General features: G+C 33.4%; 3 protein-coding genes and 1 pseudogene across 3 annotated transcripts; 2 read left to right on the plus strand and 2 right to left on the minus strand.

The window, feature by feature from the left end:
• The first annotated feature begins 2,092 nt into the window (after positions 1–2,092).
• Positions 2,093–24,074, plus strand: LOC141519646 (olfactory receptor 4P4-like). The gene is made up of 6 exons (XM_074231825.1): positions 2,093–2,160; positions 3,322–3,436; positions 5,666–5,793; positions 15,749–16,704; positions 21,604–21,772; positions 23,948–24,074. Exons 1-6 carry the CDS (start codon positions 2,093–2,095, stop codon positions 24,072–24,074), a joined length of 1,563 nt encoding a protein of 520 aa, XP_074087926.1.
• A 1,996-nt stretch (positions 24,075–26,070) lies between these two features.
• On the plus strand, positions 26,071–30,188 carry LOC141519647 (olfactory receptor 4P4-like). The gene is made up of 3 exons (XM_074231826.1): positions 26,071–26,095; positions 27,220–27,292; positions 29,228–30,188. Exons 1-3 carry the CDS (start codon positions 26,071–26,073, stop codon positions 30,186–30,188), a joined length of 1,059 nt encoding a protein of 352 aa, XP_074087927.1.
• Positions 30,189–38,381: 8,193 nt separating this feature from the next.
• Positions 38,382–39,326, minus strand: LOC141516999 (olfactory receptor 4P4-like). Its single transcript, XM_074227941.1, has one exon. The coding sequence runs from the start codon at positions 39,324–39,326 to the stop codon at positions 38,382–38,384; it is 945 nt and encodes a 314-aa protein (XP_074084042.1).
• Positions 39,327–52,939: 13,613 nt separating this feature from the next.
• On the minus strand, positions 52,940–53,831 carry LOC141519648 (olfactory receptor 4P4-like; annotated as a pseudogene).
• Between the last annotated feature and the right edge of the window lie 18,258 nt (positions 53,832–72,089).

Below are 72,089 nucleotides of genomic sequence, written 5' to 3' on the forward strand. Positions count from 1 at the left end.
CAATTCCTTCAAAGTATTCAAATTTACATTGCAACTTACCTCATTCCAAGCCTGGCATTTCAACTGTGTTGAAGAATTTTACTTAGATATCCCCAGAGCATCTCAAACTCAAAATGCCCTGCAAACCTGCTAATATTCCCCTTAAATTTTTCTTCTTTGTAAGTTTTCCTATTCCCCAAATTATTTTCCTAGTTCCTTCCTTAAAATATTTTGGGAGTTTGTTCCTCTCCAATATATTTTTGAAGCAGACAAGGAAGCAGTTAGGCAGATGCAGTTTCAGTGGATCCTTACCTTGGCAAAGTATTTAAATATTTCATATTACATTGTCAAATATTATCTAATTTAGCTTTCACCAGGAGCCTGTGAAGTATTGGTATTTCGTATGATTCCCATTTCTTAGTAAATTGAGTCTCAGAGATATTACATTATTTCCCTAAAATCAAACTTTATAGAGTAGCATATATCAGTGTTCATTCCATTATAAACTTTCCCCACTAGGACAATTTTCCATCTTCCTCCTGGCACTAGGGAGAGAAAAATGGATTTAGCACAACAGATTATAAAAGAAATCCAATAGTATTAATGAGGATTTTTCTTTGACTACTTTCAAAACAACTAAGCTTGTAAATGGAAAGGTCTATTAACTACTTTCTATTCCATTTTTATTTACCTCTTACAGAGACAAACACTTGAAAAGAAATAATGTTACAGTGAGTGTCATATGTAATGGTTTCTGATTATCAGAGAATGAGAAATTGAAGGAAAAACTTTCCCAATTCTATGAAAAATGTTACCAGTGCTTTCTTTTTATTATGTTACTAATCTCTTCCTCATTTTCTTTGTTTCTTCATTCTTTCATTCTTTCTTCCCTCCTTCTTTCCTTTATACCTTTACTTCCATCCTCTCTTACTCTCTCTTTCTCTGTTTCTCTCTCTCTCTCTCTCTCTCTCTCTCTCTCTCTCTCTCTCTCTCTCTCTCTCTCTCTCTCTTTCTCATTCTTTTCTGTCTGTCTTGGTCTCTTGGTCTCTAATAGTAAAATCATCAGTACCAGGATTCCAAATCATAACTTCTGGGTATAAGATCTTGCTTTCCCTGTTATATAAAATTGATAGCTTTTAAAATGTCTGTCATAAGATAGTAGTATCTATCTCACTATCTTTGCCTCTGGAACTTTGAAAAAATCAATGACAGGAAAACATTGAACTTGAATCCAGAGTGTCTAGTTCTGAAGACTAGTCCCATTGCTTACTAGCTATGATAATCATCAAATCACTTCATTTGTGATCCTCAGTTTTCTCCTATGTAACGGAGACATTTAGATTTGAAGATATTAAAATTTTCATCCAATTATAAAGTTCATTATGATATTGACATAACTCGCGGTCAGATCTATTGAATAAATAGATAACTAAGAAATAAATAAAATACGTTATTCAGTAAATTTTTCTGTATTATATTTTGGAATATTCAGGAATACAATGTTTGTCTACCTACAATCTGCTAGACACCAAAGGTCAGGGTATAAATTATTTATTGAAATGTAGTGTGAGTAGCAGTACACTAGATTCCAGTTGAATTTTCCAGGACATTTTGTCAAAGTTTGAAATTCTGGAGAAAAACTGTGCAAATACTTTTATCTTGCATTCATTCAAAATGACAGCAGATGTTCATAGATTTGTTTTCTCTCATATATAATGAGATAATATAATACAAATGGATAGGGAATTCTGAATTAATCTTAGCTCAATAACAGATTACACTGATATATAAGTTATGCTAGTTCCATAAATAAGCCAGATAACTATGACATCTCACCTGGTACAATCACAGATCTCAGACCATGGTTAAGGCTTTCTCCAACAATAACTCTATCTTTATTAAATTCCTACAATATTCAGATTCTGATGTATTATAAAATGTTTTGAGGTAGGCAAAAGGTCTTGGAGTTACTAAAATCATATTTGGGTTCTACCTCTGATCAAGGAATATTCTTAGCAACAATTCCCTAATTTTGCATCCTTCAGACTGAGGTATGTTTCATCTCTTTGCTTCTTACTTTCTGGGAGGTGATGATTTATTGATCCCAATATCCATGGACTTTGATGGCTACGTCCGTATCTGTAAACCTTTATACTACATGAAGATTGTCATCAAACAAAGGTGTAACACACATATCTTACTTACCTGAGTGATGATATTTTGGCACTCTGTCCACTACTCATGATTCTGAGATTATCATTCTGTGACCCTAATCAAATAATTCACTATATGTATGACTCAACACTCTTCTTAAAGCTTGCCTGAATAGACACATATGTTAATAGCATTTTAACATTTGGAATAGTATGCTAAGTGTTGGCTTTACATTTGAAAAATGATGCTCTGGTATATAATGCTCAGAAGAATACAATGGGGAACATCAGCATCATGCTATAAGAGCATTCATTGGATTTACTGGACATATTTAAAGATGCACAAAGTAACTATCATTACCATTTTCATTTTTTTGAAGGAATTATTCAAGGGAGAACAATTATTCTCAATCCAACAGACCAGAATGAGAAGTAATAAATATAAGTGGAAAAGAGGAAGGTTTGTTTTCAATACATAAGCAAAATCTCCCAAAGCAACATTGAAAAGTAGAATAAAGTCTCTTGGATGGAGTTTGGTTCCTTAGCAGCTGAAGTCTCCCAACCATGTATAAATAGACTTTGTCTGATCACCTCTTTTTGTGGTTTTCTTGGATATAAACTACCCAGTTCACAAGGCTCAAATCCTATTCATCATTGAGACTTCAATTCTCAAACTTATGTTCTTCACTCTGAAAGTAATTACTTGATTCCAGACTGACCTGTTTTGTTTGGCTCTGGTCATTCACATAGACTAGTTAAGTACATTTAAAATTCTTTTGTCAGTCCCAAATACCAGGAAATCTGACTTCTCAAGTAGTTCCTGCTGAACTGTCTCAATGAAGTATCATGCCTAAAATCCTGATTTATACTTCATCATGGCTAAACCTTCGAAGTCCAGGAGAAATTACTCCTTATATCTAGAAAATGAGAAACAAAATAGAATAAGACAAATGACCTACATTCATTTCTAGGGGCCAGAGGAGAATAGAATAAAAGAAGGAAGGATTCCTCCCATCAATTGTGTTCAAGCTGACTTTGCTCCAACTTCTCTAAAATGCTGAACAGGAAAAAGAGCTTGACTCCTTGACTCTACCAATCCTTCAGATTCTTTTTTTTTTATTTTTATTTTCCAAATTAAATATAAAGATAGTTTTTCATTATTCTTTTGTCATAAGATTTTGAATTTCAGGATCATGAGACTCAGCAAACTCCAGCAATCTGGACAATGCAATCTAACTCTGTCCAGACTTCTCTGGTTAATTTTCTCCTTCATTGATTGGATCACCATGAAATTTAATGGAGAGGTATAAGGACAGGGCCTTCTTTCCTCAGTTGGAGAAGATTTCCAGACTACATATCTAAGCAAATGTTAGGGCAGTTAAGTGGTTCGCAGTGAATAGAGAGAGCACTGGCCTTGGAGTCAGGAGGATAGGAGTTCAAATCCAGCATCAGATACTTGACACTTACTATCTGGGTGACCTTTGACAAGTCATTTAACTGTGATTGCCTTACATCTATGAACATCTCTCTTAGTGTGATTCATATCTGACCACTGGACTCATACTCTTCTGGAGCAGAAAATATGACTGGGATGACTTAGCACAGCATTCCCTCATGAAAATCCAATTCTCATGCTTGATATGCCATCACCATCCTGATGTCATCGTCCTCTTCAAGAATAAAGGGAAAGGGGCGGTTAGGTGGTGCAGTGGATAGAGCACCGGCCTTGGAGTCAGGAGTACCTGAGTTCAAATCTGGCCTCAGACACTTTAATAATTACCTAGCTGTGTGGCCTTGGGAAAGCCACTTAACCCCATTTGCAGCTAGCCAGTGCAGGGGAAAGAGCACTGGCCCTGGAGTCAGGAGGATCTGAATTCAAATTATGCCTCAGACCCCTAAAAATTACCTAGCTATGTGACCTTGAGCAAGTCACTTAATCCCATTGCCTTGCAAAAAACCTTAAAAAAAAACAGAAAAAGAAGAGAATAAAGGGAAGACATTATCAAACAGAAACTAGTCTTCCAATTAACAGAAATCTTGGCCAAAATTGAGAAATTGTTCTTTCATGAATAGCAGTAATCTCATAGATAAATGATGTCCTTCACAAAACGACTTTATCAAGAGTTGACCTTGATGATGAAATAGTAGAAAAGATTAGATCATAAATAATTGATTAATTAATAATTTAATATTATAATCATATTTTCTTTTAAGAACAAGGACTACGAATACATTAACTATTATTGTTAGCTATTAAATAAGACTTCTACTGTCCATCTTTTCATTTTCCCAACAAATCTTGATGAATGATTAATCTCTACTCCAGCAATTAGGGACTTTTATTTCATCAGATATTTTAATACTGAATTAATGTGTCTTTATGCCTAAGATGATCTCCAAATTACCTTTTCTAATTTTAACTAGTACCAAATAAAGTTGGTGATTATTTATTTCTTAAATAATTTGACATATGTTAGTTTGAAACCATCAACTTTCTCAGTTGTGCTTTCCATTTTGCATTTGAGATTCTTGACTTTGATCGTAACCAAAAAAATTTTCTTATTATTTTGTCTATATTGTAAACCAATAAATAGTAGTTTGATTTGCATGTCACTGGATAAGCAATGACCATCAGCAGTTTGTCTTGACTAGAAAGAATCAGAATGAGACTATAATTATAATGTAACCTACTCAGGAGTCATTAATATTTCTCCAATTGTTTATGACTTTCTGTATTTTTTGTTTTAAAACATTTTATTTTTACAATTACTAATAAAAAGACATTTTTTAACTTTAAAAAATTTGAGTTTCAAATTTTCTTTTGTGCCAACAACCCCCGGTTTGAAGTAAGGCACTTTGATAGTGGCAGAGTCTGAATAACTGAGTAGAGTCAGGGACTTTCCTGAGCTCTCCCCAAAACTACTGCAAATAGTTTTCTTTTTTAATTATATATTTTATTTCCTTTCCAATTATAACAATAGTAGTTTCTACCAATCATATCATTTTTGTAAGATTTTGAATTGTACAGTTTTCCCCCCATCCTCCCTTCCCTCTCCCCACCCCAAAGAAAGCAATCTGATAATTTCAATATTGTTTCTATAGTAAGTATTGATCAAAATTGAATGTGTTGGGGAGGAGCCAAGATAACAGCACGAGAACAGGTTTTCCCAGAAGCTCTTGCCAAAATATTTCAAAAACCTTAAAATTATAACTCTAGCTATATTTTTGAGACAGAACCCACAAAAAGATCTAGTGAGGCAATTCTCCAGCCCAAGGTAACCTGGAAGATAATGGGAAGGCTCTGTTCCATGGGGTTGGAAGGGGCACTAGTGCAGCCAGGTTCACCACACTGGAGCAAAGAAGCTCCAGCCTTCCAGGAACAGCCCATAGGGTGCCTGTGAGAGCACCAGCTGCTGAAAGCAGAAACAGTTTCCTGACCTTCCAACCTAGGGAACACCAAGTACAACTTGGAATATCAGCTGGGAAACCTCTGCCAGAGTGAGTGTGGAACCCATGCAATTTTGGTACTCAAGGTAGCCATAGGCCTCAGAGCAGCTCTGGCCATCAGTATAACCCAGGTCCCAGGAAACAGAAGTAGACCCACAGAACCACCCAGTAGGAGCCACCAGCAACTACTCCTAGAGCTCTCAGCCCATGGAAGGTAAGCAAGTGAGGGGAGACTGTTGAGGTCTCTCTTCTGTCCCTGGTACAGGAATCTGGTGTTTTGTCCATATTCAGACCCTGTTTGCAGTCTGGGTCCCCCCCTTGCCTTAGAGTAGGAACCCTCATCACACAGCACTAGGGCAGAGGGCTGTGCTTGTAGTAATCCACAGACCTGGAGTGCAATCAGAGCCTCTCATAAGACCTTAAAGGAACTGAGTCCTTGTAGGGGTGTCCCAGTAAGAGTCAAAAGCTCAAGAAGCAATCCAAAACCAGGGTTCAGGTTGGGGGAATGAGTAAACAGATCATAGACAATTAATTTTGTCCTATGTAAGATCAAAATGCACACAAAGAAGGAAAAAGCCCAAACTTCTGCATCTAAAATCTCCAAGAAAAATAGGAGTTGGGCTCAGGCTATGACAGAGCTCAAAAAAAGATTTTGAAAATAATGTAAGGAAGCAGAGGAAAACTTGGGAAGATAAATGAAAGAGATGCAGGAAAAATATGAAAACCAAATCATCAGGTTAGTCAAGGAGATCCCAAAAATGTTGAATAAAACAACATATTAAAAACCAGTTTAGGTCAAATGGAAAAAAGTAGTCAAAAAAAAGTTAATGAGAAGAATACCTTAAAAAGCAGAACTTACCAGATAGAAAAGGAGATAAGAAAACTCCCCGAAAAAAACTACTCTTTCAAATGTAAAATGGAGCTAAATGAAGCCAATGATTTTGTGAGGAATCAAGACACAATAAAACAACACAGAAAGAATGAAAATCTAGAAGAAAGTGAGAAAAAACTCACTGAAAAAGCAATTGACCTGGAGAACAGATCCAGAAGAGACAATTTTAAAACTTGGGGGCTTCCTGGAAATCATGATCAGGAAAAGAGCCTTGATTTCATTTTGAAATAATTTCAATAGGAAAATTGCTCTGATATATAATAGAAAAATAAATTTAGAGAATCCACCAATTTCCTCCTAGAAGGGATCCAAAAAAATAACCCCCCAGGAATATTATAACAAAATTCCAGAACTCCCAAATCAAAGAGAAAATATTACAAACAGCCAGAATGATACAATTCAAATATTGTGGAGCTGTTGGGAGGATTGCACAGGATTTAGCAGTATTAAGGGTTCATAGGTCTTGGAATATAATATTCCAGAAGGCAAAAAAACTTGGAATGCACCTGAGAATCAACTACCCAGCAAAACTGAGCAGCCTCCCCTGGGGGGAAAAGATGGGCATTCAATGAAATGGGTATTTCAAATGTTCCTGTTGAAACAACCAAAACTAAATGGAAAGCTCAGTACAAGACTCAAGTGAAATATAGAGAGAGTGGACAAGAAGGGTAAATTATGAGAGATTTAATGATGATGAACTGCATGTATTCCTGCATGGGAAAATGATACTGATAATACTTGTAGGAACCTTCTCATTTATTAGAGCTGTTAGAAGAAGCATATATAGAAAAGGCAGAGGAGAGAGTTGAATTTTAAGGTATAATATATATTGTAAAAATGGAGACAATGGGTGAAAAAGGAAATATACTCAGAGAAAGGGAAAGGAGAGGTAGAATAGGCTAAGATACTTTATGTAAAAGAGTCAAGAAAAAGCTTTTTCAATGGTATAGAACGATGGAAGGTGAGGAAGAATGAGGGAGCCTTCATTCTAACTGAAAATGACTCAGAGAGGAAGCAATATATATTTTATTAGGGTATAGAAATCTAGAAGAAAAAGAGAAAGGAGATAGAAGAAAGGGACAAGGGAGGGGATGAGGGATGTAGGTGAAAGAGTAGAGGTTAGATCATGGGAGAGAATAATGAGATATAACACATTTTCTTTTTTTACTTTTGGCAAGGTGGTGGGATTGGGTGATCTGTCCAGGACCACAGGCCTGGTGGTTACTAGGTCTCTAGGGTGGAATGTAGGTTTTAGTATCTCCTGGATCCAGGACTGGTGCTCTGTCTGCTGCACCACTTGGAGTGAAAGGAGAAAGAAAATATAATAAATGGTAGTGGGGAGCAATAGATAGAAGGAATCAGCAATATCAACTGTGGAAAAATATGGAAGTAACTTCTCTGATGGATTTATGATAAAGAATGTGATTCATCCATAGACAGAGTTGATGGTATCTGAACACAGAATGAAGCACATTTTTTTTTCTTTCTTTCACTTTATTTCTCATGATTTTATTTGTGGGGAGAGGGGGAATTATGTTTATTTTCACAATAAGACTGTTTTCGTAATGTGTAAATAAATAAAATGTAAATTAAAATTTTAAAAACTGAATGTGTTGAGAGAAAAAAATGTATCCTTGAAGAAGAAATAAAATATTAGAGAGAGCAAAATTGTGTAGTACTTAAGAGAACTTTATCAGAAATTGAAAGTAAAAGTCTTTGGGCTTTGTTTATACTCTGAAGATCTTTCTTTGGATCCAGATGACATTGTGCAATGCAGATAACCCAAAATTGCCCCTGATTATTGCACTGATGGAGGGAGAAGTCCATTGAGGTTGATTATCATGACCATGTTGCTGTTAGGTTGTACAATGTTTTTCTGGTTCTGCTCATCTCACTAAGCATTAATTCATGCATGTCTTTCCAGACTTTTCTGAAAACCCATCCCTCCTGGTTTCTAATAGAACAGGTGTTCCATAACATACATATACCATAATTTGCATAGGCATTTCCCATATGATGGAAAAAAATTCCAATTTTTGCCAAAAATTTCAAATTTATTTTAACTACAAACAGAGTGGCTATGAATATTTTTGTATGAGTGATGTTTGACCCTTTTTCATGATCTTTTCAGGATATAGATTCAGTAATTGTATTGCTGGATCAAAGGGAATACAAAACTGTATTGTCCTTTGGTCATAATTCCAAATTGCTCTCCAGAAATGGATTTGTTCATAGCTCCACCAGCAATGTATTAGTGTACAGTTTAACAAAAACATTCCATAAAAATCATGTTGAGAAAAAAATAAGATAAAAACAAAAATCCAAGGAAAATAAAGTTTCAATCTATATTCAGTCACCATCAGTTTGTTCTCTGGGAATGAATAGTATCTTTCATCATAAGTACTTCAGGGTTGTATTGCACCATTGCATTGTGGAGAAGATCTAAGTCTTTTATAGCTGATCATTCTAGAATATTCCTTCTGCTTTATACACAGTACATTTGACTTTGAATCAGCTCATGTAAGTATTTCCAGGATTTTCTGTGAACATCCTGCTAATCATTTCTTATAGCAGAATAGTATTCTCATAATCATATACCACAAGTTGTTTAACCATTCCCCACCTGAAGGGCATCCTCTTAATTTCCAATTCATTGTCAGTATGTCCTCCCTTCCTAAAACAGAACTTCCACTAATATATCTATACATATAGATCTTTTTAATTTCTCATTTCTTTTGGTATATAAACTTTAAAACAGCATTTCTAGGTAAGAAGATAGGCATGATTTCATAGCTCTTTGTTTAAAATACAAAATTGCTCTACAGAAAGGTTGGATCAGTTCACAACTCCATCAACAATGCATTAACATCTCATTTTCCTTACATTCCCTTCAGCACCCACTCATTTATTAGGACAGTTAGGTACAAAGTAGTACCTCAGAAGTATTTTAATTTGAATTTCTCCAATTAATAGTGAATGAAAAGATTTTTATATGAATATAGATAACATTGATATCTATATCTGAAAACTATATTCTTTTAATCATTCTTCAATTATTAATTGGCTCTTATTTTTATAAATTAGATTCAGTTCTCTATGTTTGAGAAAGGGGGTCTTTATCAGAGAAAATTGCTTCCAATTTTTTTTGTAATATTATTCTAACTATAATTTTCTCCATCCTATCCCCACTTCATTTATTCTGTTCTTTCCTTTTACTTTGACCCTCCCTCAAGTGTTTTGTTTCTGACTACTCTCTCCTGCATTATGTCCTCCCTTCCTTCATCCCTTCTTGATAACTTCCGTTTCCACTTGTGCTGTAGGATAAGCTAGATTTCTACTTGTTTTTTGCAAGGTAATGGGATTAAGTGAATTGCCCAAGGTCACATAGTTAGGTGATTACAAAGGTGTTTGAAACTGGATTTAATATTTAGATGTTTGAAACTAGATTTGAACCCAGGTCCTCCTGACTCCAGGGCCAGTGCTCTATCCACTGTATCTCCTAGCTTCCCTCCATAAGATTGATTTCTATGCCCAAATGAGTGTGTATGCTAGTCCATATTTGGGCTAATTATGATGAGAGTAAAGTTCACTAGCTCTTTAGAGTTCTTCTCTTTAGTCCTGTATTTGAAGATCAAATTTTCTAATTAATGCTCATCTTTTCATTAGAAAAGTTTTAATTGCCCCCCTTTTGCTGAGTAGGTGATTCTTGATTTTAATCTTAACTCCTTTGTCTTCCAGAATATCATATTCCAAGCCCTAGGATCCTGACTTGTTCTCTGATCTGTGAACTACCATAAAAAAATTCTATTATCCCCTGCAAAAGTGAGGAAGGACCCTCCTATCTTGCTGCAAATAGCCCTAGGGATCTATTGTTCCTCCTTGACCTGGAATTTCCATTCAAGGTTGAGAGGGTGCAAATATGGGCAAAGTAACAAAGTCCTATCTCAGTGTTTGCAGATACCCCTGCAATCTCCTTTTACTACTTATTTCTTTTCCTTAGCATCTGTGGACTGAGAGATCTAGAAGCAGCTATTGCCACTGCCAACAACTCCCAAGTACTGAACCTGGCTTCTCTGGAATGACCCACACTGGCCTTTGATCCTCTCTGACCTTTCCCACTGACTTTCCAAGTTGCCTCAGTCTGGAAATTTGTTTCACTTCTTATTTTGGTAGATACGAGCACTCTAAAATTTGTTTAGAGTCTTTAGAATGTGTTTAGAGTTTAGGTGAGTCCCTGTCTTTACTCCTCTGTCTCAATTCCAATGCTCTGCATTTTTTTTTTATAAAAAAGAGAACTGACTCACATTTTGTAAAGGTCATCAAGGTAATGACTCTTCCTTAGGTAGCTAAATGATATCTAATTTCATCAGCTGTATTTAGATACATTTATACCACAAAGCTTTGAAAAGTTTGCAATTGTTTTATTTAGGCATTTAATTCCTCATTAAGTTTTTTTTCACTTGTCTTAATTTTCTATGATTATATCAATTGGGCTTTTAAGAAATCAATTGTTGATGCTCAGTGAAGGGGAAAGAACCAAGAGAATATTGTACACATTAACAAAAATGTATGTTGATCGACTATGTTGGCTGCAGCTCCTCCCAGCAATTAAGAGATTGAGTATAACCCTGAGAAACCTGTTATGGACACTGCCATATAGACACATGTGTTATGTGTAAATCCAGAGGAAAAAACAAATAAAAAACAAATATACAGAATATGAATGGATGCTGTATTAACTTTTTATAAACATCTGTTTTTTTCCTTCCTATCCTCTGTTTTTTACTTTCTTTTCCTTTTGTCCTAATTCCTTATACACAAAATGATTCAACAAACATATTATGAGTTCATCTACTATGTTGGATGCAAATCCTCTCAGCAGTTCAGAGATGTAGGATAATCCTGAGAAACCTGTTATGGACACTGCCATATAGCCACATGTGTTAAGGACTTAGGAAAAAAAAACAAATAAAAAATACAGAATTTGAATGGATGGAATGTCCACTTTTTAAAAACTTCTCTTCAGCTTTTATCTTCCTATCTTATGGCTTTCTTTCTTTTCTTTTTGTCATAATTCCTCAGACACAAAATAACTACATAAACATGTTAAACACATGTATACATGTACAACCAACCAGACTTGTTTGTTGCTCAAAGAATGGATTGGGAATGGAGTGTGATAGAAAATGTGTAAATACATGTGTATGAATGTTGAAAAACTTTCATAACATTTAATTGAACAAACATATCAAAATAAAAAAGATAGGTCCTATTGTTCAATTTTTCCTAATTAAAATCCCCCCTCACTTTAGAAGAATGGAAAAACAGAAAAAACATCTCTAAATTTAAAATAGTTACATGTCAGAATGGACTGTAAAATGACATTAAACTAAAACTTCAATGTGTAATAAAAGAAAAACAATTTTTGATTGGACCATCAAGAAAGCCTTCATTTCAAACATGATATTTAAATGGACCTTGGGGGTAGGAGAAAATTCATAGGAAAAGATGAAGGGGAAGGACATTATAGAAATGATGGAGGGGCGGCTAGGTGGTGTAGTGGATAAAGCACTAGCCTTGGAGTCAGGAGTACCTGGGTTCAAATCCGGGCTCAGACACTTAATAATTACCTAGCTGTGTGGCATTGGGCAAGCCACTTAACCCCATCTGCCTTGCAAAAAAAAATCTAAAAAAAAAAAAGAAATGATGGATAATGAGACACAGGATATATATGGATTAATAGGAGTCTAACAGGCCAGAAATACAGACTGTTTCTGCAAGCATTATATAAAAATAGTTCCTGCAATATCCATTGAAATGCAGAGGAATCACATGATAGGACTTTTCTACCAAAAAAAACTTCTTAGAAAACTATAGGTAAGACTGTTTTCAAGGGTAAAATAAGATTATATTGGAGATAAAATAAGTTTTCGAAAGTCTTTTCCCAGTCATCTATCCATATTGTAATAAGGGTCAGTTTCTGTTAGTCAATGTCAACATAACAAGACATGAATAAGTTTCAGAGATAGAATGAATTGCATGTGAGAAAAAGAGAAAGTGGAAAAAGTAATCTTTTTTCAATTTTGGATACCTGGACTAAATTTTTTTCCACTGTTTTATTTTTTTCCATTAGGTATAAATTGGGGAGGAAAACTGCATTTTGGAAATTTGACTTTGGTTTGCCCACTTTATAAACAATTGAAAATATTCTATAGCCAATTAAATACTCATACCTGATGTTCAGAAAAGAGGATAAAACTCATTTAAAAAATGACATTTGTGCTTCACGCAGAAGTTGATATTGGCAATCGAACATAGCATAAAGCACGGTAAAACAAGATGAGAGCCTGGGCAAACATTGACTTATTGATGTCAGGATATGGAAGAAAAGTGGAGTCCATAAATGTCAAAAGTATGATTGTGTAAAAAAGCGAAGGAGAAAGATAATATGGTATTGTCATAGAAGCCAAGCTGAGAAAAATAATAGAGAAGAGATATGTTCAAGGCTTTCAGAGATTTAGGAAGCTGAAGACTAAGAAAGGAAATTGAATTTGATGAAAAAGTTTTCATGGGCAATATAAGCAGAGAGAAATTTGTCTAGTCTAGCAGGAATCCATGTCAGTTTGTCCAAAGTAATGCTATAAATATTTCTTAAATACTAGATTGTGTTTCAAACTTAATCGAATATATTATTGAGATGAACTCAAAGATTAGGAACAATCACTTCATATTTTATACCAACTTTTCCCTTAATGCACATCACCTAAAGAAATAATATTGAGAATATGTGCAATAGACCATAGAATTTCTATAAAACTCATAATCTATTGAACATGGGAAGGAAAGGTTAACATAATGACAAAAGTAGAACTAATGATGTATGTGGTAATGAAAGAAACTTGGCCATGATTGGAAAATTAAAAAAAAAATGATCTCCCAAGGCACCAAAATGTAGTTTCAAACTAATAATAGTGTGTTCCTTTGGAATCTTTGACATGTCTCTGGGAGTTCACCCTCTGGTCACTCAAAAGCAATAAAATTCATAAAGAGTCTAGTAAGTTTGTCCGGAAAGAAAATTTAATTGAAATGTTTAATGTATGTATAATCAGGATAATGATTTCAATGAGCTGATGGGTTTTTTTTGGGGGGATTTCAAACCATGGATAAAAGGAATGTGCACAGAATTATGCTCATTATGTAAAAGGCTACTTCTTTCTATTTGAAGAATGAACTTCAGGATGAAAAGAAAATACATCTCATATACTTTTGAGATATTGTATTAACCTGTATTTGCCAGAATTCTTTGTCCTGACAACAATCAATGATTTCAAGAATCAGACTTTTGTTTTTATGAGAGAACATCATCCAGGTATGTATCAATCATTGATTTGAAGCATATTTAAGGTTTCCTCCTCATATTAACATACATACTATATTTCCATATTTATCTGTCTCCTTGTCTGTTAAGCTACCAAAACTAAATCTTGATTCTCATTTTGATACTTATTTTTATTCTTAGAATGGTGAAGAGCTAAGGAATCACACACACACACACACACACACACACACACACACACAAACACAGATGCAAACAAAACACTTAGTAATCAATAACCCATCTACAACATGCTTCAATTTCCACACTCATTGCTTTATAAAATTCCCTTTAAACTCACTCATCTCCCTTTATAATAACTTTCTCCAAAAATTTATCAAATATCATTCCTAGGTTGGGTGATAAATGTCATTAACTGAGACATAAACTGCAATTGTTACCTCTGCAGAAAGTTAGGAATACAGTAGTATGACACATAGAAATATTAAGGAAATGTGACCTCCTTTTATTCCCTTTAGTACCAAGTTTATTCTTGTCTACATCACTTGGAGATGGATTGCTATTAGGTTGACACTGCTCCTGCACAGTGATAAAATTTAAAAATATTTAATTATATTACATTTACATATAAATATATATACATTAAAAATAAAGCTATCAAAACATCTTATATGACCCCCATAAAATATAAGATGGGCTAGGAGGCCATTATTAACTCTCTGGTAAAAAAGAAAACTGTAATTTAAAGGTATTCCATACAGTTCCAAAAGTACCACTAGACATTGTACTGTAGTGAGAAGGAAAGCAGAGATGCAGAATATATGTGTGTATCTATGTGTGTATTCTTTTGTGTTTGTTTTTGTGTGTTTATGTGTGAGTGTGAGAGAGAGAGAGAGAGAGAGAGAAAATATGAGTCACCTAGATGAATCAGAAAATGGATTAAAAACCAAGGAGACACAAGAGGAAAAGACTAAAATCAGTCAAAAGTTAGGTTGGAATAAGAATTCCACTCTCTTCCTTCTCTCTTTGTCTCAATTCCAGGTTGATCACACATCTGCTCAACATCAGTTAGCCAGAAGCTAGTCAAAATTATTCATGCCATGATGCCGTGGTTTTTTAAAGTACTTTAATGGGTTTTTTTTGAAAACGGTTAATTTATTCTTATACCTTTGTTCTTGAGGTTATTTTAATTTTCAAATGGTCCTATTGATTCCCTAACTTCTTTTCAGAAAAGGCAATGTTACTTTAAAATATTCTTAGAAACACTCTTACAGTGTTTCTGAATATCATTTTTGGCCCTTCTAAATTCTTGTCTGCTCTACAGTCTTGTGATTCATTGTGGTCCTTGTTCTTTCTTGAAAAGTTTCAACCAATTTTTGAAGATTCAAACCAAATTTTTTGACTCTGTTAATTGTTAGTAAATTTTCTTTTGGGAATACACAATTTTTATTCTTATTGTTTTATAACCTACATTTTCTCTAATGTGATTATTTTTTATTTAATTTTACTTTGTAAAAATACAATAATTTTATTATAAATTTATTTTTTCTTTCCTGAACCATGAGTTAAATTAAATTTAAGTATGTTTTGATCCATCTTGAACAATATAATGGAAAAGAAGTATTCTTTTGTTGCTAAATTGTTCTCTTGTTTTGCAGATTTTTCTAGTAGTTATGTCAATGAATGGTATTTTAAATCTTCAAAGGAATATACAAAAATGGATAAAAATCATGAAAAAAAGTGAAAAAGATATCTGAGTAGAGGAAACATCCATTTTCTGGCTAAATTTAAGGCAAAATATTATCCTTTATATCAATGCATTATAACTAAATGTTGTAATTCCATACAAATCTACAAATGGTTTCATATTTCCAACATTTAAAAAGTGTAATTGTTACTTTGTATAATTTCAAATGAATTGTGTTGTGTGTTTTTTTCCAGCAGACTGATCAGCTTCAACAAATGCATCAAAATGTTGAACAATGTCACTGAATTTGTTTTCTTGGGAATGTTCATGAACAAGGAAACAGAGATTTTAAGTTTCATATTCTTTTCACTATGTTATTTTGCAATCCTCTTGGGAAATTTTGTCATCTTCATTACTATTTCCTATAGTTATCTGATTCAACAACCCATGTACTATTTTCTCTGTCATTTGTCTGTTATGGATTTGGGTTATACTTCCACCATCATCCCGAGACTCATCAGGGACTTAATAGCAAAAAGTAAATCCATCTCATTCAATAGCTGCATGACTCAGCTCTTCAGTATTCATTTACTGGGAGGTGTTGAGTTGTTTATCCTGGTGTCCATGGCCTTTGATCGCTACATAGCCATCTGTAAACCTTTACACTATCTGATCATTGTGAATCGAAGGAGATGCAATTTACTTATTCTTCTTGCCTGGGGAGTGGCCTTTTGGCATTCCATTGCACAATTATTTATGATTATCACTTTACCTTTCTGTGGTCCAAACCAGATTGATCACTTCATGTGTGATGTGAAGCCTCTCCTGAAACTGGTATGCATGGACACAAGTATCCTTGATATCTTAGTTATTGCAAACTCTGGGATGGTAGCCTTGGTTACCTTTGTGGTTTTGTTGTCATCTTATGTTGTCATATTATATAACCTTCGAAACTGCTCATCTGAAGGTAGGAGAAAAGCTCTCTCTACTTGTGGTTCCCATGTCATGGTTGTGGTTCTCTTCTTTGTCCCCTGTATCTCCACTTATGTCCCTCCCCCCACAGTTGACAATAATGACAAGGAATTCTCTGTGTTTTATACCGTGATTGCACCTATGTTGAATCCTCTCATTTACACACTACGAAATGCAGAGATGAAAAATGCTATGAAGAAGGTGTGGTCCAGAAAAATATCATTACTATTCAATTTAGGTAAATGAATTTCACTTTGTTTTCCCAGATCCCTATATCCCCACACTTTAGTTCCTGGTGACAAACTGAACACATCATCAAATTTTAAGGACTAAATGTTATAATAAAAAACCTAACCCATTCTAGTTGATAATAAATGAAGCAATGAATTGCTCAAGAGAAAATGTATTAATTTCTTACTATGTGTCAAATAACATGATGTTTGATGGAGAAAAAAAGAAAACCCCCAGGCTCTTTTTTCCTTTTAAATATTTTATATACTAATATAGGTGATAGAATGAATAGGGGACTGATAATCAGGAAAGGAAACTTTTGTCCACAAATTTTCAGATATTTAATGAGGTAATAGAGGAGTCAAGTGATTCTCTTTATACCAGAGAATAATAGCAGTTTATTTTATCATGATCCATGGTTAAGTTGGACTTAAATTTAGTAACTGACTGATATTGGCTCATTCCCTGATTTTCTTACCAAGTGGAAAATCAATGTAATATAGTGGCTATGCCATTTAAGGATAATAGAAGCAGATCCTTTTTGTTTTATTTCCTGGTGAATATCAGTGCATGATAATAAAGAACAGGACTCATGGAGTGGAGAAAATATCTGGCATCTTCTCTGAGGATATTGTAACATATGTCACAAAGCTACATTCTGATTTGTCTAATTATAGTCTGTTATTTAATATTAGCACATTACCAAAGTAGAATGAGCAGTACTGAGTATTCACAATGATAAATATCACTATAGCTCAAATATTTAGGTTTCACACAAACTACCATAAGTTAGAAATTTTTTTTAATTTAAAAAAACTCACAAAATATATGGTGGTACATTTTGCCTTCAGCCTGTATAGGTCAGCTGTTAAACTATCCTTTCTTGATATCCATGATTGTGTCATGCATCAGAAAAAAAAAAAACAAGATAAAATTTGCAAATAATTTCAATGCATTTATAAAAGTTGGGTGCAGGCAACTATTCCCTAAAAATTGTTGATGAGAAAGATATGCCAAATACTATGAGTCTGCTTTGTTATAGAGGGATTTTCTTTAAAAGAATGAATATTTGCCTCATTTAACAGCACTGTTGTTCATCCATTCCTATAAAAATAACTGTTCTATAGAAGGTGAGTAGGCTGAAGTTTTTTTCTTTAATCAAAATTTCTATGAGCTAGACTGAGGTCTTTTTAAGCCATGAGCAAGAGAAGAAATGCAGAACAATTTGCTCGTTATTTAACAGTTTGAAAACCACAATGACAAAAATATTATTTGAATGACTGTAGGGAATTGATTTGTTTGAAAAATATTTAGTCAGGATTGTTTTATCCATAGATATTTCATCATCAAATAGATCTATGTGAAGGAATAATTGAAACCTATAAACCTGTGATGGGAAGGGTAGGTAAATGAAAACTTTAGAAGTTAAATGTTGCCTTTCATATTCTAGGAGCTTAGAGAGTAGAAAATAAAAATTGAGTTAACCCCAAAGAACATGATGTTAACATTTCTAAAACACCTTACTTATCCTTGTAAGTGTATCTATTTCATTGAAACTTTATTTTCTCAATAATTTTAAGGGTTTTTTCTCTTTGTTAATAATATTCATGTATAGAAGAATAGGATGTGTCTTAATGTGTGAGTTTAGGGGATACAATCATCAGATTAAGAAAAATCCTCTAGATTTTGGCAAAGCTAGAGCCAGCTTATGAGAAGAGACAGAAAATTGACCTTAGATTCAGAGATATGTGGTTTCAATTCCTTCTAGAAATTTTGAACTATGGAACCATCACCAAATCACTTTCGACTTATAAGGCTCAATTCCCTTCTCTGCAAAACCTAGTTTATAATACTTGGTTAATAAAACTCTACATCATGATGTTATTAATGCTCAAATCAGATTATGTTACGTGCTTTACAAATTTTACAGTGATACATAAATATCATCTTTTTCTAATAGGGAAGCAGTAATCTTATCACCAATTTCAATATATCCTAAATATTCTTGATATTCTCCCATCAGTATTGATATTGCCTTTTTTATCTAAAGGAATTTGTGAAATGAAATGAAAAGAAAGGAAGTAACTTAACAGGATTATTATAGAAATCACATGAGTGAATATATATAATAATTAATAAATAAAAATTATTAAGAGAAAAACATTGACAGAATGAATAGTCATGTATTCAGGAAGACTTGGGTTTCTGTCTTACCACTGAATCATACTTTTTATATACTTTGCTGTCTAACTTGGTTTAGAGTGTTCTAATTCCTTATTTCTGTGATCAGCCATCAGTCAGACATGCTGAAACTTGACTCTATCATAGTGGAGTCATATTCGTCCTCTTCAAGAATGAAGGAAAATGACCAATGATCCTAGATACATTATTTCATGCCTTAGGACTCCATAAATTCTCTAATATTATATGTTACAAAAGAGGTGCCAAGGTGAATTGCACCAGCTATTATCCTCACTTCAGAATTCTCAGTGTAAATAAAATCAATCATCATAACCTTTATCATCAACATTATTTTATAGATGGAGTAATTTGTGTCAGAGTGAAAATGGTTTGACTAAAATGTTTATACACATACATGCAAATACAAAAAATGACATATATGTGTATGTGTGTACATTTTGAGAATGGGAAATCAGACTCTAAAGTCTCTGTTGTTCTCCTGATGTAATTCATACTCATAAGGCTACATTAGACCTTCACTATATGAAATGTGGAAGGAAAGAAACATTTACTAATTGTCTGTGATTTTCCAGGAACTGAGCTAAGTATTTTTCTTACTTATTTCCTTGGTTCCTAAATAATTATCTGGGTGGGTAGGTGTTCTTATAATTCTCATTTTATGGATAAGCAAACTGAAGTTGAGTGAGGTCATATTTGAAGCAAGGGTTTCCTGACTACAGGTTCAATGGTTTATCCACTATGCTACCTAGATATAGAAAGTGAGATTTCAGGGAACATTGATTTACCCAAAGTAATATCAAAACAAACAACTAAGTATAAGCAAATAATTTTAAGGATTTAAAATGAGACTTTGTACATGTTTTTAACTGTTATTTTTTTTCTCTTGGGAGCAAGAAAGACTTTCCTTTTCATTTATTATAAACATTTCATTTGTAGAAGAAAGTAAATAAAAATAACTTAAGAATAATCCTAATCTTAACTGACTGAGCCAGTACTGATGCTCACTTGTTCTTGGTATTGGCTTAATTTGTTTGTACTTTTGCATATATCACTTTTTAGGACTATACTTTTTTTCTAGGAAAGCTAGCTGGCACAGTGAATAGAATGATGAACCTAGAGCCAAGAAGAGCTGAGATCAAAACTTAGTGTAGACATTTACTATTTAATTTATTTGATCAAGTCAAATTATTTTATCTCCATCAATTTCTTCATTCAGAAAAATACAAATAACAATTAATATCCACCTTAAGATTTAACAAAGAAAACATTAATTAACATTTAGCAAATATTCTGTAAATCATAATATGCCATATTACTGTCAGATAATATCAATGGACAATAGGATCAACATAACAATAAGCAAATCCCCTATATCCATCTCATGCACTCTCTCTCTCTCTATATGTGTGTGTGTGTTTGGCATTTTTTCCCATGTGAACAAAACTGGAGAATTCAAAGTATCCATAAAACAAAATGTGAAATCTTTCAGCAAAAGCCTGTTAAATTGGAAAAATTGAGGTCTGGTTTTAGATTGATAGGTAGAAAGATAGATATTTAGCTGCATAGCCATATAGATTCATAGATAGACAGAAAAATAGATAGATGAGAGATAGAGATATAGATAGAGAGATACATACATACATATATAGAAAGAGAAAGAAAGATAGATAGACAGATAGATAGATGGGAAGATGGATAGATAGTTGGAGGAATAGATGGATACTTGATTGATGAATGCATGGATGGATGGATGGATGGATGGATGGATGGATGGATGGATGCATGGAACATTCAGGTAATACTGTAATTTTTTTCAGGGCTTCTCTTTACCCTTTGATATAAATTTTCACCCAACTATCACCTGGGATTCCATGAAACTAAAGCATGCTAAGTGGCCACAGACCATAAAACTATGACAGAAGACAGGCTAAACAATTTTGAAGATAAACTACAAACCTCAACTCATCCAGTTAGTATAGGGAGTGCCCATACCTTGTAAGTGCTAGATAATTAATAGACCACAATGATAACTACAAAATATAATAGCAATAATAATTATGAGAAGGATTTACAGGATAATATCCCAACTAGAAACATGTTTGCAAAGTAGAGACATACACAGAAACCCATGAAACCCAGTCATTTGATCTTATATTTAATTTATTAGAAAACAATGAAAATATGTCATGTTCTGGTGTAATTAATGATATTTAAAAATAATATATAAGAAAAAGTTCATATCATGACCATATTGATTAAATTTAGGTCCCATCAAGAAAAAGTTACATGAGTGAGGAAGCATTAAAATAATTCAAGGATGAAGTGATGAGCAGCTTGTGCAGAATATATCCATAGGAGTGGGGGGGAGGGGAGTTCAAACAAAAAAAAGTTAACAAATTCAACAATACTCATTGAATATATGTGAGAGAGGAGAGATACTACAAAAGACATGCACACACACACACACACACACACACACACACACACAGACACATAGAAAGACACACAGACCAGGAAAATCCAATAATGTTTCCTGATATTTCAAATTAGTTTTTTGCATATGATTTAGGGGGATATTGTTGTTTAGAAAAAATTAAAACACTTCTGAGATATCACTTCACATCATATATAACATGAAATAGCATTCCATGCCATGATTAACATTCCAAAAAATTTGAAAAATGGTAAATTTTGGGAGGAATAGTCTTCGATCTTTGTTCAAACTCCACAATTATTTCGCAGGATACAGATGGCCTTCACCATCACAGATATCCCAGAATTGTGCCTGATTGCTGCCCTACTGGTATGAGCAAGCCCATTAATAGGTCGACCATCACCCCCATGTTGCTGTTAGGAGATACAACGGTCTTCTGGTACGGTTCATCTCACTCAGCATCACTTCATGCAAATCTTTCCAAGCTTCCCTGAATTCCCATCCCTCCTGGTTTCTAATAGAACAATAGTGTTCCATCACATCCATATACCACAACTTGTTAAGCCATTCTCCAGTTGAAGAACATTTACTTAATTTCCAATTCTTTGGCACCATAAACAGGGCTGCTATGAATATGCTTGTACAAGTGATATTTTTACCCTTTTTCATCATCTCTTGGGGGTATAGATCCAGTAGTGGTGTTGCTGGATGAAAGGGTATGCACATTTTTGTTGCCCTTTGGGAATAATTCCAAATTGTTCTCTCACAGCTCTACAAAGCATTCCATAATAATCATGTTGAGAGAGAAATCAGGAAAAAAAATAAAATCCAAGAAAAAATAAATTTCAATCTGGATTCAGATACCACCAGTTTGTTCTCTGGGAATGAATAGCATCTTTCATCACAAGTCCTTCAAAGTTGTACTGCATAGGTGTAGCCAGGTGGTGCAGTGGATAGAGCACTAGCCCTGGAGTGGGACTATCTGAGTTCAAATCTGGCCTCAGACACTTAATTATTACCTAGCTGTGTGGCCTTAGGCAAACCACTTAACCCCATTGCCATGCAAAAAAAAAAAAAAACTAACTAAAAAAAGTTGTATTGTATCATTGTATTGCAGAGATCTAAGTCATTTACAGCTGGTCATTCTAGAATATTCCTGCTGCTTTATACACAGTGCATTTCTCTTTGAATCAGCTCACATAAGTCTTTCCAGGATTTTCTGAAAGCATCTTCCTCCTCAAATTTTATAACAGAATAATATTTCATCAGAATCATATACCACAAGTTTTTCAGCCATTCCCCACCTGAAGGGTATCCCCTTAATTTCAAATCCATTGCCACTAAAACAGCACTTTTACTAGTATCCCTAGACATGTAGATCTTTTGAATTTCTCATCGATTTTGTAATATGAACTTAATAGCAGCATTGCTAGGTAGAAGGGCAGGCATGATTTCATAGCCCTTTGCAAAAATACAAAATTGCTTTGCAGAATGGTTGAATCAGTCCACAACTCTATCAACAATGTATTAATATCTCATTTTCCTTACATCCCTTTCAGCACCCTCGCATTTATTAGGACAGTTAGGTACAAAGTGGTACATCAGAAGTATTTTAATTTGAATTTCTACAATTAATAATGAAGTAGAAGATATTTTATATGAATATAGATAGTATTGATAAATTTCTCTGAAAACTATTCATATCTTTTAATCATTCTTCAATTATTAAAAGGCTATATTTTTTATAAATTAGACTCAGTTCTCTGTTTTTGAGAAATGAGGCCTTTTTCAGAGAACCTTGCTTCAAATTTTTCCATAATTATTATTCCTAACTATATTTTCTCCATCTTATCCCCTCTGCATTTATTCTGTTCTCTTTTCTTTTACTTTTTTCCTCCCTCAAGTGTTTTGCTTCTAACTACCATCTGCTGCTGTATTTCCTCCCTTCCTTCAACCCAGTTTTCCTTTAGGATAAGATAGATTTCTAGTCTTTTATGCAAAGTAAAAGAGTTAAGTGACTTGCCCTTGGTCACACAACTAGGTGATTTTGAAGTGTTTGAGACTGCATTTGAACCCAGATCCTCCTGACTCAAGATGCATCCTTTGCATCTTGTAGCTTCCCCCTATAAGATCGATTTCTATACCCAAATGAGTATGTATACTGTTCCATATTTGAGGTAATTATGATGACAGTAAAGTTCACTCACTCTTTAGAGTTCTTCTCTTTAATCCTTTATTTGAAGATCACCTTTTCTAATTAACTCTTCTCTTTTCATTAGAAAAGTTTGAATTGCCACCTTTTTCCTGAGTTGCTGATTTGTGGTTTTATTTTTAAGTCCTTTGTCTTCAATAATATCATATTCCAAACCCTAGGATCCTGACCTGTACTCTGATCTGTGAACTGCCATAAACATTCTATTATCCCCTGCAAAAGTGAGGAAGGACCCTGCTCTCTTGCTGCAGCAAAGCCTAGGGATCTATTGTTCTCCCTTGCACTGGAATTTCCATTCAAGACTGTGACAAGGGTACAAATAAGGTCAAAGTAAGAAAATTCTATCTCAGAGCTCGCAGACACCCCTGTAATCTCCTTTTACCTCTTATTTCTTTTCCTTAGCATCTGTGGACTGAGAGATCTAGAAGCAGCTGTTGCCACTGTTGATTCGACAACTGCTATGTACTGCTCCTGGCTTCTCTGGAATGACCCACACTGGCCTTTGATCCTCTCTGACCTTTCCCACTAACCTTCCAAGTTACATCAGTCTGGAACCTTATTTCACTTCTTATTTTGGTAGATACGAGCACTCTAAAATTTGTCTTTAGAATGAGTTTAGAGTTTAGGTGAGTCCCTGTCTTTACTCCTCCATCTCAATTCCCTTGTTCTGCATTTTTTTTATAGAAAATAGAGAACTTGCTTATATTTGGAAAAAACCATCAAGGTAATAGCTCTTCCTTGGGTAGATAAATGCCATCTACCTTCATCAGTTTTCTTTAGATAGATTCATACCACAAAGCTTTGAAAAGTTTGCAATTGTATTTTTAGGAATTTAATCCCTTATTAAGTATTTTTACTTAATTTTCTATGATTATATAAATTGGGCTTTTAAGAAATCAATTCTTGATTCACAGTGAAGGGGGAAAGAACCAAGAGAATATTGTACACGTTAACAAAAATGTACATTTATCGGTATGTTGGCTGCAGCTGCTCTCTGCAATTAAGAGATTGAGGATAACCCTGAGAAATCTGTTCTGGACACTGCCATATGGACACATGTGTAATGGACAAATCCAGAGGGGAAAAACAAACAAAAATCAAAAATATGGAATATGAATGGACTCTATGGTCACTTTTTAAAAACATCTTTTCTGGTTTTTTCCTTCCTATCCTATGGTTTTCTTTCTTTTCCTTTTGTCCTAATTCCCTCTACAAAAGTTTTTCAGCAAACAAGTTGTGAGTTGATTGGTTATGTTGGACAGCTACTCTCAGCAGTTCAGAGATCTAGGATAAGCCTGAGAACCCTGTGATGGGCACTGCCATATGGACACATGTGTTAAAGACATATGCAGAGGAAAACACAAACAAAAAATACAGAATTTGAAGGGATGGGATGCCCACGTTTTAAAAACTTCTCTTCTGCCTTTTTCAGCCTATTCTTTCTTTGTCTTGTTTTCATAATTCCTCATGTACAAAATAACTATGTAAACATGTTAAACACATATATACACATACAACTCACCAGGCTGTTTGATGCTGAAGGGAAGGAGTTGGGAATGAGTGTGATAGAAAATGAGTAACTTTTAATACCATATAATTGAAAAAAGAAGTCAAGATATCAAACAAATGGGTTCTATTGCTCAGTGCTCCCTGTTCAAAATCCCTCCAGTAATTTAGAAGTATAGAAAAATAGAAAAAAAATCACTAAATTTACAATAGCTACATGGCAGAATGGAGTATAAAATGACATTAAACTAAAACTTCACTTTGTAATAAAAGAAACATAATTCCTGATTGGACCATCAAGAAAGCCTTCATTGCAAACATGATATTTAAAATAGACCTTGTGAGTAGGAAAAAACTCATAAGAAAAATGAAGGGGAAGGACATTATAGAAATGATGAATAATGAGACACAGGAAATGAATGGATTAATAGGAGTCTAGCAGGCCAGAAATACAGACTGTTTCTGGGAGCCATTATATAAGACTAGGAAGGTGATATTCATCAGGTCCAGCAATATCCATCAAAATACAGTTGGATGACATGATAGTATTTCTCCATAAAAAGATTTCTTAGAAAATGATAGGTAAGATTGCTTTCAAGGGTAAAGTAGGGTTGTATTGGAGGTAAACTGACTTTTCAAAAGTCTTTTCCAGTAATCTATTTACAGTGTAAAAAAAGTCACTATTCTGTTAGACAATGTCAAACAAACAAGACATGATTAAGTTACAGGGATAGAATGAATTGGATGTGAGAAAAAGAAAAGGTGAAAAAATTGGTCTGTTTCAGTTTTGGATACCAGAAATAAATTTTTTGATGATTTATTATATATTTTTCACTTAGGTATTAATCTTGTAGGAAAACTGCATTTTAGACATTATCCACTGTATAAACAATTAAAAATGTTCTATAGCCAATTAAAAGCTCCTACTTAATATTCAGAAAAGAGGAGAGAACCAATCTGAAAAATGACATTTGTGGTTCATGTAGAAGGTAATATTGACAAACGATATAGCATAAAGCATGGAAAAACATGATGAGAGCCTGGGTAAATGTTGACTTATTGATGTCAGGATATGGGAGAAAAGTTGAGTTCATAAATGTCAAATGTATGATTGTGTGAGAAATCAAAGCTGAAAGAGAATATAGCATTGTCATAGAAGTCATTGAGAAAATAACAGAGATGAGTTCAATTGTATCAAGGCTTGCAGAGTTTTAAGAAGAGGAAGACAAAGAAAGGAAAATAAATTTTATGAGAAAAAGTTTTCATGGGAAATATAATCAGAGAGAGGCTTGTCTAGTCTAGCAGGAACCCAAGTCAGGTCATCCAAGTTAATGCTATAAATACTTCTAAAATACTAGGTTGTACTTCCATCTTCATCAACAGTATTGCTGTGGCAAAGTCAGAGATTAAGAACAGTCATGTTGCTTCATATTTTTTAACCAACTCTTCTCTTAATGAACATCACCTAAAGAAATAATACTGAGAATATATACAATAGACTATAGAATTTCCTTAAAACTCATAAACTATAGAACATGGGAGGGGGCGGTGGTTAAGTGGTGCAGTGGATCAAGCCCTGGCCCTGGGGTCAGGAGTACCTGAGTTCAAATCCAGCCTCAGATATTTAATAATTACTTAGCTGTGTGGCCTTGGGTTAAGACACTTAACCGCATTTGCCTTGCAAAAACCTAAAAAAACTATAGAACATGGGAAGGAAAGATTAACTTAATGACAAAAGTAGAACTAATGACATATGTGGTAATGAAAGAACCTTGGTCATGATTAGAAATTTAAAAATAATAAAGAGATCTCCCTAGGCACCAAAATGAAGTTTCAAACTAATAATAGTGTGTTCCTTTGGCATCTTTGAAAGGTCTCTGGGAATTCACACCCTGGACACTCAAAAGCAATAAAATTCAGAGAGTGTTTAGTAAGTTTTTCCTGAAAGAACATTTAATTTAAACGTTTAATGTATATATAACCAGGATAATGGTTTCGAGGGCTGATGTCTTTTTTTTGGATTTCAAACCATAGATAAAAGAAATGTGCATGAAATTATGCTCATTATGTAAAAGGCCACCTCTTTCTAGTTGAAGAATGAACTTCAAGATGAAATGAAACTATACCACATATACTTTTGAGATTTTGTATTGTTTCATATTTGCCAGCATTCTTTGTCCTGACAACAATCAATGATTTCAAGAAGCAGACTTTTGTTCTTATGAGAACATCATCATCCAGGTATGTATCACACATTGATTTGAAACTTATTTAAGATTTCCCCTACATATTAGCATATATACTATATTTTTATATTTATCTGTTCCTTTTCTGTTAAGCTGCCAAAGCCAAATCTTGATTCTCATTTTGATGCTTATTTTTATTCCCAAAATGGAGAAGAGCTAAGGAATCATGCACACACACACACACACACACACACACACACACACACACACACACACAAATAAGCATACAAAATGCTTAGTAATCTATAACCCATCTACAACATGCTTCAATTTCAACTCTTATTCCTTTTATAATTTCTGTAAAACTCACTCATCTCCCCTTATAATAACTTTCTGAAAAAAATTATCAAATATCATTCCTAGGTTGGGTAATAAATGTCTTAAACTGAGACGTGAGTTGCACTTATTACTTCTTCAGAAAGTCAGGAATACAATGGTTTGTAAACCTAGAAATATGAAGGAAATATGACCTCCTTTAATTTCCTTTAGTACTAGTGTATTCTTGTCTACATCACTTGGGGATGAATTACTATTAGGTTGACATTGCTTCTGCAAAGTGATAAAAGTTAAAAATATTTAATTACATTACATTGGCATATAAATATACATATTTACATATAAGGGCCTTAAATCATTTTAGATGAACCTCAGAAAAGATAAGATGTGCAAGGAGGCCATTATTAAACCTCTGGTAAAAAAAGAAAATTGGAATTTAGAGATATTCCATACAGTTCCAAAAGTACTGCTAGGCATTGCACTGTAGTGAGAGGAAGAGATAGATATGTGTTGTGTGTGTGGTGTGTGTGTGTGTGTGTGTGTGTGTGTGTGTGTGTGTGTGAGAGAGAGAGAGAGAGAGAGAGAGAGAGAGAGAGAGAGAGAGAGAGAGAGAGAATATGAGTAACCTAGAGGAATCAGAAAATGGATTAAACACCAAGGCACCACAAGAGGAAAAGACTAAAAATAGTCAAAAGGTTGGAATAAGCATTCCACCCCCTTCCTTCTCTCTTTGTCACAATTCCGGTTTGATCACACATCTGCTCAACATCAGTTACCCAGAAGCTAATCAAAATTATTCATGCCATGGTGCCCTGAATTATTAAAGTACTTCAGTATTTGCTCCTTTGAAATTGATTGATTTTTACTTATACCTTTGTTCTTGAGGTTATTCTAATTTTAAAATGGCTCTATTGATTCCCTAACTTCTTTTAAGAAAAGACAATGTTAATTTGAAATATTCTTAGAAATGCTCTTAGAGTGTTTGTGAATATCATCTTTAGCCTTTCTAAATTCTTGCCTGCTCTATAGCCTTGTGATTAATTGTGTTCCTTCTTGTTCTGTCTTGGAAAGTTTCAACCAGTTTTTGAAGATTCATTCCAAACTTTTTGACTGTTAATTATTAATAAATATTCTTTTGGGAATATGCAACTTTTAATCTTATTTTTAACCTACATTTTCTCTAATGTGATTATCTTTGATTTAATTTTACTTTGTAAAATGCAATAATTTTATTATAAATTTCTTTCTTCTTTCCTTAAACAATAATAAAATTAAATTTAAGTATGTTTTGATCTCCCTTGAACAATGTATTGGAAAACATATTCTTTTGTTCCTGGATTGTTCTTATTTTGAAGGTGTTTCTACTAGTTATGACATTGAATGGTATCTTAAATATTTAAAAGGAATGGACAAAAAGTGATAAAAAAAATCATGAAAAAGAAAGTGAGATATACATTTAATTACAGAAAACATCTATTTTTTGGCTAAATTTAAAGTAAACTATGATCCTTTATCTAAAAGCATCATAGCTAAATGGTGTAATTCCATACTAATCTAGGAATGGTTTTATATTTCCAACAGTATATAAAGGCATATGATATTTTGTATAATTTCAAATGAATTGTGTTGTGTGTGTGTTTTTTTTTCAAAGCAGACTCACCAGCTTCATCAAATGCATCAAAATGCTGAACAATGTCACTGAATTTGTTTTCATGGGAATGTTCATGAACAAGGAAACAGAGATTTTAAGTTTCATATTCTTTTCACTATGTTATTTTTCAATTCTCTTGGGAAATTTTGTCATCTTCATTACTATTTCCTATAGTTATCTGATTCAACAACCCATGTACTATTTTCTCTGTCATTTGTCTGTTATGGATTTGGGTTATACTTCTACCATCCTGCCGAGGCTCATCAGGGACTTACTGGCGAAAAGTAAATCCATCTCATTCAATAGCTGCATGACTCAGCTCTTCAGTATTCATTTACTGGGAGGTGTTGAGTTGTTTATCCTGGTGTCCATGGCCTTTGATCGCTACATAGCCATCTGTAAACCTTTACACTATCTGATCATTGTGAATCGAAGGAGATGCAATTTACTTATTCTTCTTGCCTGGGGAGTGGCCTTTTGGCATTCCATTGCACAATTATTTATGATTATCACTTTACCTTTCTGTGGTCCAAACCAGATTGATCACTTCATGTGTGATGTGAAGCCTCTCCTGAAACTGGTATGCATGGACACAAGTATCCTTGATATCTTAGTTATTGCAAACTCTGGCATGGTAGCCTTGGTTACCTTTGTGGTTTTGTTGTCATCTTATATTGTCATATTATATAATCTTCGAAACTGCTCATCTGAAGGTAGGAGAAAAGCTCTCTCTACTTGTGGTTCCCATGTCATGGTTGTGATTCTTTTCTTTGTCCCCTGTATCTCCACTTATGTCCCTCCCCCAATAGTTGATAATAACGACAAGGAATTTTCTGTGTTTTATACAGCAATTGCACCTATGTTGAATCCTCTCATTTACACACTACGAAATGCAGAGATGAAAAATGCTTTGAAGAAGGTGTGGTCCAGAAAAATATCATTACTATTCAATTTAGATAAATGAATTTCAATTTGTCTTCCTAGCTCCATATATACCCACACTTTAGATCCTGGTGACAAACCAAACACATCATCAAATTTCAAGGACTTAATGTTATAATGAAAAACCTAACCCATTCTAATGGATAGTAAATGGAAGTAATTAATTCCTCAAGAGAAAAATGTACTAATTTCTTACTATATGTTGAACACTATGATCTCTGATGAAGATGAAAAAGAAAACTCCCAGGCTCCTCTTTTATTCAAAAATTTTATATAGTAATATTGGTGATAAAATGAATAGGGGACTGATGATCAGGAAAGGACACTTTTGTCCACAAATTTTCAGATATTTAACCAGGTAATAGAGGGGTAGAGTGATTCTCTTTATACAAGAGAATAATAACATTTTATTTTATGATGGTTTATGGTTAAGGTGGACCTGAATTTAGTATACAATTGATATTGGCCCACTCCTTGATTTTCTAACCAAATGGAAAATCAATGTAATAGAGTGCATATTCCATTTAAGGATTATAGAAATAGGTCATTTTTTTAAATTTCCTGATGAATATCAGTACATGACAATAAAGAACAGGACTCACACAGTGGAGAAAATATCTGGCATCTTCTCTGAAGATATTGTACCATAATGCTTCTATGTCCCATAGCTACATTCTGATTTGACTATTAATTATTAAAAATCTTGTGTTTAATATTATCACATGACCAAAGAAAATTAAACAGAATTGAGCATTCACAATGGTAAATCATTGTAGCTCAAATATTTAGGTTTCACACAAACTACCATGAATTAAGAATATTTTTAATTTTAAGAATATTTTTAATTTTTAAAATATCACAAAATGTATGGCCACACTTTTTGCCTTTTGCCTTTATAGGTCAACTGTTAAACTATCCTTTCTTGATAGCCATGATTATGTCATTCATCATAAAGGCAACAAGAGGTGAAATATTCCCTAAAAAATTGTTGATGAGAAGGATCTTTCAAATCCTATGTGTCTGCTTTGTTATAAAGGGATTTTCTTTAAGACAATGAATGTTTGCCTCATTTAACAGTGCTGTTGTTCATCCATTCCTATAAAAATCACTGCCCTATAGAAGGTGATTAGGCTGAAACATTTAATTATCAAAATTTCTATGAGATAGGTTCAGATCTTTTCAAGCCGTGAGCAAGACAAAAATGCAGAAATTGTGATTTTTTTTAGGGTTTTAGATGAATTTTTTCCCCCAACACATTCAATACCTACTCCAAATACACCAAAATGCAGAATAATGTTTGATCCTAAACAACAATCAGGTGAGGTAGGTGCTATTAGAATCCTCATTTTATAGATGGGAAAAATGAGGTTTACTCAGGCCATATTTGAAATAAAGAATCCAGTTCTTTATCCACTGTGCCATCCAGATATACAAAGTGAGGTTTCAGGGAATATTGATTAACCCAAAGGAATATTAAAACAAAAAACCAAGATATAGTTTAATATTTTTAAGGAATTAAAAGATTATATATATATATATATATATATATATATATATATATATACACACACACATATCTTTTAACTATTATTTTGTCTCCTGAGAGCAAGAAATACTTAACTGATCACTTAATTCTTAACACTTCATTTTACAAAGAAGGTAAATTAAAATTCCTTAAGAAAAATTCTAATCTTAACTGGCTGAATCAATACTGATCCTCATTTGTTGTGGTGGTGGTTGTTGGTTTTGCATATATCACTTTTTATGATTACATCTTTCTTCAGGAAAGCTAGCTGTCACAGTGAATAGAATGCTGAACCTAGAGCCAGGAAGAGCTGAGATCAAATTTTGACTTGGACATTTACTAGTTAATTTTGTTGGGCAAGTCAAATAATTTTTATCTCTGTCAATTTCTTCATTTGCAAAAAGGAAGATAATAATTAACCATCATTGTGAGATTTTGTAAGGCTGAAATTACTTAATATTTAATAAATGCTCTATGATTTATAATATGCTATATTTATGCCAATACAGTGTCAGGATCAACACACAGTACAAATGTTAATGCACAATAAAGTATCACGATCAACATAACTATTAAATAAACAAAACTCTCCATAGAATTTTATGTGCATTATGTGCATTATTTTTACCATAGGAACAAAGCTGTGGGATTCTAAGCATCCATAAAAGAAACTGTGAAACAAACTGGCAAAAATTTGATAAATGGTAAAGACTGAATTCTGGTTTTATACAGATAGGTAGATAGAGAGATGGATAGATAAAACTAGATGATAGCTAGATAGAGAGATAGATAGATGATGGATGGAAGAATGGACATATGAATATATGGTGTTCAGGCAGGAGCAAAAACTTTTCAAAGCTGCCCATTTCACTTTGATATCCATTTTTCATGTAGGTTTTAGTTATGATTCCAAGAAGATGAAGCAGGCTAAATAGTCACAACCCATAAAAGTATGTCAGCAGACAGGTTAAACCAGGTTGAGGATAACCTACAGATCTCAACCTAATCAGTAAGTATAAGAGGGGTCTACACCAAGCAAGTGACAGATTGATAAACAAACAATTAATGTCATAATTGCAATTACAAAAAAGAATAGCAATAAGAATTCATACAGGAATTGAAACAATAACATCCCAACTAGGAACATGTTAGAAAAGTGAAGCCATATGGAAACTCATGAAATCCAGTCATTAGATCTATGTTTAATTTATTAGAAAAAAAAGAACATGTCATGTTTTTGTACAATTAAAGATATTTAAAAGCAACATCTTAGAAAAAAGTTCATATCAAAACCATATTAATTAAATTTAGATCACTTTTAGAATAAGTTAAATAATTTGGGAAAAATTAGAATAATTGATGCATTAAATGATAAATTCCTTGACTCGAATCTATCCATAGGATCAGAAAAGAAAAATGAAACATAGAGACAGTTGACAAATTCAATAGTACTCATTGAATAGGCATGAGAGAAAAGATACACTATGAACACAAACACACACACACACACACACACACACACACACACACACACTCACACAGACATACAAACAGCAGGAAAATCCAAAAATGTCTGCTGATCTTTTAAGTTAGCAGTTTCCATATGTTTCATCGTGGTACTATTGAACAAAGAAAATTAAAATAACTCTAAAGTATCATCTCACATTCTATATGACATGAAATGACATGATATGACATGACTTAACATGATAGAAAAGAAAAAAATGATAAAAGTTGGTGGGGATACAGGAAAACTGCAACACCAATAGACTATTGGTGGAGTTGTGAACTGATCCAATCGTCTTGGAGAGCAATTTGGAGCTGTTGCCAAAGGGCTATAGAATTGTTCATACCCATTGGTCCTCCAAGAATGAATCAAAAAGAGAGCGCATGAGAAAAGGGAAATTACTCCCAGTTATAAAAATATTCATAGTAGTAGGGATGTTTTGGTTTGTTTGTTTATTTTGTAAGCACAAAGAATTGGAAATTGACAGGATGACCATCAGTTGGGAGAGGGATAAACAAACTGGTAGATGAGTGAGATGGAATATTATTGCTTCATAAGAACTCATGAGCAGGTAGATTTCCAAAAAACCTGGATTTATATAAACTACTGAAGTGAGCACAAAAATGAGAATATTGTACACACTAATAGAAACATTGTGTGATAATCAAATATGATAGACCAGAGTCTTCTAAGAAAAAAGAGAAATCCAAGAAAATTTAAAAAGTCATGTGACAGAAAATGCTATCCACATGTAGAGAAAGATCTATGGAGTATTTATGCTGACAAAGTATATTAACATGTTAAAAATTACATTTCTTCTTTTTCATATTCTTCCCTTTTGTTCTGATACATCTTTCCAAACATAATTAATATAGAAATATGTTTAACATGAGTGTAATCAAATTACTGGCCACAGGGAGGGGGGAAGGAAGGGTGAGAGGGAGAAAAATCTGGAAATTGAAATCTTAGAAACATGAATATTGCAAACTATCTTTACATGTTATTAAAAAAACAAATTATAAAAATTCTAAAAAGTTTCACAATAGTACCATGAAAACTAATTAGGAAGATGGAAATATTTGAGGGAGAAGGCAAAAGTGTGCTCTGAATTCAGGATTATTAGTTTTTAAGAAAAGAAATTCAAAAACCACTCACCAAAGAAGAAGAATGAAACTTAGATGAAAGATTAGGATCAACATGAAAAGATTTATGAGACACCAGTGCAGACTTGGTGCAAATGATGAGGCAGAGTAATTTCTATGATAGTGTGGATATAGACTCAAAAGATTGAGGACAAGTAGTAGACCTGAGAGATATAACTAGAAAGGGAATGAGAAGAAAATATAGTAAGAAAGGAAATACAAATCAGAAACACAGGAAGAGCCAAACACATAAGAGATGTCAGAAACTGAATATGAATTATGGAGGTCAATGGGGTTCTGATGGAACCAGTTTGATGATGATTTCCTAGTAAAAAATGATTCTAGATGAATCTAGGAAAAATCTAGATTTAGACAAATTTAAATCATTTTTAAAATGATTAAATCTTTGCTAGATAAGCATTATTTTGATTAAATAATAAACTATTTTAATGGTATTTTCATTCTTGTTTTGGATGAAAGTTTATTTGGGAGTCAGTGATTGCTATTTGTAGATTTATGTGGAGTGCTAATTCTACTTTCCAACTGTTATATCTTAAGCTACCTTATTTATTCTCTTCACAAATTCTGTTTTCTGGTATTTCCCTTTTGGTCAATTATCAACATTTTATTAAGTGAACATTCAATTAGCTTCTAATTACCACCCAAAATTAGTCAATATAATTTATTAAATTGAAGCAACATTTTTTTTTATCATGCATTTAACTTATCTCTTTTTAGAGCAATTGCTTCTAATGCGATTATAGGGGGAAAACAAAAAAAAGTACAAAATAAAAGCAAACATTTAAGTCATAAATAAAATGTGCAACTTTTTTAGTCGATAAACCATTGCATAACTGGTTCTTTAAAAAGAAAGCAAAATGGATCAAAATTGAAAATATGAGCAATGAAAAGGAATTCAATTATAAAATATTATTTAAAAATAACTCCCTCGTGTTAATGGGTAGTCCAGTAGAATTGGTAACAAGTTCTAAAAGGTTTTTGATATAAATATTCTTTATTTTTTATTTTAGATTCCATTTAGATGGTAGAATGTTACAAAGCCAAATAATACATTCACAAATTGTATCTGTAAATATCATATGTATAATGTATTCTCTAAATGTAGTTATTGTAATAAAGAATACAGGGGATAGCAAAAGAGACAAAAGACAGTGTCTTCTATCAATGACCTTACAATCTAATGATCTGGCATTTCAGGAAGTAACTCAGCATTATTGTTCTTTTGAAATAACATAGTTTTAAAAATAATTATGAGAAAGCTTGCAATAAGAATATTTCCAAGAAAGCTGTGCTATTCATAAGAAATTATTTCCATATTCTACTAGAGGAAAGGACTCCTGATCTATTGCTATTTTTGTCTCCATAAGAAATAAAAATCATTTAAATCATAAAAATATTGGATAAATTGTACAAAATGACTAATTTTGTCATATAATTCCGGAATAGCTTACATTATTAACACAAAAATTTGCTGCTACTGAAGTTGATGATATTTATGATTGGATCACTAAATTTTTTACAGATTTTACAAGAAATGGAAAGTGTGTCTCTCAGTGCATCCATGTGAATGTATGCACGTGCATCCATTCTATTATATAGAATTGTCTTTCAAGATGACAATTTAAAGTTGTTTAATCTAAGAAGAAAATTTTCAGAAAGAAAAAGAAAAGTGATATGGAACTTAATGATTTTATCCACTTTGTGTTAGTAATTTTTTTAACCACATGAATCAAATAAATCCTTAAATTCAATGACAGGAACTGAGTCTTAAGAATGCAATTGGGGCAGCTAGGTGGCGTAGTGGATAAAGCACCGGCCCTGGAGTCAGGAGTACCTGGGCTCAAATCGGGTCTCAAATACTTAATAACTCCCTAGCTGTGTGGCCTTGGGCAAGCCACTTAACCCCGTTTGCCTTGCAAAAAACCTAAAAAAAAAATGCAATTGAAAAAATAAGTAATTTTGCTAAGCAGTTAATATTGAAGAAAAAAGTACCCTATAAATAGTTACAAAATTTCATATTTTGAAGGAAGTTCTCTGTCAACTTCTTTAGAAGACATTCGTGAACAACAAGAAAATTTCCAGATTTCTGGTAATTTGTAAGTTTTTTTTTCATGACACTAAAATTGATTCATAAATTGACATCTTTCATGTAAATTATTTAAATCAAAAAAACATTATTCATCTTTGAACCAAAATGAACAAACAAATAGAATACTATAATTAAAGTTTAATTTGAAGAACTTTGGAAATCATTCTGTTCCTAAAGAGAAACTAATCTACAACTTCTAAATATATGTCATTAATTTGTATGTTTCTCAATTGAGGACTTTAATATTTATGTCAAAAAATTTTAAAAATGTGTTTAGATGTATGATATGATATTCCTATTTCCTGGTCAAAGATGTTACCATTGTTTTGTAAACTATTCCTAGATAGTCAGCAAAAGCTCTATGTGATTATAAAAATAAACTTTGACTTTATTTTGACTGTATTTAATGTTTTAGCAAATATATTAAAAAACACATAACTGTGTCAGCTCTTTCAATGTTTTGATAATTATCTCAATATTATTTAGTATCCTGTATTTTCTTTGATGACTTATAAAACATTATTTTGATTCTTCCATAATCTTTTGTAGACTATTAGTAAAAGTTCATGTGAGAATTTAAACAATTGAAAGCTCCTACATAGGATCCTAGATCCAAAAGAGGAATGTGTCTGAAATTTTCTAGTCTAGTCCATGTGCAGAAGATGAAGCCAGGAGAAGTTACAACCATAGTAATGCTGAGAATCAGAGCCTGGATTCTACCAGGTTATGTGACTGCAAGGTAAATGCTCTTTCTACATAACGAAAAGATTATCTAGACATTGGTGAACATGGCTGAGAAATCTGAAACATATAATTGGTTCTCTTTCAATGTCTTTCGAAAGAAATTTCCCTCAAATCTTCTGTGTTTGAGCCATTTATTCAGAAAATTTAGCTGTTCTTAGTTGTTCAGTCATTTTAAAGTTATGTTTGACATATTTGATCTGACTTGGGGTTTTCTTGGCAAAGATGCTGTTGCGGTTTGCCATTTTTCTCCAGCTCCTTTTACATATAAGAAAACTGAGACAAACAGGTAAAGTAAGTTACTCAAGATCACAAAGCTAGCATGTATCTGAGTAAGGTCTGGCTGACTGCATGCCAACCACTCTGCTGCATCTGTTCTAATGAAGTAAACAGATAAATTCAGAAATACTTTCAGCTAAATCACTCCTCCCCTAACAGTTTCCCATTAATTTCCCAAGAATCTCAAGGCATTTTTGGATAGCTGCTATTTGAGAATCAAGTGACAGTTTCAGCCTAAGAATATTCATTGTGCACAGGGGAGGCTAAAAAGGCACAAAGGGAGAGATCATGAGATTATTCCATGATTGATTTGTATAGACTGGCTACTACTAAAAAAAAAGATGGAAGTGAAGAGTTCATGTTAAATTTTGGAACTTATTAATCCATGAAGTCTCCTACATAGACCAATTGGGTGGGGGGAGAACCTTGATTTGAGTACATACACTCAGAAGGTCAATTGGAAGGAAAAAAGGGAATCATTTCAGAGGATTACACAAATATTTCCATGCATGAAATATATGTCTATAATAAATACATATATTATATGTGCATATATTAGGTACATGTCTTCTTAATTTCATGTTAAATTTATGGAATTAAAATAGTATATCTGAAAGAAGGTGACAGATTAAAAGCTATATTATAAACAAAAAAATTGAGATCTTATAAATGTTTTAAAATATATAACTTGAGAGAGAAAAATATGGACCACACATAAGCTTGACATTCACAATTAATTTAAGTCATCATATAATGAACTTGTGCTTTTCATCATCACAGTCATTTCCAGGACCTTGTCTGAATTGTAATATTGATTTTTGCACAAGACTTTTCATAGAAGATTTTAATCCTAAAATTACATTTGAAATTTCAACCCAATTTTTCTTTGAGATAATATTCAGGGAATTAAATTAATGTAATTTATTTAGATTTCCTTTTCCCCAAAGCCTTTGACACCACACTTTTCTCATGGCATTTTTCATCTCAGTATTTCTTAAAGTATAAATTAAAGGGTTGAACATTGGAGCAATGATGGTATAAAATAGAGCAAACACTTTATCCTCTGGGTAGGTGGTGGGAGGTCGAAGGTAGGAAAAAATGGCAGGTACAAAAAACAAGACCACAACTGTGAAGTGAGACCCACAGGTGGAGAGAGCTTTCCTCCGTCCTTCAGCTGAATGTGTACGTAGGGTCCATAATATAATGGCATAAGAAGCAAATAAGATAATAAAAATTATCGTGGAAATTATCCCTGAACTGATGACCACAAAAATACCAGTGAGGTAAGTATCTGTGCAGGCAATTTTCAATAAGGGGAAGATGTCACAAAAATAGTGATCAATCTCATTGGGACCACAGAAAGGTAAGTTGAGAGTCATGGCTAACTGAGGAAAGGAGTGAGCAGCCCCACCAACCCAAGCAGTCAAAACAAGGAGATTGCACTTCTTTCTGCTCATGATAACCATGTAGTGGAGAGGTTTACAGATGGCAACATAGCGATCAAAAGCCATTGTGGTAAGAATAAATACCTCAATAATACCAAAAAAATGTAGAGTAAAGACTTGTATCATACAATAATCATAGGAGATGGTTTTTCTCTCACTTAATAGATTCCCAATTAATTTTGGTGTAACAGTGGAAGTATAGTAGATATCCATAGAAGACAAGTGACTGAGAAAATAGTACATTGGTTGGTGGAAAAGGTGGCTACAATGGATAGAGATGAGAATTACAAAGTTTCCGATGAGGAGACTGATATAACAGAATAAAAAGAAGATAAAACAAAACATCTGTATGTTTGGGTCATAGGAAAGTCCAAACAAAATGAATTCTGTGACATTACTCATAGCCCCCATTTGATTTTGGGTGGTTTATATTCAGGATTAAGTTCTATAATCTGAAATTAGAAGAAAGAATATTTTAGTACAGACATATTTATATAAAATGTCTATCATGTATTAGGGTTATAGCTATTATCATTATTTTATTAAAAATAATATATCAGAAATGTATAGAGCTGAGGTACTAGATTAATAATGCACTTTGAGTTCATATGAGGCAGAATAAACATAATAGTAAATATTCACCGCAGGGAAGAGAACTTCGACATGTCAAGGAAACTGTCTTCATAAATTTGACAAGCTATCATGTGGAAAAGAATTTACATACATAAAATATAATAATATCTACAGAAACGTATACATATGTGTAAATATATAATTATTTATATGTAGGCATACATGAAGATACACATTCATGTTTATATGGAAGAATGTGTTCCATATAGCTATAATACACTTTTATTTATTGAAAGAGAACAAGAGTTTTAGATCAATTTCCATCTAAAAGCTAAAATAGGTTCCCAGTGACATAATAAAGAGCTTATAAAAAGCTTTCAGAAGAATGGTGTATATCCATAAATTATATATACTTTTGAAGAGATTATTGTTTAGTCATGTCTTTCATGAAGAGATATCAAATCTAACTCAGTTTGGGGAAATTAAACCATAAAAGACATTTACTAAATATTTAAACGTAATTTTTAAAAGAATTTTATTCTCTGCAATATTAATTCATTCTTTTTATTAGCTGATGCTGTTAATCCCTTCAAGTTAAGTTATGTTTTTACTTCAAAGGTGTTTATATTCCCCAATTATTCTAACTCCTAGCAGGAATCAAACTGAGCTAATTATTGCATCTGTTAATTAATAAGGACATTATGGATGCTTGATCAAACAGAAGAAATTAAATCAAAATAACACATTCTTGTTATTTCAGGCATGCTCCAAAAATATTTTTTTTTGTTTACACATCCTTCTACCTTACAAAATTCTCTTCATGATTGAAATGTAAAAATTAAAATAGATTTGGAAAATGAAGCCAGATTCTAGAATTGTATTTGATACTGAGTGGATTTATATGTCATCCTATAAAGTGTAGGAGCCTACTCTACTGTCAAAGTTCAAGTTTCTTTCTAGGTTTCTGTGGTACACATATGTGAGCCACCTTTGAGAGGAGGGGGGGAGTATACACAAAGAGTTAGAATCTCAGAGACTATATATTGTTGTTGCTGTTCAGTTGTTTCAGTTCTGTCTAACTCTTCATGATCCTGTTTGAGATTTTCCTGGCCAACGTATTGGAATGACTTACTATTTCTTTCTCCAGCTTATTTTTTTTTACTAATGAGGAAACTGAGGCAAATTTGTCCAGGTTCACAATGCTAGTAAATTTCTGAAGTGATATTTGATCTTTTTGGTCTTTCTGAGAGCAGGTTCCATGCTGTATCTACTGAACCAAATCCAAACCAAATATACCCTACAACAGTGGTTTCAAACTCAAATTTAAATCCACTTATAATTATTAATATGGTTTGTGTAATGTAGTTTAGTTTAAAATATGATATTGAATATGCTTCATTATATTCTTATTTATTTTGTTAAATATTCCCCAATTACATTTTAATCTAGTTTGGATCACATTCAGGTGAATTGTTGGATGTATATCAACCATGGGCCATATATTTGACACTTCTGCCCGACAACAACCCTAATAATTTATCTTCCAGCTTTTGTCTGAATACCACTAAAGCAGAAGAAGTTACTTCTTCCACGAACTGCCTGTTGCACTCTTAGATCTTTCGATTTTTTCAAGGTTGATTATTATTTTCCGCATAAGGTTGAATTCTTCCTTTATTTAGCATGTTATCAAATACTTGATTGGAATACTAATGTTTCACTTAAAAATCCTCATCTGGATGTTATCACTATTCTTCCTAAAGCTAGAAGTGAAAGCATACAAGACAAAATCAAATGAGAATATTATGTCTAAGAAAGAAATTAGAACTTCAAAAATTGGGGTTGGAGAGAGCATTATAGGAAGACTGAAATTATCTAGATTAGCAGAGAACAGAGTTCAAAAGTGTATTCCATTCTCACAAAGTATATGATTTACACTAATAATTATCCACTCACTCCTATTTACTTCATCTGTAAAACAGATTTTATTTTTGAAAAATTGTCCATGTCAGTGGTATAATTAACTTAGGAAATGTCTACTGAAGAAAATTTGTCAATCCTTATTGTAGAAGAGCAGGTTGACAGGGATCTAAGTGGTCATTTAGACCAAAACTTTTTAAATATCAAAGGGATTGCCAAAACTCACACATCACTAAGTGGAAGAACCTTCATTAGAAGCCAAGTCCTATGATTACCAGTTTAGGCTTCTTTCAACTCTGTCTTTTCTTTGATCAATGATCTTAAAAAGTAATATGATGAATCTTTTACAAAATTATTTCTTTATTTTCCCTGCTACATATAAAAAATATTCAATATTCATTTTTAGAAATTTTACTTCCAAATTCTCCTTTCCATGGAGGGATCAGTTCTTGGGAATACTTCCTATAAAATAGACACATGCATGCACAATTAGGAAAATCACTTTCCTCACCCTACCATAATATTAAATCATAATATTCAAAGAAGATAAGAGAAAATCAAAAGTAACTAAAAAGAAAGTAATATATCTTGTGATTTGGAGAAGCCTTACAATTAGCATCAGGTATATAAATCTAGATAAAGAACAAACAAAAATTAAAAGCAAGGTGAAAAAAAAGATCATTCCAAATTCTACTTCTGAGACTACAGCCGTGGGATTCTAGACAAATAAATTAAACTCTTCAAAGTTTTGCCAAGATTCAGATGATGAAAACAATTAAGTCAAATAAATAAGAAAATTCTCTTAAATAAAAGCAATTGTCATTGTGGAATGAATTCTGTGGTTGGAAATAAGAACTAGCTGTGTGACTGTGAAAAAATGTATAATTTGTATCATCATCTATGTCCTCATTCATAAGTTAGATATGCTGATGATTATGATGATTATGATACCAATAGTAATAATAAATATATAAAAATGTTTGGCTCTGTTCATCCCTTTTATATTTCAGTTAATTTCAGCAGAGGTGGCCTAAATGGTAAAACTAGATTATTTTTTATTTAAAATAGACTTTTCATTGTTCACAACACAATTTCTGACCAGTGAATAACATTAATTGGCATTCTATCTTTATCCTATGGACTCAAATTCTAACTGTGCACACTGTGGGAAAATTAGTAATTAAGAAATTCAAAATAGTACCTTTTAAAAAAAATTATCTCCCTCATAGCTTGAGAGGAATAAAATTATTAAAAATGTGTGATGAAATTTCAGGAAATAGATTAAAATGTTAGAAATCATAATAAAAGAGACAAATATAATATGCATATCAATAGATGACATAACATCTTCAAAAGATGCATTTTTCTAACTGCTCTCCTTTTAGGCCTACCTTATATCTTTAAATATAATCTGTACAACATTTGTGAGGCTCAGTAGTAATGCCAATTTTGTATTCTTTTATCTTCATTCAGTTGGCTAGATTATTGACAATGTTTATACATACACATGGAATAATAATTAAAATAATTGGGCAAATTTTATAATTTATGTGTCATAAATGATCCCCCTCCCCAATCTTAACAAGATCATGAATTATAGGAGAGATCTTCCTGCTTTTACTGCAATACTTTTCTTCTTTATATGACATTTGTAACTGTTCTGAAATTCACAGTAATGTTCTTTCCTCTCTGTCACATTGTCTCTCTATTTTCCTTTTCTCTACTTTTCCCTATGATTTTTTGCTTGCTCTCTACATCTGCACTCTCAATACCCACCCTCCTCTCCTACCATACTCTTCTCTCTTTAGGTCTTCATTATACTCTGATGCAACATAAACAACTTAGTTTAGATTCCCTAAAAATCTACATATGGCACAACTGTGATTTATAGAAAAAGTTAGAATACAATAGATAATTAGAAGGTAATGTGTGAGTGATACATATATTAATGAATAACAAACATACATACATACATACATACATACATATCCAGAGATTTATAAAACCTGACTTTCAAATGTTAGAATTGTAAGAAACTTAATGACTGCCTACTTTTTCCTGTAGATAAAAGCAACCAATCCCCCCCCCCCCCCACCAAATTTTCAGTATTTGTGTCCTAGGGTCTTCTGAATTTTGTTGGGAAATCTTCAGAAAATAATAACTCAACAACACACTGGTGAGCCCTTGACACAGTCAGGCCTGTCTTGACTTTTATTAGGTTTATATTTAGCTGTATTCCACTTCTTTAAACACTTTTGCTCCTATTTGTGACTTTTGTACTAAAGAAAATGTGTCAAAGACTTTCTTCAACAAAGTCATTCAAGTACTTGATATCAGAAATCACATTTCTCTCTCTCTCTCTCTCTGTCTCTCTCTCTCTCTCTCTGTCACACACACACACACACACACACACACACACACACACACACACACAGAGAAACATTTTGTCTCTTCAAGAAAATGAAGAAAAGCAACGTGTTAGGAAACTTACTGCTGTTGAATGATGAATCCAAGAATTTTCAGGTTGATGCTTCAATGTGTACCTTTTATGCAGCCCTCTGTTATAAATCAAGCTGAGTTGAACTCATCATTATAACCTTTTTCAGTCCAAACATTACAAATGACCACTGACCAAATCGTATTTCCTGATTAGCAGCTATTACGTGCAATAAAAAGTTGTTAATGTATAACTAGCCTCGAATCTAGTTGTTATGGCTTTGTCTAATATATGTAGCTTAAGAGAACTGCATTTCCTTATAGAACCAATTGTTCATAAGCTTTAGTAATAGCCAAACATAATTTCACTTACCTTTAAACATACCTTTCAAATGCTTACATAGTTAAGAACTCTTAATTTAAGCCTCAGTTCATACAGTTTCTGAATAATTGAGAACAAATGATTATTTCTCTAGCACTGAGAAGATGAGATTGAAACACAACTTTCAATAATGTCATTGGAACTCAGGAATAAAGCGGGAATCTTTCTGCATTGCAAAGTAAAATATATATATATATATATGTATATATATATATATGTATATCACATTCAATTATCTAAAGCATCAATTTGAAAACAGGGGAAAGAACATCTGAGCACATTCTAATGTTTAAACAGAATTCTTTATAAGTCTTTGAGAGTCTGAGGAAATGATGATCCCAGAGGGAATTTGAATTTTTTTGTCTTTTTTTTTCAATTAAATAGTACTAGTTTAATTTCACTCCCTCCAGGGCATGTGGTTACTTATTTCTTGGTATCATGTGGCAGAGTGGAAAGTGCATTTTATTTAGAAACAGTCACAAGAAATGTACAATTATAAGGACTATCTTCTCTACTTTTCTACCAGATCTTTCTGGGTTGACATCTGGCGTTCTCTAACAGCAAATATAACTGCAAATGCACAATACCGGCTTTGGCTGCAATTAGTAAGAATGAGAGCAGGAAGAGAGACAGAGATGGAGTGGGACAGAGAGACAGAGAGAGAGACAGAAAGACAGAAGGAGAGACAGAGACAGAGAGAAAGATACAGAGATAAAGGGAGAGAGACAGAGAGAGAGACAGACAGACAGACAGACAAAGAGACATATTGAGACAGGCAGGACAAAGAAAGAGACAAAGAGTGGCAGAGACAAAGACACAGAAGCAGAAAGTTAGAGGGACAGATACAGACACAGAGAGAGACAGATATAGAGAGACAGACAGAGATAAAAGACAAGCAGAGCCAGAGTGAATGCCAAATAGAGATAGTCAGAGAGAGAGAGGATGAGAGACACAAAGATACAGAGAGAGAAAAAGATGAGAATCATTTTGAGAGATGGAGAGACAGGAATATTAATGGTGAGGCAGTCCAATTGTTTCAGAAGTTTTCCTTTTTTTTCTTATTCTTATTAACTTAAATATTCAAAGTATCTGACTAACATGGAAATATATTTAACATAGTTATACATGTATAATCTATATCAGATTATACAGTGTCTAGGGAAGGGAGAAAGGAGAAAGAGGGAGGAAGAAAATTGTGAAATTCAATCTCACCAAAAATGTAAGTGAAAACTAACTTTATGTTTAATTGGAAAAAATAGAAAGGAAAAGAAAAAAAAGAGCATAAGATGATTGGAAAGCACCATACTAGATATTATAGGGAGTCATTAACATTTACTGAGTTTTTATATGACCCTGCTAGACTTTAGGAAATTAACTTTGATAGCTATTTGAAAAATTGATTGATAGAAGTTGAGCAAATTGTGGTTCACAGACCAAATCTAATAAGTTGGATTTCTCTCAGGTCATAGTTTTCTGATCTTTGAATTAGAGGGCAAATAAAATAGTCAGGGTTAGCTAGTTACTGTAGTTAGAGTCAGGAAGGCGTGTTAAAACCAACCTCAGGTACTTGCTAGCTCTGTGACCTTGAAAATTCACTTAACCATATTTGCTTCAGTTGGTTCTTCTGTGAAATGGACTGGAGAGAGCCTTCTGGCATAGAACCAAGAGAGTGGTGCAGAGCTAGCATGTTCCAGGAAATTTTCCCTACACATCATTAAATCAAGCCTCTACAGAGACATTAAAGCTCCTGTCTAAGGCTGATTTTCTTTCATTCTAGATTTCTGATTAAAAATTGGTTTCTCAGCCTATTACTAATAGTTATAAATTTCAATGTTGTCTTTGTGTGAAAAGAAAATCAGGTATGTCAAGGCCAGTCTCTGACATCTAATGTTAACTTCTTATTTGTCAGTACTACCTAATCAGTTTTGAAATAGCACTAATAAATTCCTTCACCTGGGTCGACAAACCACAAGCTAAGATTTATCTTCCATGAGGACTGAGCAATCCTATGAATATTTATAAGCACTCCCTTTCTAGTCTAAGTGCAATTATTATCAATAGGTATTCGAAGCAAATATTAGCAGTAATGAGACGATCATAATGGAGAACTATGTCATCTATATGAAATTCCATTGTTTACCTGACTCAGTTTTGATTGCTTGTCTTTTCTGTATAAAACATGCCCATGGCGACAGGAGAAGAGCCTCTCTTAGGTGCTCTCTCTATATATAATATTTCAAAATCCATAAAATAAAGACTCAAACTAAATTTTGGAAAAACAGAACCCAGAGAGGGATCCAGTGAGGCAGTTCTCCAGTCCAAGGTAACCTGGAAAATAGTGGAAAGGCTCGGCTCCATGGAGGTGGAGGGGCTGGCCAGCAGAGCAAAGGAACTTCACCCTCCCAGAGGCAGCCCCAGGACACCTGGGAGCCAAGGCTCACAGCAGTGGGGGAAGTTTCCTGACCTACAACCCGGGGAGCAATGAGCACAATTTGGAAGATCATTAGGGGAGGTCTCTGCCAGAGTAAGCCCGTGAAGCCAGCATGGCCATAGCAGCCCAGATCTGGGAAACAGAAGCAGGCACAGTTGATAAGTAGGAGACCCCAGACAACTGAGCCTTGAGTGTCCAACATACCCAAGGTGGGGAGTGGAGAGAGACTTCCAGGGTCTGTCCTCTGTACCTGGAACAGGCCTCTGGGATTCTGACCACATTAGATCCTGATCACAATTGAGGCCATCCATAGAACTTCAGGGCCCCCCGACCTCAACCCCATGGTCCTTCACAGACCAGGAGGGAAGACAGTTTCACACACTGAGATCCTTGTGGGGGAGTGTCCCAATAATGCTCAAAACTAACCCCATTTGCCTTGCAAAAACCTAAAAAAAAAATGAGAGGATCAAACAACAAATCAAACATTTGATTTCATCCAAGGCAATGACAATAAGAAGACAACATATCAAAAGTTATGGGATACAGCTAAAGCAAATATTAGGGGTTGTATTATATCTCTAAATGAATGCATGGATCAAATAGAGAAATAGTAGGGTCACTGAACTGAGTGTGCATGTAAAAAAAAGAGAAAGAAGAAACTAAAATTTCCCAATTAAATACTAAATTAGAAATCCAGAAAATTAAAGTAGAATTCATAAAATTAAAAGCAAGAAAATTATTGACCTAGTAAATAAAACCAAGATTTTGTTTTATTAAAAAATAATATAGAGAAAACTTTGGTTAATTTTATTTTAAAAAGAAAGAAAATGAAATTACTAGTATTAAAAATGAAAAAAGTAGACGCACCACCAATGAGAAGGAAATTTAAAGGATTCAGAACTATTTTGCCCAAAGGCAAAGAAATGGGAACAGTTTATGATGGAAGAAGAGATAGAGAACATTATAAAAAATAAACTGGATTATTTTGACTACATTAAATTAAAAAGCTTTTGCAAAGACAAAACCACTGTAAACAAGATCAAACAAAATGTAGTAAACTGGGAAACAATTTTTAGAACTAGTATTTCTGACAAAGGAATCATTTCTAAAATATACAGAGAACTGAGTCAGATTTTTAGAAAGAAAAGCCATTCCCCATTTGACAAATGGTCAAAGACTATGCAAAAGCAATTTACAGATGAGGAAATCAAAGTGATCCATAGTCATATGAAAAATTGCTCTAAATCACTAATTATTAGAGAAATGCAAATTATGCAAATTAAAGCACCTCTGAGGTACCACCTCACACCTCTCAGACTGGTCAATATGAGTATAAAAGACAATGATTAATGCTGGGAGGGATGTGGGAAATCTGGGAGCTAATATACTTTTGGTGGAGCTGTGAACTCACTCAACCTTTCTGGAGAACAATTTGGAATTATGCCCAAAGGACAACAAAAATGTGCATACTCTTTGATCCAGCAATACCACTACTGGGTCTATACCCTGAAGAGATTATGAAAAAGAGTAAAAACATCACTTGTAAAAAAAAAATTCATAGCAGCTCTTTGTGGTGGCAAAGAATTAGAAATTGAGTGAATGTCCATCAATTGGGGAATAGCTTAATAAACTGTAGTATATGAATGTGATGGAACACTATCATTCTATAAAAAAACAGGAGGGATGGGAATTCAGGGAAGCCTGGAAGGATTTTTAAGAACTGATGCTAAGCTAGATGAGCAGAATCAGAAGAACATCATACACCCTAACACTGACATAGGGGCAATGATCAACCTTAATGGACTTGCTCATTCCATCAGTGAAACAATAATGCAGAGTTTTAGGGTATCTGCAATGGAGAATACCATCTGTATCCAGAGAAAGAACCATGGAGTTTGAACAAAGATGAAAGACTATTACCATTAATTAAAAAAAAAAGAAATCTTGATGCAGAGAAAAGTGGGCATAGGGTGTGATGAGATCAGTTGGAGACAAACTTTGTAAATCTTTTGTTTGCATTGTAAAGGGAATCTTCCTTCCCTTGTCATTTAATTTAGACCACACCTGAGGGCCTGACCTTCAACTTGGATTGCTTTGCTTTTCCAGAGCAGTAAGGAAGCAAAAGTCCTGGAAGACCACCCAAAAGGGACCCCTCCCCCCAAAAATCAAAATCTCCAACGAGGGACATGGAACACTCCCAGGTCACCACCCTCCCATGGACTCCAGGAGAGAATTTAGGGGGAAGATGAAAAGAACTTGCTCTCTTTGACCTTCCAGTCTCTTGCTGAATGCTGGCCACTTAGCAATCCATGTGGCCTTCTCTTAAAACTCCTTCTGACTTTTCTATTACTTACTTAATATTTTGTAACTCCTCTAATAAGTATTTATTTTCTTTCCAAAAGCTGCATTCCTGAGTCTGAGTCGCAATTGCTCACAGGGCAGAGCCCAAGAAACAAATCAGCAGCTACAATCTTACTCTGTAATTTTGCTATATCTCAAACTTTATTTTTACTTTAGGATATGATTTCTCTCTCATTACATTCAAATTTGATCAATGTATACCATGGAAACAAAGTAAAGACTAACAGACTGCTTTCTGTGAGGGTTGGGGGGGGAGGGAAGCAAGATTAGGGGGAAAATTGCAAAATTCAAAATAAATAAAATCTTTCTTTTATTAAAAAAATATTTGTCATATGGGATGGCTTACTGGGAGAGGTTACTAGGAAAAATGTAAGTGATCTAAAAATAAAGTTAACAATAAAAAATTTTGAAAAGAAAAAAAGAAAGCTTTTGCACAAACAACCACTATAAGATCAAAAGGAATGTAGTAAATTGTAAATCAATTTCTGACAAAGGACTCATTTCTAAAATATATAGAGAACTGAGTCACATTTATACAAAAAACAAGAACTTAGTCAAATTTAAAAAAAAAAACAAATCAATCCCCAATTGACAAGTAGTCAAATGATATACGAAGATAATTCTCAAATGAGGAAATCAAAGCTATCTATATGCATCTGAAAATTTTCTCTAAATTATTATTTTTTTCTTTAGGTTTTTGCAAGGCAAATGGGGTTAAATGGCTTGCCCAGGGTCACACAACCAGGTAATTATTAAGTGTCTGAGGCCAGATTTGAACCAGGTACTCCTGACTCCAGGGCCAGTGTTATATCCACTGGGTCACCTAGCTGCCCCTCTAAATTATTATTGATTAGAGAATTATAATTAAAGCATCTATGAGGTATCACTTCACACCTATCAAGAGTGACACTATGACCAGAAAGGAAAATGATCAATGTTGGAAGGGATGTGGGAAAGCTGGGACACTAATATATTGTTGGTGGAGTTGTGAACTCATCCAACCTTTCTAGAGAGCAATTTAAAATTATGCCCAAAGGCCAATAAAAATGTGCATAATCTTTGATCCAGCAACACCTCTACTTGGTCTGTATCCTGAAGAGATCATGAAAAGGGTAAAATTCCCAAATGTACAAAAATATTCATAGCATTTCTGTTTGCAGTGTCAAATAATTGGAAATTGAAGGTATTCCCATCATTTAGGAATCAGTTCCTAAATGGCTGAACAAATAGTGGTAAAAGTATTTGATGGATAACTATTGCTCTATGAGAAATCATGAGAAATGGTATTTCAGAAAAGCCTGGAAAGACTTGTATGAATTGATGCTGAGGGAGATGAGCAGAATCAGAAGAATATTGTACACACAATAACTACTATGGGGTGATGATCAACCCTGATGCTTCTGCTTACTCAGAGACAATTTTAGGGGCTTTGTGATGGAGAATAAAATCTGCATTCAGAGAAGGAACTGTGGAGTTTAAACAAAGACCAAAGATTATTATCTTCAATTTTTAAAAGTGGTCATGTATTATGTAATTTTGTTATCTCTAATTTTTTTTTTCTTTCTTTTGTATATGATTCTTCTCTCACAAATTTATCTATGCTTATCATGGATGGAAATGCAAAGACTATATCAGATTACCTTCTTTTGGGGGTGAGGAGAGGAAGGGGAAGGAAGGAGAAAAAACTATAAAATTCAATACCTTGGGGAAAAAATGAGTGTTAGAAACTACCTTTGGATTTAATTTTAAAACAAATAAAATATGTATATAATTAAAAAAAGAAAACTGGAAAATAATACGTCAAAAACTAGGCATAGACCCACATCTTGCACCCTATATCAAAATAAGGTCAAAATGGCTGCAGGATTTAGACATAAAGGCCAATTAATAGAACAAGAAGTACTTCATTTGTTGGATCTATCAAAAGGGGAGAGATTTATGATCAAACAAGAGAGTACATTATAAATTGGAAAAATGATGATTTTTGATTACATTAAATTAAAGTTTTGCACTAATAAAATCAATGCTGCCAAGATTAGAAGAAAACAGGAGACTGGGAAACAATTTTCACAGTTGGGGTTCTGATAAACACCTCATTTTTAAAATGCCTAGATAATTAAATTAATTTTTTAAATTCCATTAATTGAAAAATGGTCAAAGGATATGACCAGGCAGTTTTCAAGTGAAGAAATTAAAGCTATATAAAATCATGTGAAAAATGTTCCAAATCCGTACTGATTAGTGAAATGCAAATTGAAACAACTTTGAGGTTCCACCTCACACCTATCAGATTTGCTAAAATGCTAAAATGGAAAGATAATCAATGGTGGATAGATGAGGGGAGGATTGGGACATTAATGCACTGTGGGTAGAGTTATGAACCGATTAACCATTGTGGAGAACAATATGGCACTGTGCCAAAAGAGCAATAAAACTGATTATACCCTTTTATTCAGCAATCCTGATACTGTCTATTGCCAGAAGAAATCATAAAAAAATAGAAAAAAATCTCATATGTTCCAAAAAATTCATAGCAGCTTTTTTTGTAGTGACAAAAAATTGAAAATTGAGGGGATACCATCAATTGGGCAATCGTTGAATAGTAAAGGTATATGAATGTTATAGAGCACTACTGTTCTGTAAGAAACCATGAATGGTTGGACAAGAACTGAGCTGAGTGAAGGGAGCAGAAACAAATAAACATTGCACACATAAAAAGACAACATTGTGAGTTGATCTACAATAATGATGCAGCTCCTCTTAGCAGTTCAGAGAGTTAGCACAACCCTGGGAGACCTGTTATGGACAATGTTATCCACATTCAGTGGAAGAAAAACAACACATAAACAAAAAAAAAATGAACAAAACCTCTACAAAATATGAAGGAATATTACATGGACCTTTTAAAAATTTCATTTATATTTTTCTTCCTATCTCACAATTTTTTTCTTTTCCATTAGTCCTAATTCCTAATATCAAAAATGACTTATCTGTAAACATCTGTAAACATATTAAACATATTAAACAAAAATTTACATGTCATTGAGGGGAGGAGGATGGAAAGGAATGGTAGAAAGAAATTATGTAACTTATAAATATTTATATGTATATGGATGAATGTTGAAAAATTTCATAAAATAGGTAATTGAAAAAATTAAATAAATTATCAATTGGACAATAAATAAATACATTGAATAAATAAATATGAAAATAAATATTTAAAAAGAAAATAAAAGAAAATAAAAAAGAAAAATCCAGTGCCACATTCAAATCTAGATTATTAAGAATACATAGGGAAGTAAAAAAAAAAAAATAAGGGGAAATTTCAAAAGATTATTCCACCATTAATTTATATAGACTGCCTACAAATAGCCAAGAAAATGGAAATGAAGACTTAATGATAAATTTTCAAACTCATTAAGCCACATAATGACCTATATAGATCAATATGGAAAATATAATTTTTATTCAGTTTGAGACAGTCAAGAGATTAATGGAAGAGACATAAAAAAGCATTTCAAGAGATTACAATATACACCATTACATGAAATATATGCAAATAGATTATATTCACATATTTTACATGTATGTGCATTATTGATTTTAGGTTTAATTTAAATGGAAATAAAATAACATATTTGAAAGAAGTAATATACTAATCTTTCATTATAAATAAGAAAATTGAGATGTAATAAACATTTAAAATATGTTGGGAGAGAAAAAATATATATAGCACAAACCTTGATATTCGTGCAACTTCTGCCATTTATTTTTTTATAACAGTAATGCCCAGCACCCTGTACAGTCTCCAATGTTGATTTTCTGTAAGCAAGACATTTAATTTTAACATTACATTTTGACATCCAACCTCATGTTTTCCATCTGTGAAATATCCCAAAATAAATTAATGCAACTAATTTAGATTTATTTTCCCAAAAAAACTTTTGACATGACACCTTTCTTATGACATTTTTTCATCTCAGTATATCTCAGAGTATAAATTAAAGGATTGATCAATGATGGTATAAAATATAGCAAACACATTATCCTCTGGGGAGGGGTGGGAGGTTGAAGGTTAGGAAATATGGCAGGTACTAAAAACAAGACCACAACTGTCAAGTGAGACTGACAGAGAGAACTTTTTGCCACACTTCAGCTGAATATGTCCACAGGGTCCATAATATAATGGCATATGAAACAAATAAAATCACAAAAATCATGAAGATAATTACCCCTGAATTGAGGACAAGAAGACCTGTAGTTTAGGTATCTATGCAGACAATTTTCAATAAGGGGAAAATGTTGCAGAAATCATTATCAATCTCATTGGGACCACAGAAAGGTAACTTGAGTGTCATGGCCAACTGAGGAAAGGAATGGGCAGCCCCACTAGCCCAAGCAACCAAAGAAAGGTGGTTGCACTTCTTTCTGCTCATGATCACCATGTAGTGGAGAGGTTTACAGATGGCAACACAGAGATCAAAGGCCATTGCCATAAGGATGAACACCTCAGTACAGTCAAAGAAATGCAGAGTGAAGACTTGGAACATGCAATAATCATAGGCGATTTTTTTCTTAGTTAATAGATTCCCAATTAGTTTTGGTGCAACACTGGTAGTAAATGTCCATACAAGACATGTGACCAAGGAAATAAAACATTGGTTATTGGAAAAGGTGACTAAAATGGATAGAGATAAGGATTACAAAGGTTTCCTATGATGATATTGAAATATCAGAATAAGAAGATAAAACAAAACATCTGTATGTTTTGGTCAGAGGAAAGTCCAAGGAGAATGAATTCAGTGACATTGCCCATAGCCCCCATTTTGTTTTGGGTTCTTTATATTCAGGATAAAGTTCTATATCTGAAAAATAGAAGAAATGTTATTTTAGTGCAGGTATATTCATGGAAAACATACTATGGATAAGATTTTTGTCACTGTTTTTATTAAAAACAATGTATCAAAAATGACCAGAGCTATGGCCCTAGTAAATATATATTAAGATCATCTGAAGAGGTAGAATAAACATAATAGTGTATGCTTATCCTGGAAAAGATGATTTTGGTATGTCATGCGAACTGCCTTCAAATATTTGGCAGGTTATCATGTGGAAGAATATTCCCCTACACAAAACAATAGAAAATACACATATTTCATATACTTATATATAAATATTCATAGGGAGGCATACATGTACACACTTATGTATTCATGTATATAGGCAGATATGTGTTTATATATAGACAGAATATGAATCTATTTATTGAAAGAGAAAGAGAACTAGTGCACTGAAATTTTTTTGTAAGTTTATATTTCTCCAAAAGTAAAGCTGGGTGCCCAGTGACATAATAAAGATCTCATAAGAACTTTTCAGATTTATAATGTATATCCATATGCAGTATAGGCTTTTGAAGAAACTCTTCTTCCATCATAGTGTACATGAAGAGATGTCAGATCTAGCTAAATTTTGGCTATTTGAGTCATAAAACAACTAAATATTTAACTTAAGTTTAATATATATGTGTATATAAATATAATTTATATAAAAATTTGTTTTCAGCTATGTTAATTCATTAATTTCATTAAGTGACATTATTAATGCCTTCAAGTAAAGTGTTTTTACTGAACATTGTTTGTATTCCCCCGTCTTTCTATTTCCTAGCAGGAATGAAACTAAGCTAACTATTTCCTCTGGATAATTACTTAATAAGTGTGTTTTGGATGCTTGATCTAACTAAATAAAAAAACCTAACCCAATCAAAAAATATATTCTTTCTATTACAGCCATGCTCCAAAAATTAATTTCTCTATTAATGCATTGTTGTACATTATTCACAAAATTATCTACAAACTGGGAGTGTAAATATTAAACTAGAAAGGAACAAAAAAATTACATACAAACTGCTAGACTAAGTATATTTGAAAAATGAAAGATGATTCTATAATTGAATATGATGCTGCAATGAGTTTATATGTCATAATGATTAAAAAGTAGGAGTCTTTTCTACTGTCACAGGGTCCTTCACATCATCTCCTTGATTTTTGTGGAACTCATATGTGAGCCATTTTATTTGAGAGAAAGAAAAAAATATACTTACCCTGTTAAAAAGAACCTCAAAACAAATATATTATTCTTATTGTTTGGTTATTTCAATTGTGTCTGACTTTTCTTGACCCCATTTGGGGATTTCTTGACAAACATATTGGAATGATTTGCTATTTCCTTCTCCAGCTCATTTTTTATTGATGAGGATATCGAGACAAACATAGTCAAGTGATTTGCCCAGTGTCACACAATCAATAAATATCAGAAGTAATATATGAACACAGTTTTTTCTGATAACAGGCTTCATTCTTTACCTACTGAAACACCTATATCCAACCGTATATCCAGAACCAACCTATATCCAAAGCAGAATATATTCCACAAAAATGGTGTAAATTTCAAATTATTAATTCATTTATAAGTATCTGTGTGGGTTGCATACTGACTTAGTTTAAAATATAGTATATACATTTTTATTGTATTTTGATTTATGTTACTAAATATTTCCCAATTATATTGTAATCACTTTTGGACACGCACCTTCCATAACCATATGCTTGATACTTTGTCCAACAACAATCCTAACAATTTATCTTCCAATTCTTGTTTGAAGTTGACTAATGAATGAGAAGTCACTTCCTCCACAAATTGTGAATTCCATTATTAATCAATACTATTTGTAAAATGTTTTTAATATTTTAGACATCAAGCTGAAATCCTGCTCTTTACAACTCAAGTTCATCTACTATTCTCTTCTTAGCACTAAATATGAAAGTTGAATCTTATCTGAATTTATCATTTAATCATATACTTGACTAGAACTCTCATGTTTTGCTGAAAAACCATTTTCCCTTGGCTAAACCAATCTAAGTTACTTCAACCATGTCTTTTAAATATGCTGACTGTCCTCATTTGGAGAACAGACAAGAAGAGAAGAAGGGAGCATTCAAAAAGATTACATCTGAAAAAGAAACATAGAACTTAGAAAAGTAGGGTTGGAGATTGCATTATATATTGAGAAAGACTATGTGGTTGCTTAATTAATAGAACGCAAAATTAAAAAATCTATTACATTTTCAGAAGATGAATTTGGACTAATTATTCAATAAACCCAACTTTTTTCTTCTGTAAAATATAGGGATTTTATTTGAAAAATAATCAGAACAGGAGTATAATTGGTTTAGGAAATTTATAATGAAGAAAATTTGCCAATGCTAATTATAGAATAGCAGGACTATAGAATTACTGTTGGCAGGGAACCCAAAGGTCATTTAGAACAACACCTTTTAAATATCAAGGATATTTGCCAAAACTCAGAGAAACAGTAAATAATAGAATCTTCATTAGAAACTTACTCCTCTAAGTTGCAATTTAGGCTTCTTTTACCTCAACTATACTCAGTCTCTTCTATGTGTTATGATCTTAGAAAGTAGAAAAAAGTATTACTTTTTCAAAACTATTTGTTACTTCATTTCCCTCATTACATGTAAAAATAACTTTTGACATTCATTTATAAAACTTCAATTTTCAAATTTTCACTTCTATGGAGGGATCATTGGCACAGTTTTTCTGGATACTTCCTATATAGTAGACACATGCATCCACAACAGGAAAAATTACCTTCACCCCAAAACATAGTAATAAACCATCTCTTGCTCCGAAGAGAGTGAGTAGATTTTTAAAAAATGAAACTGTAAATAAGTAATTTAGGGAAAATCAAAAGAAAGTTCAAAAAATATATAAATAATATATTATGAAATTTAGAAATTTATAATAAAATTAGTATCATTAATAAGTACTAGATAAAATCAACAAACAAAACAACCAAAACCAAAAACAGATTTTAAATCTAAATTGGAAATAGACCTGATTCCAAATTCTACTTCTGAGACTTTGTAGCTGTGAGACTTTAGACAAACAAATGAAATTCTTCAATCAAAGTTTTGCCAGAGACAGAAGATACAAATGAAAATGAATCTTAATTTAGAATTTAAAAAAATGACTTGTGGTCAAAACCATACATTCAATCCCTGCATATAGGACCTTTGAGAAGTAAAACTCCCCTTTGTCTCTGATTATCTCATCTGCAAATTTAGAAAGCCTGTATTAGGTAATTGCTAATATTTCTTTATGTTTTAACCTTTAAAGACAAGTTCTTTGTGTTGTTTTATTTTTTAATAAAATTTTAAAGGAAAGGGGCAGCTAGATAGTGCAGTTGATAGAGCATCAGCCCTGAAGTCAGGAAGACCTGAGTTCAGATCCTTAATAATTACTTAGCTGAGTGACTTAGGGCAAATCACTTAACTCTACTGCTTTTCAACTACCCCCCAAAAAAATTGCAAAGGAAAATAAACAAATAAATGAGATAAATAAATGAATTTCCATAAGTAGGAGCAATTATCATTGTGGAATCAATGCTGTGGTTGCAAATAAGAACTAGTTGTGTGATTGCGGAAATATCTAATTTTTTTCAACCTCAACATTCTTAAAATTAGTATGATGATCATCATGATTATGATGATAAGAACTATAATAATATAAGAACTATAATAATAAAACATCTGCTTCTGTCCTCTTTTATGCAATTTAATTCCTTTAATGATAGCCTAAACAGTAAGACTAGAATACCTTTCATTCGAAAGACAATTTCCACGGGGTGGCTAGGTGGCACAGTGGATAAAGCACCAGCCCTGGAGTCAGGATTACCTGGGTTCAAATCGGGTCTCAAACACTTAATAATTACTTAACTGTGTGGCCTTGGGTAAGCCACTTAACCCCATTTGCCTTGCAAAAAACTTAAAAAAAAAAAGAAAGACAATTTCCATTAATCACAGCACTGTTCCTACTTAATGGTTAATACTGATTGGCTCTGTATCTCTGTATTATAAACGGAATTTCTAATTGTACTCAATCTGCAAAAGTCATTATGAACTAAAAAGCACTAGTTTTTAAAAAATCATCTGCCTCAAAACTTGAGAGAAATAAATGGATTAAAAATTGTAAGTAGTTTCAGGAAATAAATTGAAAAGTTAGGAAATATTATAAAAGAGTCAGATATAAAATTCATATATCAATGACAAAGCATCTTCAAAAGATGCATTTTCTGACTGCCTTCCTTTTAGACCTATCATATGCTGTTAAATGAAGTCCTTAAAACATTTCTGAAATACAATAGGAGTCTTAATGTTTTACTTTTACCATCATTCAGTTGACTAGATTATAATCATCATACACACGCACACACACACACACACACACACACACACACAAACAAACAAACACACACATATGTACATACTGAGGTTTTTATAAAGGCTGACTTTCTATTAGTCATAACTAAATGATTACAAAATATTAGAATTGTTAGAATCATAATGACTATTTGATCCTGTAGATAAAACCAAACTCCCCCAAAACCCTTTAATATTTGTAATACAGAGTCGTGTGGATTTTGTTGGGTAAACTTCAGGAAATTATAAACAAACAACACTATGGGGTACCATTTATGTTTTTCTTGATTTTTATCAGATCTGTTCTTAGCTGAGTTCCCTCTCTAAATAATTTTGTCCTTTTTATGATTTTTCTAATATAGGACTTGATTTCAGTAATCATGATTCACACACATACACACACATATTTTGTCTCCTCTAGAAAAGGAAGTATGTAGTATGTTGTGAAACTTACCTCTATTGAATAATGAATCCATGAGATACCAGGGTGATGTTCTAATGAATTCCTTTGATCCAACCCTCTACTGGAAATCAAGGTATGTTGAACCCATCATTATAACCTTCTTCAGTCCATAGATTACAAATGATCACTCACCAAATCATATATCATAACTAGCACTATTACATATAATAAAAAAACTGCTAATGTATGATTAATCTCAAATCTCTTATATCAATACCTAACATCCATAACTTAAGGTATTTTAAAACCAGAAATAGACAAATCAAAGGTGGTATGAATCATGGAGAGAAACCCTTTGCTATCTGCAGAAATAGGAGAATTTAAGACTCAGTTCACAATGTTTCGGTGAAATTTAGAACAAATAATTATTTCCGAAGTACTGGAAAGATGACTGGAGATTGAAACACATCTTTGTATCATATCTTTGGAACTCTGGAATAAAGGGGGAGCATTTCTATATTGCAAAGTAAAGTAAATATAATATTCAACTATAATTCATCATTTTGAAAAAAATGAACACCTAAGCAGATTTTAATGTGTGTGCAAAATTCTTTGTAAGTCTTTGAGTCTGTGGAAATGATGATCCTAGAGGGAGCTGAAGTGTTTGTTGTTTTTCTCCCCACCCCCCACTCACCATTAAATAACACTAGCTCAATTTTTCTCCTTCCAGGGTGTATGGGCAGTTATTTCCTGGTTTCATGTGGAAGAGTGAAAAGCACACTCTATTGAGAATAGGCAACAAATTCACAATTATCAGGACTGTCTGTCTTCTGTAGTTTTCTACCAGATTTTTCTGGCTGCAATTTGCAAGAATGAAGGCAGGAAGAGAGAAGAGATAGGTAGATAGATAGATAGGTAGATAGATAGATAGATAGATAGATAGATAGATAGATAGATAGATAGATAGATAGATAGATAGATAGATAGATAGATAGATAGATAGATAGATAGATAGATAGATAGATAGATCTGCCAAAATCACCACCTTAGGTGCTGACCACAGGTGGTACTGATATCTTTTCATCTTGTTCTTTAAATTAAGTGAACATCACCAGCCAAGCTATTTGGGAATCTATAAATCACATTTTTGTTTCAGGACCTAGATTTTGCAAAATGACTTTAATCTCTCCCACATATTCTAAATTGTTTACTCTTCCCAACACATTTATCCCTTTTACAGCCTAACTAGGTCTGGGTCCAAAATGGTCAGGTGAAATTTTTATTCCAATCCCTATGGGGACAATTATCATTTTTCCAGTTGGTAAGTCTATAGGAGTCATGATATGAAAATAATAACCAACAGAGTCTACAGTCCCTAAGAAGGGAGGTCTAGCATGTAAGTTGTAAAACCACCATTGTAATTTTTGTGCTCTTTGGCCTCTGTATTCTTATCTGAATCTTAGGGGTCATCATGTACCCTAAGGGGATCAATCCATTTTTAAGAGGCTAGTTATGGAGTTGTATGGCCTCAAATAAATTGTTTTTCTAATGAGCATATGAATTATTTCCTAAATTTCTGAGTTTTTTCCTTTTAACAAAGCATTCATTCTTTCTATTAATTGTGTCACCTGAGGGTAATAAGGTATATGATATATCCATTCTATATTATGATAAGTACAAAATTGCTCAGTCTCTCATACCTTAAAATAAATACCATTATCACTTTGTATCTGTAAGGGGGATACATAGTATAAGATAATGATATCTATAGTTCTAAAAGTATTCTTTTTAGCTAGCACTCCAGAGTAAGTGTTCAGACAGGTTTACATGTATCTACATCTTTTTTTAAGAGGGGAGTGGATTTACCTAATCTGTTTGCCAAATCTGAGTAAATAATTTCCCTCAGGCTAGTTCAATTTTAACAGTGTGGGGAATTCATCTCTCCTTTTACATCTGACAAATAGAATATCCAGTTTGGATTTGTTTCAAGAGAGAGATAAGAAGAGAAATTCTCCAGTCTACTGCCCAACTAAGATAAGACATGGACTGTGTCCCATTTGATTTTACAACCATTGAATTTGTGTATAAAATTCACTTTCTTCTTGTTGAAGTATAGCTATTTTTATTAGTTGAGACACATGGGCATTATATGCTCTGGTGTGTCTGCTGTGGTCTGAGCATCTACATGAAAAACAGAGATGTTAGTAACATGTGGCCAGTTCCATATTTCTTGCCACAGTTCTTTTCCCCCATACGTCATTGCTATGAATTTGTCTATTATTTCCCTTCCATATAGGTATCCATAGTCAAACCATTATCTACTACACATGAATCAATAAAGACATGGCATTCTTTTCCTTAATCAGTTTTTTTATGGTTTTTGCAAGGCAAAGGGGGTTAAGTGGCTTGCCCAAAGCTAGTTAATTATTAAGTGTCTGAGGTCAGATTTGAGCTCAGGTCCTCCTGACTCCAGGGCTGGTGCTCTATCCACTGTGCCACCTAGCCACCCCTTCTTAGTCAGTTTTAATAGCTTCATAGGCCTCTATTAATTCTTATAATTGACTGCTCCTCCCTGTCCAATATTTTCCACAATCACTGAAGCAGTAGGATTATATGCTACTGCTTTCCAGTGCCTCACCTGGCCTATATATTTAACTGACCCATTGGTAAATTAGAAGTGTTTCTTTTCTTCTTCACTCAAGCAGTTATAGCCTTCTCACCATTTTACTAATGAATTTACACCTGTTTTGACTGATGTCACCTCATTTCAAGCCATTCCCTTTTCTGTAATCTTTCACATAGTATCTATACCATTTCCCTTTAATAACACTAGCTTCTTGATCATGTCCAGTTTTATGTGAGGCAGGTGTCCTCATCATCCACTGTATAATGGGAATTTTTGGCTGCAAAATCACTTCATGGCCAACAGTCACTTGTTTTGTTTCAACCAGTGCCCAAGAGGCAGCTAAAAGCTACTATTCAAAGAAAGAATAATTTTCCCCCACCTCCAGAAGTTTTCTTGACCAGAAGCCAAATTTTAAAATAGATACAAATGTATACTGAATAGCATAACTCCTTAAAAATTAAAACTTGGTCAGGTGGAAACTAATGATTCTATTAGATATCAAGAAACAAAAAAAGAAAAATCAAAAGAATGGAAAAAATCCAGAAGAAAATATAAAATATCTCAAGGAAGCAAATGACAGAGGAAAAGATTGATAAAATGGAAATTATTTGATTACTCGAAAGCCATAATATTTAAAACACCTTAGATATCATATTTTAAGAAAACATAAACTGCTTAGGGGAGCTTCCAGTCAAGATGGTAGAGAGAAGCCAAGCACTATTTAAACACTCCTGTCTTTTCCTAAAAACCAAGATAAATCAAGTCTCTTAACAGATTTTGGAGAGACAGAACCCACAGAAGAACAGAAGGGCACATCTCCCAGAAATGTCTGTCATGGGGGATTGGACTAGCCCAGGGTAGAGAACTGAGACCCAGTTAACAGGTGGCAGAGGGAGGCTGGGGGACCAACCCGAGAACCACAGTGGAAGTCATTGCAGTGTGCATGGTAGACAGATGGTGAGAGCTCTAGCAAGGCTTCCCAGACACCCATCCAGCCAGCTCAGCAGGTATGGGAAGACCTAGGCTTCAAACTTGCAAGTTTCCAGTCAGAGCCCCATTGTTCCTATAGGAGGGTGTAACTTTCTCTAACGCAAACACCTAGGTGTTTGCACCTTGTGAGATGAAGACAGTCCAGATTCAGCCCGAGGGCTAGGGAATATGAAAAATAGATTGATAGAGGTCAAGCAAACTGTAGTCCACAGGCCAAATCAAAGAAGTTGGATTTAAGATTCAGGCCATAGTTTTCTGACCTCTGAATTAGAGTTCTGAAGGGTGAAGGGTTAAGTTGAAATCTTCTCTATCAATTTTCTTGGTCCAAGGAGAAGGAACTTCCTAAGCACACTGAACTGAAACATGTCAACCAAAGCATGTTCCGGGGCAGGGAATGCTGGGGAACATTTTTAGTGAAGATGTTTTGGCATTCACATCTGGGGACTTGACCAGATCCTGGGTATTTACCTCAAGACACCTGGAGAAAGTGATTGAACTCAAGATCTGAGGTGATTTGGGTAAAACTCCTTGGATCACAAAGGTCAGTCTTGTAAAGTCTTGGATCTGTACCACTTTTGTGTGAGCACTATAAAGGTCTTACTTGCTAGAGTGGCCCCTTCAGAGAGGATGCTATGTCAAAGGGACTTTTCCAAAATTAAGTCTGCATAACAGGTTACCCTTTCTGTTACAAATGAAAATAAAACAGACATGGGTAGCTTGGTGTGATTGTGCGTAGAGTTAGAATGACTAGTACAAACCAAGGTACTGTCTAAGTCTGATACTCAGTTGTATATCTAAATGTTGTCTCCATGTGCAAAAAATGTCAATCTGCTGTGTCAAGGCCTGTCTCCAACATCTAAATATTGACCTGGTCTGTGTCAATATTACCTGGTCAGTTTTGTAATAGCACAAATAAATTCCTTCACCTGGGTCAACAAATCATAAGATAAGACACATCTCAGATGAGGGGAGAGAAACCCTATGGCTATCTGTAAATATTCTCTCTTCATCCTAAGTGGGATTCTTATCAATAGGAATTTTAAACAAATATTACTAGTTTTGAGAGGATCATAATGTAGAACTATATCATCTATATGAACTCTCATTGGTTGTCTGACTCATTTTTATGATTATTTGTCCTTTCTGTATAAAGTGTCCCCCAAATTTTGTAACATGGCTGGCATCAGAAAAGATGCCATTCATCCATGGGTTCTTGGTAAGATCCTAGAGAATAAAACTTAATTTATAAAGCTTATTCTTTTTTATTTCATATTAAGGCTAAGAAAATTGTAGCTGACACTACAGATCCCAACTTGAAAAAAAGTCAAAGCAAGTTCTTAGCTCACGACATCTGGGAGGATCTTCACTCAAGGTCTGTCTCTTCAGGGGAAAATGGGAAGAAAAGTCCAGTTAGGCAGGAGAACAAGAAAAACAGTGGGAGCCTTCTAGCCATAATACAGCTCATGTCCAGGCAACTAGAAAAAAGCACAGGTTCCAGCAGCTAGAGAGTAAGCCAGTAGGGAGGGTCCCAACTACAAACAAAGCCTGAACCCTGGGGACACTGGGACAACAGACAGAATGGAATTGGGAACAAACAACCAGAGCCTAAACATAAAGGAGGAAACAAACTGCTACATAAGCAATGCCTGGGTTTCATAGGCAACATCTTGGCCAGAGATAAAACAGGGAATAGACCTCCAGTTCATGCACAAAAGTTCAGGACTATATTCCATATATCCATGGAGGAGAGCTCAACAAACAAAACATTAGATTGTATGCATCCCTACAAGGGAAGATAACACTTGCAACTCAAGAAATGTATTTCTCTTAGAGTAGTTAAAGGACTGACTATAGTTGAAGGGATTGTATTTAGTGAATATGGCTATGACTAATCAGACCAATACAAGTTCAGAATGTCGCATTACTGACTTGGAACAAATTGGGGTGTTTAAACTTATGCATCTCACATTTCCTTTGGACTACTTTAATTCTGCCTTGCTCAAAGAGCTCAGCACTTTCTCTGATGAAGGCATCCTGTGCTGGGCAGTCCTGTGCCAGTGTCTCCCACGCCTTACAATCCATTCTAAAGTTGTTAAGAGAGACCTTTAGTGTCCCAGTACTCAGAGTATTTAGAGAATCTAGAGATAACTAATGAAATCAGGAATGACATTACTTTACTAGATACCTTGATTAAGAAGGGTTGTAGTGCCACAGGGCAGAGGGTAAGCACATACTTTGAAGGGCTGGACATAAAGAGATTAAGAAGTGATCTTGTGTTAATCTAAACTTTTAGAACCATGGCTGCGACAGTGGGAGAAACTGTACTGGATACTTTGGTTGGGGAGAGTTGTAGGCTTATGGTAGCAGTACTAAAGAGACAGAGAGAATACTAAGGGGACTGTACATGAAAACAGCATGAAGTTATTCTGCTTTGCCTGACACTGGCTACAATTGGAAGCAGTGGGCTTTTGTGTGGGGGGGAGATAAAAGGTTAAGGAAATAATTTGCTTTGCATGAAGCTTTGGCTCATGAGGATGTGTCCAGGGAGGGTACTTGAAAAGGGAATAAATGTGGTTATAAATTTAAGATATATATAGAGAGAGATAGATAGATAGATAGATATTTGAGGAATTTAATAGTAGTTCAATGAAAAAATTTATAACCACATTTCATACACACACACACACACACACACACACACACACACATATATAAAATGTGGTTATAATTTTTTTTTAAAAAAAGAAAGAAATGAGCTACAAAAGGAAATAACAAAAAGTTCCAGTAACTTTGCCAAAAAACAGAACCCTGAAAGGGTCACAAAGAATTAGACATGATGGAAACAGGAGAACAATAGTTAAAAAATAAATAAATAAAGGCAGAAAGACAAAAAAACAACTTTAATTGAAAATTCATTATAATTAATGTATAAGCATGTATCCAAGCAAAAAAAAGTAAAAAAGAAAAAAGTACTTGCCCTCAAAATATTTATATTAGCAAGAGAAACATTGCCTAGATAAATCAGGTCATTAAAAATAAATAATACAGTTTGAAGGTAAATGTAGAGGGGACTTCCTAAGACAATAAGGTGGGGGATCAGGAAAGGTTTCTTTCATAAAGTGACTGAATATTTAAGATAAGAATGCAGAGAGGAAGAGGTGGAGACAGTCAGTATTTCAGGTGTAGTGAAGAACCAGTGCAACTCCATGGAATATAAGATGGTGCATCATCATGAGGATTATAATGTGGGGCTAAATGGAAGGTCACATGAAGATTAATAGATTGGGAATGAATATGAAGATATTTAAATATAGCACAAAAACTGATATATAAAGTTTGTTAGGTAATAGGGAGTCATTTATAAACACTCTCAATAGTTCAAGGGAAAAGGACATTGGATATATAACACAAATAAATTGAATAAGTGGAAATATAATTTCATCATAAACTATTCAAACCTCTGCAACTTCTGGAGAAGTAGGGGTACAGGGAGGAATGCTTTCCTTTTATTTCCTTTTTGATTCTTCTGATAGTTTCTGCCCTTATTTTCATTCCTCATCCAACTACAATAGAATTCAATTAAGTCCTTTACCAATGATTTTATTTCATTGAATTACTATTAAATTACTCAAAAAGAACCAAATTATAATACTCATAATATAATGATAAGAATGATTCCATTTACAAAGGATGAGTACTTCCTTGACCTCTTCATTGTATCCTGGAACTCATTAATTTTATTTCCCATTTATTACGGAGACTGCTACCCATCTAGGCCTGATGTTGGGCAGTTACAAATGTCCACTGAATAATAGAAGGAAAGAAAAATTCACAATTTTCACTGAAGAGATACAGATGATATTCTTTTACTTCATAAAGAATTCAAATTGAACAAAACACAAAAAATAATTTAAAGGAAATTAGAAAAAAGAGGGGAAAATAAAAATCAAATAAAAGTAGTGAAGAGAATTTGGGGGAAAACTGAAAGCAATAAAAGAAAATTATTTTTAAAAATAAATAGAATGGTAAAAGATAAAAAAAGTTGAAGGCAACAACACCTTAAAAATAAGACTTGGCCAATTTTAAAATAGAAATCTTCACTGAATAAAATAATTCCATAACAAAAACAGAAAAAGCAATAGTAAAGTATCAAATGGAAGATAATGATTCCATGAGATATCAAGAAATGCAAAAAATTAAAATAAAAGAATGAAAAACTGGAAGATGTAAAATATCTCAAAGAAAAATGAAATGGAAAAATATTGATAGATGATTTTGAAGTTATTTGATTACATGAAAGCCATAGTCTACAAAAAGCTTAGCTATTATATTTCAAGCAATGATAAAAGGAAATAATCCAAATATCTTTAAATCAATGAATAAAGAAGAAATTAAAAGGTCCCACCAATACCTTCTAAATTTGCTAGGAAGTTAACCTAATTCAGCCTTTCTAGAGAACATTTTAGACATAGACCCAGAGATCTATAGATCTATGCATTCCTATTGACCTAGCGTTGCCACTAACTTCTTTCTTTTCCTTCCTTTCCTTTGCCCCACATAAGATACTGTAGATATCTGCCTTCCTCTCTTTGTTAACAAATTATGAATATCCTCATTGTATCAATCATCCTTTGATAGTATATAAATCTTGGAGGGGGAAGTTTCCCATGTTTTGTCGAGGTCTTTAAAATACCTGGGAAAGCACAAATCTTATAACCTCAGACTAATGACTTTGCTTCTTAAAATTTGCTGTGGGGCAACAGCCACACCCTACTCTAGAGACTTCTCTCTGGGTGTACCTCTAACTTGGGTATACGTCAGTTAGAATCTTAGGTCAGCATTGCCAGGGTAACTTAAGATGGCCCTGAATTATGTTGGCCCCTTTGGAACTTTTTTGACCATTTTAAATTGGGTGAGCTCAAAAAATTAATTAATACTAAAACTATAGAAACCTAAATCATAATCTTTAGTTTTTAGAAGTCTTTCTTTTCTTTTATATTCTCAATTGGGAATAGAGATCTATCTTACCCTAGAGGAAAATAGAAGAGGAAAAGGGATGGGAGAAAGTGTCAGAGGAAGGGGAGGAGGGGTGTAGGTGACAGAAGAGAGGGAAGATCATAGAACAGTGTAGTCAGATACAATACACTTCTGAGGAAGGACAGTGGGAAAGGAAAGAGAAAGAGAATAGAATAGAATAGATGGGGGTTAGGGGGAATAGAATGGAAAGAAATACAACTAGCAATAGCAAATGTAGGAAAAATATATTCAAACAATTTCTCTGCTGGATTTATGATAAAGAATGTTATCTATCCCAAAGAAAGAGTTGAAGGTGTCTGAATACAGACTGAAGACAACTTTTTTCCCTTCACTTTTCTTGAAATTCCTCTTTTGGGGGGGGAGTGGGGAATTCATGTTTATTTTTATAACATAACTATTGTAGCTTGTGTTTCATGGCTAAACATTTTTAAATTACACAAAATAACTTGCTATCTCAATGGAGGGAGACAGGTGGAAGGAATTGAGAGAATTTGAAACTCAAAATTTTGGAAGAAAATGTTGAAACTTGCTTTTGCATTTAGCTGGGGTAAATAAAAAAATAAACAAAATAAAAGATTAAAGTAAACTTTTTTTTCATCTGCAAACTGATTTTGACTTCCCTTTCTGCTTTTTCTTGCCACTATCATCACCGTTGCCCCTCTTCATTAACTTCCCAGGATGGTTGAAGTCCTGAACTCATCCTGCCTGAGATGGTCAATGAGCAGAGTTCTGGAGGTTCAGACCCTGGAAAAATTCATGAATCAAGTAATGAGTTTCTTGACTAGAATATATCCAGAGGGTTGGAAAAGGGAGCCCAAAACTAAAAAAAAACAAGAATTCAACAATACTTATTGAATAGATGTGAGAGAAGAGATACAGAACAATCAAACATACAGACACACAAACATAGGCAGTCAGGCAAACATACACATACGCACACATATACACATGGAGTATCCAGAAGTGTTTGCTTCTTTTTCAAGTTAGTAGTTTACATAAATTTCATGATGATTACAAAAAAATTAATTAAGAAGAGGGTTGAGTTTGAGGGAAGAGGAAAAAAGCATATTCTATTTTGTGGCTATTATTTTTAATAAAGAAAATTCAGTAACCTCTCACTGAAACTTAAGAATGAAACATGTATGAACAACTGAACCAATGACAGAGATTATTGCACCTTTAATGGAAACAATGCAAATGGTGAGATACAATGATTTACATGATGGTATAAGAAAAGTACTTAGTCCTGAGTGATTAAAATGGTTTCTATTAAGATATCTTTAAAAAATGGGACACATCTCAAGAAGATGGGGGGGGGATCCCAGAAATGAAAGGTCTTTTATGCAGTTTGAAAGGATTTGTTCCTGCCCCTTCCAGCCAATTATAGGCTGCTGTCAATTGGTCTCCATACATTTCTCCTGCCCTGCTCATTATACTACTGAGCAAGAACAGCTAGATTTCCTTGAGCATGCACAAAGGAGAAGGCCAAGACCCACTTTAGAAAGGTGGGGCACACCTACCTAATCTTAGTTTTTGATCAGATTGAGGCTACCAGCCCATAAGGAACAATATAGGCAGAGCCCAGTCTTTGTAATGTAAACTAACAATCCTCCCTTCACATTCTTGTGGAACCCAAGCACCCACATATTCCTCACAGATAAGGAGAGAGAAGATTGAACAAAAGGAGTGGATTAGAGAAATAAAACTGGTGAAGTAGTGAGAAAATATATCTGGTTATTAAAGGAAAATCAGGGACAGAAAAATAATCAAAACTCTGTATGAGGTCAGGAAATGAATATGAATTGAGGGGGTAAATGGAGTCACAATACAACCAACTTCATGACGACTTTTCAGAAAAAAAAATGTTTACAAATAAAAAATGATCCCAAATAAAAATGATTCAATCTTTGCATACCAACTAATTACAAATTTTTATTGATTAATAAGCTATGTAAATGTGTTTGCTTACTCTTAGGAAATTTATATGCTAACATGTTTTAGATCCAAGAGTGTTGAGAATTCAACTAGTGCCAGGTCAATTCTGTAGGTTAATATTCTACTATCCATCTGCTAATTGATGATTTGCCCTATTTATTATCATACAAAGTTCTGTATTTTGGCATGTCATTATTAGTAATTAAATAAACAACATCTCTCTTAATGATCATTTCAAATAGCTTCTAATCATCATCCCAATTAATTAAATATCTCTAATTAAAATGAATCAAATTCTTTGCTTTTATCATATTTAATTCATCTTTTTCACAGCAGCCCCTCCAATAAAATTATAAAAAAATTCATAAATAAAGCTTGCAACTGATTTTATGGAAAATAGATAAGCCATTGGATAATTTGAACAAAAAAAAGAAACTAAATGCACCCAAAATTAAAATAACAAAAATGAAAAGGGTTTAATTTACAAAACTTTATTACAAATTCATTTCTTCATGATAGGGAGTCAAGTAAAATTGGAAAGAGAAGTTCAAGAAATTTTTGAATTATTGAGGCCCTTTTTTTACTTTAGATTTCATATTTTATACAGTTATAATGCAAAAGCATACATGCACAAAATCGGATGTCAGCATCAATAATCAACAAAAAAAATTATTCAGAATTCTCTATGGGCAGGTATGGTACAGAAGTGTGGGGATAACAAAAGAGACATAAGACAATTCCTATTCTCAATGTGAGTTGAATCTAAAGATTCAGTCTTGCAGAGTGTATCTTATTACTATTATTCTTTGGAAATATCATCTATTCAAAAATAATTATGAGAAAGCCATAGTGTCAAAAGTGAGAATATTTACAAGTAGGCAGAGAATTTTATGTATTGCAGAAGAAGAAATTGCCATAGTCTTACTGAGGAAAGGACTTTTGATCTAATCTTATGAATTATGAGTCTAAAGGTGACTAAGATGTTCTATAAACTATTGAAATATTGGAGAAATTATTAAAGATGTCTAATTTTCGAATGATAATACTTCACTAAAAACTTACTGCAGCTAATGTTTATGATGCATATGCTGGAACCATCAAATTTTAACCATTTTGCAAGTAAAGGGAAATAAATGTGTATATGTTTGTGATGTTTGTGTGTTTTACTACCTAGCACTTCATTGTCTTTCAAGATAGCAAGTTAAAGCTGTTCAGACTAAAAGGACAACTTTCTGAAAGAAAAAGAAAAGTTACCTGAACTTTAAAAAAAAAAGACATTATACAGTTTTGGGCTTAAATGTGAAAATGTTTAACCCCATATATTTGATAAATTTTTATTCAAGTTTCAGAATTCAATCATAAGAATGCTTATGGGGCAGCTGGGTAGCACAGTGCATAGAGCATCAGTACTGGAGTCAGTAAAACCTGACTTCTAATACAACCTTAGACGCTTAATAATGACCTAGTTGTGTGACCTTAGGCAAGTCACTTAACCCTGTTGCCTTGCAAAAATTAAAAAGAATGCCAATGGGGATGGCTAGGTGGCACAGTGGATAGAGCACTGGCCTTGGAGTCAGGAGTACCTAAATTCAAATCTGACCTCAAACACTTAACGATTACCTAGCTGTGTGGCCTTGGACAAGTCAGTTAACCCATTGCCTAGCAAAAACCTAACAAAAAAAAAATGTCAATGAAAAAGTATGCAAATTTGTTGTCTCTTTTTGTCGCTGTCTGGCTAGCTTTCTCTGCCTCTATCTTTTACTCTATGTATCCTATGTATCTTTCTGCCTCTATATCTGTCTCTCTCTTTTTCTTTCTATCTTTGTCTCTCTATCTCTATTTCTTCCTCATTTCATCCATCTATCCATCCATCTATCCATCCATCCATCCATCCATCCATCCATCCATCCATCCATCCATCCATCCATCTATCTATACATATATATGTGTGTGTGTATGTATGTATGTAAAAATCTTTCCATATATATTCTTTTATTTAATTAATTTATGTACTTCTGAATTGATAGCCTTATTATTTGTGTGAAGAAATAAAAGAACATGTGCTCAGAAAAAGGTCAAAAGATTCATGCTTCCCAATCAAAGATGATCCACATTTTTGCATGCTATTCCTAGATGGTCAACAAAAGCCTTCACACTGACATGCTTTTAAAAATTGAAATTTTACTTTGATTTTATTCAACTATATTAGCAAATATATTAAAATACATGCTATCTTAAATATTTTATTATTCCAATGTGATTGTTAAATACATATTTTCTTTCATGCCATATAAAACATTTTTATGACTTAGTTTTAAGCTTTATAAACAGTATGTAAAAGATCGTGACAAAAAGAAAAAAATCAAAAATCCCTCAGATAGGATCCTAGATCCTAAAGAACTATGAGTCCTGTAATTTCCCAAGAGGTCCAGAGAAGTTAAAAGCATAGTGGTGTTCAGAATCCTAAAAAGTTGCATAACTCCAAATCGACTACACTTTCTATGACATGTGAATCACCCAAACATCTGTGAAAAGGACTGAGAAGTCAGAAAATATTGTTTGTTCTCTTTCAGTAGTTTTCAAAATAAACTTTCCCAAAAGATTCTATGTCTGGACCACTTATTAAAAAAGTTCATTTATCCTTTCTTTAGTAATTTTCCAATAATATCTGAATTTTTGTTTATCTACTTAGGGTTTTCTTGGTAAAGATACTGAAGTAGTTTGCCAATTGCAATCAGGGCAAAGAGAACCAGACAGAGTTACAAAGTAAGTAAAGATTGATTACAGGTCTTCCTGAAAACAGTT

Source organism: Macrotis lagotis, chromosome 3 (genome assembly GCF_037893015.1).
Source record: "Macrotis lagotis isolate mMagLag1 chromosome 3, bilby.v1.9.chrom.fasta, whole genome shotgun sequence".
Classification (NCBI taxonomy): Eukaryota; Metazoa; Chordata; class Mammalia; order Peramelemorphia; family Peramelidae; genus Macrotis; species Macrotis lagotis.

Excerpts from the sequence above, each read along its gene's own strand:
- LOC141516999 (XM_074227941.1), bottom strand. The coding sequence starts at position 39,326 with ATGGGGGCTATGAGTAATGTCACAGAATTCATTTTGTTTGGACTTTCC.
- LOC141519647 (XM_074231826.1), top strand. The coding sequence starts at position 26,071 with ATGGAAAAACATGATGAGAGCCTGG. Across the intron at positions 26,096-27,219 it reads AAAACATGATGAGAGCCTGG|CATTCTTTGTCCTGACAACA; the intron begins GTAAATGTTGAC and ends CATATTTGCCAG. Across the intron at positions 27,293-29,227 it reads ATGAGAACATCATCATCCAG|ACTCACCAGCTTCATCAAAT; the intron begins GTATGTATCACA and ends TTTTCAAAGCAG.
- LOC141519646 (XM_074231825.1), top strand. The coding sequence starts at position 2,093 with ATGGACTTTGATGGCTACGTCCGTATCTGTAAACCTTTATACTACATG. Across the intron at positions 2,161-3,321 it reads AAGATTGTCATCAAACAAAG|GATCATGAGACTCAGCAAAC; the intron begins GTGTAACACACA and ends TTTGAATTTCAG. Across the intron at positions 3,437-5,665 it reads CCATGAAATTTAATGGAGAG|GTAGCCATAGGCCTCAGAGC; the intron begins GTATAAGGACAG and ends TTGGTACTCAAG.